Source organism: Caenorhabditis remanei, chromosome IV (assembly GCF_010183535.1).
Source record: "Caenorhabditis remanei strain PX506 chromosome IV, whole genome shotgun sequence".
NCBI classification, from domain to species: domain Eukaryota; kingdom Metazoa; phylum Nematoda; class Chromadorea; order Rhabditida; family Rhabditidae; genus Caenorhabditis; species Caenorhabditis remanei.
Genome location: NC_071331.1, coordinates 2,559,822 through 2,631,910, shown reverse-complemented (window position 1 = coordinate 2,631,910; position 72,089 = coordinate 2,559,822). Strand labels below are relative to the sequence as shown.

Below are 72,089 nucleotides of genomic sequence, written 5' to 3'. Positions count from 1 at the left end.
TGTTTCCGCGTGTTTTTTCTAAATTGATCAAAATCCATGAAAATTTGAAAAAAAAGCTATTTCAGTCATTTTTCAGAAACTTTCGAGCAATTTTCGTTTGAAAAATCGGGTTTTCGATGAAAAAATTCCGATTTTTTGTAAAATTTCCTCTATAAATGTCGTTCCTGCTCACATCATGATTAACGAATCCGATCTTCAACGATTTCTTGGCGTTTTCCGTTAAAAACAGTCAAAAATTGGTGAATAATAGCTAAAAAAAAATGGATAAAAAACCGGCAAAATCCACCAAAAAAACCCGAAAAACTGCCTGTTTTTTTGCAAATTTTCGTCTATAAATTTCGTGCGCTCTCCCAGGAAAATTGGAATTTTTCAATGATTTTCTTAGAATTTCAAGCCAGAAGTCTCGAAAAATCGATTTTTCGGAGTTTCAGAAGCTATTTTTTGGATTTTTTCTAATTTTTTGGTGGAAATAAGATAAAATTAGTGTAAATCCTATAAAAACAGAAATAAATCACCAAAAAGGAGAATTTTGTTCACTTTTTAATTGAATTTTAGCAATTTCGACCGACTTTTTAGTAGTTTTTCAACCGGAAAATTATGAAAATCGGTGTTTTTGAGAGCGTTTCCCTGTAGTTTGACGGATTTTTTGGAATTTTCGTCTAAAAATTTCGTCCGCTCTCATCCTGAAAATCCTTATTCAAACCCCCGCTCTTTTATTTTTGGCGGCCGTGGCCTCCTGGCCGAGAAAACTCTTGGCGTGTTCTCCTCTCGGACAAGAGGAAATTATTTATTTTTCAGATTTTTTGGCTAAAAATGACCGTTTTAAATGGAATTTCGTGGTTTTTCGAGTGAATATATTGTTAAAAAGCCGTAAAAAATAAAAGTAGTCGAATTTTCGGAGCAATTTTCGGGAAAAATTCCGAATTTTTGCCTTTTTTGCAATTTTCGGCCCAGAAATTCCATTCCTGCTCACATCATGATTAACGAATCCGATCTTCAATGAGACTTGTTCCTCTTCGACGCCAACATCCATAAAAGCGTCTCCAACACTATCACCCAATAACATCACATTCTTTCGTCCGTGAATTTGTTGCGAGAATGTTCTATCAGCTGGCATCACAGACGAATTCTTACAGAAGACATGAATCAGAGGATCAGAGAACGAATTGACGTATCCGTCCGCGTCGAATCCCATCATATTCGAAACGATATGAGTATTCTCTTCGACTCGACCGAATTTATGTTTCAAATACATTTCGATGATTGTACCGATTCCCGCCGAGAAAATGATGAATGGCACCGAGTGATTCGACATCTTTTTCATCATTATGTCAGCGTTGTCTCTGAAAAAATTTGTGAAATTTTGTGGAAATTGGAGAAAAACCCGAAAAATGGGGCGATTTTAGAGAAAATATTGAAAAAACGGCTAAAAATCGTTGAAAATTCGCCAAAATTCGAAAATTTTGATTTAAAAATTGACTAAAAAAAATCTGCAAAAATTCAAGTTTTGGACCAATTTTCTGAAATTTTGGGGGAATTCGTGAAAATGAGCGAAACACCGAAAAATGGGCCGTTTTCAGAGAAAATATTGAAAAATTCGGCTAAAAATAGTTGAAAATTCGCCAAAAAACTGCGTTTTTTTTTGTAATTTTTCAACTGAAAACAGTTAAAATGTTGAAAAAGACGGTTTTTTGACAGTTTTTGGTTGAATTTTAGCTATTTTTGACCAATTTTAAACGATTTTCGGCCAATTTCCCCAGATTTTCCTTTGAAAACGGTCAAAAGTCGATTAAATTTTGGGGAAATTCGTGAAAATGTTCGAAAAACCGAAAACTGAAGTATTTTCAGAGAAAATATTGAAAAATTCGGCTAAAAATCGTTGAAAATTCGAAAAATCTCCAAAAATTCCGATTTTTCACTAATTTCTAACGATTTTCGGTCAATTTCTGCGGATTTTTCGATAAAAACAGACAAAAATCGACGAAATTTTGTGGAAATTGGAGAAAAACGAATGGAATCGATCGGAAAAGCGAAAAATCACTTATTTTCAGAGATAAATCAAGATTTTTGAAGATTTTCAAATGAAAAAATGGTGAAATTAGTGAAAATCCGCAAAAACTGACAAAAATTTATCAAAAACCAGAAAAAAGAAGTTTTCTACCGATTTTTCTAGTTTTTTGACCAAAAAAATGGAAATCCGGTTGAAAATTTCATAAAATTGCTCAAATTTAGAAAAAAATTCGATGAAAATTGACAAAAATTTGAAAAAAAAACAGATTTTTTTTGTTTTTTGACTATTTTTTTCAGTTTTTTCTCATTTTTAGCCGATTTTCATCTATTTTCACTCCATTTTTCATCATTTTTCAGCTCATTTCGCTCATAAATCCTACTAAACCTCGATTCTCACCTCAACTGAATATTGCAATGAGCGACATAGTCGTCGATGGCTTGTTTCTTGAATCCGCCTTGAATGATGAGCTCGTGGGATTGTTGCCACCTGAAAAAGTATTTAATTTTTATGGAAAAACATATTTTAGTTAAAGAAATCACTCAAAAACCTCCGAAAATCAGAATAAAGCGGAAATTCCAATTCAAATTGCCGCACTTTTTCTCGCGGCCGTGGCCTCCTGGCCGAGAAAAGTCGGACCGTGTAGTCCTCTCGGATAAGTGGAATTTATTTATTTTTTCAGGTTTTTAGACGAAAATTGGCCGTTTTCGATGGAATTTTCAGGGTTTTTATGTGAAAATATGAAGAAAAAGCTGTTTTGAATGTCGAGAACGATGAAAAAATAAAGAAAAGTGAGTTTCTGAACTAAAAATTTAAGATTTGGCATCTGGAGAGGATTTTGATGGTTTTCAGTGGATTTTTAATGATTTTCAGTCGGAAAGTTGTCGGAAAAGTGGATTTATAGCTGAAAATTGCAATTTTCGTCGGAAAATATAGAACTATTACTGAAAAATGAGGATTTTGCGGTAAAATTGGATTTTCAGCTAGAAATGCGATTTTTTACCTATTTTTAGTAATTTTTCAGCAGCTTGAGAACAATTTCTGTCCGAAAAATCGATTTTTCAGGCAAAAAATAGCAAAAAGTACCGATTTCATCATTTTTGGATAATTTCCACCCAAATTTCACAAATAAAATCTGAAAAATAGGCAAAAATGTGATTTTTGATCATTTTTACTTTAGAAAATTGATTGTTCGTTCAAAAAATGTCTCAAAAAGTCTCAAAATCCAATTTTTATCGATTTCCGCTCATTTATCACCAAAAAATCGATTTTCAGAGCGAATGTCGGTCATTTTTTCTGGAAAATAATCCAATTTTCGCGATTTTATGTGGATGGAAATTACCCGAAAACAGCTGAAATCGGTACTTTCTGAGATTTTTTGTCTGAAAAACTGATTTTGCGGACTATTTTCAGAGCGATTTTCAATTATTTCAAAAAAAAAATTCCGAATTTCGCCGATATTTTTCGATTTTCCAGCAATTTCCACCCAAAAATGACCAATTTCAGCCAATTTTTGGCAATTTTCCAGCAATTTCCAGCCCCAAAGTTCCAATTTTCCTTCTTTCTCTCCTTACCACGCCTCCATAAATGGCACTTTCTCCTCGATACTCAACGAGTGATCGTGTTCAACTGGTCCATACTTATGATACAATCCAACGAATTTCCGACACCATTCGGGATTATTCGTCCCAACGGCACTGTCGAATACACAGTAACACGATGAGCAACGATTTCCAGATTTATCGGAAAAACGGGAGAGCGTGAAATCGAAATCCGAAATGACCATTAGTTGATCCGCACCGCCCGTTGTGAATTTCTGAAGTTTATCCGTCAAAGATTTGATATCTTTCACGTGGACTTGAGGCAGAGAAAGGATGTCGTCGAGGCTTAGACCGGTCATCTTGATGGGGGCGGAGCTGAAAATATGGGAGAAATTGGGAAGAAACGGGAAAAAAATCGATGAAAAAGAGCTTTTTTAGATGAAAATAGAAGAAAACTGCAATTTTTCTTAGAAAAAAGACCGCAATTGTGAAAAAAAATTGGCTGGAAATAGGAAAATCAACAAGATGAGTGGGAGCTGAAAATAGGGGAAATTTGAGAAAAACGGATCCAAAATCATAATTTTTCGAAAAATTGATGAAAAATCGATAAAAAATAGTGAAAAAAGTGGAGAAAAATGGTATTCGAAGCAACATTTGAATGTAAAAGCGGAAAAGTGCTGAAAATAAGGGGAAATTGCTAAAAAAATTGGAGAAAATAGACAAAAATCGAAAAAAAAAAACAGAATTCGAGTTTTAGCAGCCCACGCCTTCTTACAACTGCGCCCCACTGCAAACGAGAGAGTATCGGCGAGAGACGCAGAGTTTTTTCTGGCGCGAAACAGATTTTCACCATTTTTGATCTACTTTTCACAATTTTCTCTCGAAAATCGGCAGAAAAAATTATAACAACTCGTGAAAGTTGATCAAAAATGGTGAAAATCTGAGTCGGCGCTAGAAAAAACTCTGCGTCTCTCTCGCCGATACTCTCTCGTTTGCGGTGGGGCGCAGTTATAAGAAAAATGCTCGGCTAATAGAAGAGATAATTAAAAATTCACAATTCGCTGGGCCCAGTTCCTACAACTGCGCTCCACCGAAATACCCTTGAAAAATGTCTCTTTTTCTCTGAGTCTCTCAATTTCGCACGCAATTTTCTTCGATTTCGGTAGAGCGCGGTTGTAAGAACTGTGCTGAGAAGGAATTCTCCCATCATGGAATAAAAATAAAACGGTTTTTTTCCGTGGGGAAATACAACATAAATTGAACTTTTGCAACAAAAAAAATTTTCTCGGTTTCGAGTTAATGTCAAGAAACGAGCAGTATTCTGAGAAATTGATAATGCCATCGTCTCAAGTTTATTTAATAAAATCTCATAACTTTTCAGATTCTCCGGAATGAGATTCTGAAATAATTTGACTGAAAACTGACTAAAACGGATTGGTAAAGTCCAATAGAGCGAACTTACATCACGATCTTTTATGAGTTATAAAGTCTAAAAAAGACCGAATTCAGTTGGATTTTCGCCGTGAATATGACAATTTACCTCATTTTTCATCGATTTCAATGGAATTTTCAGCAAAAACTATCGGAAACTCTAGTAAACATGATTTTCTAGAGTTTTCGACAGTTTTTGCTGAGAATTCCATTGAAATCGATGAAAAATGAGGTAAAATGTCATTTTCAAAGCGAAAATCCAGAAACTTGAACCGCCATCACCACATAGTTAGGCGTTTCAAAAGTATCTATTTCTTCCTATCATCAGGTACATACAACAAGGAAAAAAGATGAAAAGTTATTTTTTCTTCTCTTTTTTTTTTCATTTTTTTTCTGCAAAAAAACGACAGAAAAATGGAGGGAAGAGGCTCTTTCTTTCTCTAGCTTCTCGCCACTTTTCGAAATCTTTTCTGCGTCTCTCACTCTCTCGCTAGACATGGGAGAGAGTGCTAGATGCGCAGGAAAGGGGGGCTCTTTGTGGGAAATTTTAGAAAAAGAATCGTCAAAATTGAAAAAAAGGCGTTTCCTTGATAAAAAGTGCACATTCATAAAACTAAAAATGTCCTCTTCCTCCTTCAAAAGACCAATAAAAATCGGCATTTTATAGAGGAGGGGGGGAGGCTCCGCCCCCTCCTCTTGCAAAAATGTGAAAGTATTGGATTACGAAACTGTCGTGTGCCGGACTGTCTGGTGTCTGGCGGGGACACAAGCGGATCAGGAAGTTACGTGACTTTGATTATCCAATGGGGATCAAAGAGAGATTCGGGAGGGTCTCGAAGGGAAACCTGGGGAGGATTACTGTAGATAAAGCGGAGTACAGTAGGCTAGAAGGAGTACTGTAGGCTAATCGGAGTACAGTAGGCTAGACGGACTACTGTAGGCTAGACGGACTACTGTAGGCTACACGGAGTACTGTAGGCTAGGCGGAGTACTGTAGGCTAGGCGGAGCACTGTAGGCTAGACGGAGTACTGTAGGCTACACGGAGTACTGTATGCTAGACGGAGTACTGTAGGCTAGGCGGAGTACTGTAGGCTATGCGGAGTACTGTAGGCTATGCGGAGTACTGTAGGCTGAGCGGAGTACTGTAGACCGGCCATCCTGAACCTTCTACCATAGGAGAGGGTAGATTTACGGCGTAAATCTACACCAGACACCTTTTGCCGATCGGAGTACTGTAGGCTAGAAGGAGTACTGTAGGTTAGAAGGAGTACTGTAGGCTAGGCGGAGTACTGTAGGGTAGAAGGACTACTGTAGCCTAGAAGGACTACTGTAGGCTAGGCGGAGTACTGTAGACCGGCTATCCAGAACCTTCTACCGTAGAAGAGGGTAGATTTACGGCGTAAATCTACACCAGACACCGCTCCTGGCGATTTTGAGACAGAATTCAGGCGGGTTCGAAGTTCGAACCATCTAGATCCTACTTATTGACTATTGCCGCCAGACTGCAAATCTACAGTAACCTCGACACACCATAGATCAGACTTCATAGATCAGACTTGACAGCTCAACGACTAGACAGTTCGGAGTTCAGACATTCATCAGTGAAGTCATTATGATGCAAATGTCATTTCAAACTTTTTAGGAGCAATTTCAGACAATTATGAAAATTGCTCTATTGGAATTTTTCCTTTAAAGAGGGGACATTTTGATGAAGTTCTCCCTCCATCGAAATATAAATGGTGAAACAGTTAAAACACCTTGCAAATACCTCATGAATTGACTCGAAGGCACTAAATAACGAAGCCTAAATATAGCATCTAATCTAAGACCGTAATAAATTGTCAAAAATGTGTCAAAATAAGTCGTAAATCCCTTTAGACACTCGAGACTTCAATAATCATCTTGCACACGATGAAGCCCAGCTTATCTCTGCAGACACGCTCTATTGATAAAAGCGTTACAACTTGTCGTGACGGTGAACATTCGAGCTTTTTGCGTACTGTGGCGGGGTCAAATCATCAAAAATTTTCATTTTCTCAATAGAGCGCAGCTGCGGAGATAGGCTAGGACCCATCGTGCTAGTAACTATGCAAAACGTGAGAAACGTCACTAATCAACAATCCAGTGAAATCGTTCTAGACAATTCACTCTTCACAACCCATTGAAACAGAGAAATTTACCTATGTTCTCCGCTACATTCATCAGATGTATCATGATAATCCGGAGAATCTAGACGCTTTCTATTTGATTACTAATCACAGAATGGAGAAGAAAAGTAGAGAATCCGTGTAGGTTACTGATGAATTCATTTTAATAGTTACTAATGTGGACACATTGAAACCGGAAACCATACTTGTCAACCGGGCCGAATCGGGCCGGCTCGTAGCTCGCGTCAAACTCAATATTATAAGCTCAAAAATATACCGAAATGTAGATCTCGGCGGATTCTATATCTATGACTTACTTCGAAAAAAACTGTCAAAAGGCGAAAAAGCCATTCTATCCCATGACTAGCCATCCGGGTTGTAGTAAGCCTACGACCTCAAAACTTAACTTTCTGAATTTGACTATTTGAATTCTGAACTTTCAACCTATGTATTCCAACCACTAAAAGACTACAAAAATCACTTTTTGTCTTGTCTCTACCGCCCCCTGTCACCTCAAATCCATCTACCATCCAGTTCTCCCCTCCCATCATCTATCATCAATCCAGGTCAATTCCCTCATCCCTCAACAAGTCAATCCCCCCCCGCCCCTTTGTGATCTACCAGTCGGTACCTCCCCGGGAGCGGGGGAAAGGGGGGGGGCACTTAATTTTATGGAGGGGGAATAAATATCATAAAAATCAAGGTCGTTTTATTCAGTTTTTTGGAAGGGGAAATGGGGGGCTAAAATGTGGGGAAAAGGTGCACTTTTTTCCGGAATGAGGCGACACGCAAGACATTTTTCTATCATTTTTCCTTAAAAAGTACGTTTTTTTCGGAATTGATGAAAAATGTGAGTGTTCTGCACGAACTCTTATCGAGGGCACACACGACACATTCTTTGATAGAAAAAATCCAATTTTGAAAAGAGTTTTTGAGTGGTTTTTTGGTTGAAGAAAAGGGGGGAAAATAGATGATTCATCGTCGTGGTATTGTTCCTATTGTGTTCCTGTCCGACTGCAGAATCTTGAAAATTTTTGCAGGAAAAAAAGGGATCTGTGCTCCAAAGAATGATCAGAACTCAAACTTTTGTTTCACCAGGCGATTTTCGATCAGGAATTTCACGATGGTCATAATTCTAACAACTTTGGCCTTTTTCAATTGAAAATGCCCTACTTTGAGAGGGTGTTACGGTATCACGTATTGTCCCACAACGAAAATTTTTAATGGATCGTACAGAACAAAAGTAGAGCTTTATTTTTGTAGTTGACAACTTTTTTGTACGGGCATTCCCTAGAAAGTTACGGTCATTTTAAGACGACAGCTCATTTGAAACCTTTTGACCGGTACTGTAGGCGCTTTTCGAGTAAGGAAAACGGGAGTTGGGAAACAGAGGTTCTTAGAGTTTTAGAACCCGGGACAGTTCGAAACTTTCATCGGTTTCAAAATGGTGTGTCTCGAGGGATTTATCTGGGCTCCAGAAGCCATGTATGTTCCGGAACTGGGACGTTTTGAAACTTCTGACGTTCTCAAACTCGCCGAAAATTCGGATAAACGAGATATTTCGAAACTTGATAAAAGTTATGAAACTGTTGAAACACGAATTGAACTGGAACTCGACAAGAAGTCTCGATATTCAATGGTTTCGAAACATCCGGGTTTCGAAAGGACCATTTTTGAGATGTACCGTTTAGGAACGCCTTGGAGCCGAGATTTGGTTAGAGCAAGGGCTCTGGGACGTTTCGGAACCAAGTCGTTTCAAAACGGATTAGTTTAAAAGCTATTGAAACTGGAACATGTGGACATGTCCTCGAGATTCAAAGGTTTCAAAACGTCCGGTTGCGATTCGTCTCGGGTTTCAGAAAGATCGTTTCAGAGGTATCGAAACCAATTTTAAAATGTCTTCATTGGTTTCGAAACATCCGGTTTCGAAACAACTAGTTTTAGAATGTCCCGGAACGGGAAAAGACATCCCGATAGCCAAAAACTAATCAAATGCGAAATCAGGACGTTTCGAAACGTCTTGGTTTCAAAACGTCCCTAATTGAACCAAAAAACAAGAAAATTAGCTTTTGAGCGCCTTTTCTGACTACTGGAATTCAAAAAACGCGGGAATTTTCAACCTAAAGTTCTTTAAAATCGTAAAAACTCCTCGAAAATTCCCCAAATTGTTGAAAATTGCGATTTTTGGACTTTTTTCACGGAAAATGGCATTAAAATGATGATTTTCAGAGCTTTCTGGGTCAAAAAATGCCAAAAACCGCTAAAAAATCTAAATTTTCTGTTATTTTCAAGCAAATTTTCACCAAAAAATCACGATTTTTTCTTTTCTAATAGTTAAAAACTGAACCAATGCAAAACCAGGACGTTTTGAAACAGGTTCGAACTTTTTTGGTTTCAAAACGTGCCAAAAACGAAGATTAGCTATGGAGCGCTTTTTCTGACCGGTGGAATTCAAAAAATTGGGAATTTTCGGTCGAAAAATCCAAGAAAGGGACGAAATAGCTTAAAAATCCTTAAAACTACTAAAAACCTAAAAATCCTTTGAAAAACGACGCAAAAACGCCGTCTCACCCAAACAAAAAAAGATAGTGAGATTTAGCTAAAGAGCGCCCTTTCTGGCCATTGGAATTCAAAAAATTGGGAAATTTCGGTCAAAAAATCCAAAAAAAGGACGACATAGCCTCAAACCTCCATAGAAACTACTAAGAACATAAAAATCGTTCAAAAATCCCAAAAAAAAAAGACGCAAAAATGCCGTCTCACCCAAACCAAAAATACCGTGTAAATTAGCTATAGAGCGCTTTTTCTGACCATTAGAATTCAAAAAAATGGGAATTTTCGGTCAAAAAATCCAAAAAATGGACGAAATAGCCTAAAACCTAATTAAAAACAACTAAAAACCAAAAAATCCTTTTAAAAATGACGCAAAAAAAAAACCGTCCCAATACACATAGATGGGCGGTTCCTTCCGATATCTATTTCAACTTTTCAAGAGAGTAACCATTATACTCTCTTGTACTTGTTCTTGTATCCCCTCCGTGCTCAATTGCGTCCGCTCTGAGCACACAATAGAAAACTATTTTGAGTGTTGGGGAAGAGGAGGACAATGTATAACAATGTGGGGATAGAGACTCAAGAGGTAGTCAGTTTCTCTTACGTAATAGATACATGATATCATAGAACAATCTGGAAAAAGGTCTTTTTTTTGAAAAGGTTGGGTTTGAAAAGATCAAAAATGAGTGAGACATTTCTATCACGCTTCTTACAACCGCGCTCTACCGAAACCGGAGAAAATTGTGTGCGAAATTGAGAGACTCAGAGAAAAAGAGTCAAGGGTGTTTCGGTAGAGCGCGGTTGTAAGAACCGTGAAGTGATAATAAAATTTTTTTTTTGTTGTTGTGGGAAATAATAGGATTTTTGACTTTTTTTTTAGATAAGAATTGAGAATTTGGGGTTAAAAATCGCTAAAAACCTCAAAAATTGACGATTTTTAAGAAAAAAATTAGAGCGGATCGGCACATTTCTTACAACCGCGCTCTACTGAAACACCATTTTCTTTGGTTTCGGTAGAGCGCGGTTGTACGAAGCCTGCGGTCCTAATATAGATTATTTTTGCATTTTTAGATGGAAAATTGAGAATTTAAATTTTTTTAAATTAGTCATTTGGTTTTACATCGAAAATCGCACTTTTGGGGTGTAAAAACCTCGAAAAATTGTCGAAAAATGACGATTTTGAAGCAAAAATGGAAGAAAAATCCCAATTTTTCCACTTTTTGGACTTTTTTTCACAAAAAAATAGATCGAAAATCGCCTTTATGGACTATTTTTCACGGAAAATGTAATTGAAACGATTATTTTCAGAGTTTTCGGGTCAGAAAAATGTCAAAAATCGCTTTTTTCAAGCAATTTTCACCAAAAAAATCACGATTTTCAGCTCAAAAACACTAAAAAGTACAGAAATCGGATATTTACAATTCAACCTCAAATCTACTATCATAAAGTCTCAAAAATGCTGAAAATTTATGCAAGTTTTCACGCATTCCGAGGGGGAAAATATATATGGAAATTTAACAGAAAAATGGTCATTTTGGGGCTCAAAATTGGCTGAAAACCGGTAAAAACGGGGGAAAAGCGACATAAAACAGATCGATTTGGGGAGAAATGGGAAACCGGTGTGAAAAAGTCAAAATTAATATATTTTCGGGACGATATTATACAGAAAAACGGGGAGAGAAAATGCTTATTTTCAGTATTAATTTCAACTAGAGAAGCATAAAAAATTGATGGAAAATTCAAAGGAAAATGACTTTTTCAGTCAAAAATCAGTGAAAAATGGCATTTTCGAGCTGAAAATTGATGGGAAAATTCACAAAAATTCACAGAAAAATGGGGGAAAACTAAAAAACGGATAACTATATATAGGAAGAAGAAGACGTTACTAGCGATTAGTTATCAGAGGGAGAATATATATATTTTCTGGGGGGAAGGGAATGGGTTGGAAAATGCAATTTTTGAGCGAAAAATCAATGGAAAATCACATTTTTCAGTAGAAAAACATAATTTTACGCTCGAAAATCGGTAAAAATGGAATTTCACAGTCAAAAATTTAATGGAAAATGCAATTTTTGATTGATTTGGCTCGAAAATTGATATTTTTTAGTCTAAAGTCGGTGAAAAATGGCACTTTTTGGTCGAAACGGGGCTGGAAAATGCAATTTCTGATTGATTTAGGGTTGAAAATTGAGGATTTTTGAATCGAAAATCAGTGAAAAATGCAGTTTTCCAGTCTAAAAGTTGAAAATGGCAAATCAATAAAAATGACACTTTTTGGTCAAAAAGCGGTGAAAAATGGTATTTTTCAATCGAAAATTAGTGAAAAATTACAATTTTTATCGAAAATGGGCTGGAAAAGACAAATTTTGGTCAAAAAATGACTTTTTCAGTCTAAAATCGGTGAAAAAATACATTTTTCTGTCGAAAATCAGGTAAAAATGACATTTTTCATCTGAAATTTGGTCAAAAATATTATTATTTTAAATTAAAATGCCTAATTTTGTGTGAAAATACAAATTTTACACTAAAAAACTACAATTTTTCCCCATTTTTCAATCCAAAAATCAACAATTTCCTCCTAAAATTCTAGACGATATCATCAGTGGAGACATCGGATGAAACCAGTTGCATTGTCACTTCTTGTTGATTCAGAAGAAGAGTTGGCTTCTGATAGAAATGAGAACAATCCGAAGTGTTGTAGAGATCAGAAGTCACGGATGGTGGATTACGGTCACGTCGGTTGATAGACGAGAAGCTGGAAAGATTGGGAATTTTAGACTGAAAATGAAAGTTTAAACCGAAAATTTTCGATTTTCCAATAAAATTTGACGAAATTGTGCAGATAGACGAAACACAAAAATATTCGTTTTTTCCTCAAAAATCCCTCTTTTTCTCACCGTCTCTTCCCTTTACAACACTCTCTAGCGACCAAAAACAACAAAATGACGATGATTGTGAAGAGAACACAAGTGATGGCCGCACTGAATCTTCCCGGTTCCTCCGTGAGACTTCTGATGTAATTGTTGGTTCGATCCAAGAATGTCAGTGGGTAGATGTCACCTGGAAACGGAAAATCTGGAGTCAAAAATGTGATTTTCGACTGAAAAAGCGGTTTTTTTCAAAAAAAGGTAAGTTTCTGGAGTCAAAAATGCGATTTTTGGAGGGAGAAAATGCGGTTTTGGGGGAAAAATTGGATTTTTGACGGAAAAAATGAAATTTTTAAGGGGAAAAATCGACTATTTTTCCGTCAAAAATTCTTTTTTTCAGTCAAAATCGCCGTTTTTAGAGTAAAAAAATCACATTTTTTCAGACAAAATCGTCATTTTTTCAGTTGAAATTCCTTTTTTTTTTTGAGTCAAAATCGTCATTTTTCAGTAAAAATGTCGTCTTTTTTTGTATCAAAAAGCCATTTTTTAGTCACAAAACCCATTTTTGAGAGAAAAGAGTTAAAAATAGAGTTAAAAATCGCAATTTACCTAGCCAAAACTGCCATTTTTTCTATCAAAATCAGCATTTTTTCAGTCAAAATCGCCATTTCTTTCAGTGAAAATCACCGTTTTTTAGATCAAAATCTCCCATTTTTCGAGTCAAATCGGCATGTTTTTAGTCAAAAATGTCAATTTTTCAATCAAAGCCGGCATTTTCAGAGTCAAAAAGACTCAAAACCCTACCATTAAAAGGCTTATCAACGTAGGTATCATTATCACTTTCATTCTGATCGTCTGTGGGGAGAACGACGCCTTCTGAATTTGTGGTCTCATTGTTGTTTTCAGACAACTGAATGATATTCAGAATCTCTGTCGTCGTGGTGGATTCAGAAGACTTCTCTGAATCAGAAGTTGCGGATTCTGGAGTCGGCGTCGTAGCGGATGCTTCTGAAGTCGTGGAAGTGACGTCGTCATCTGAATTCTTCTCAATTTCCACGTCATCCCCCTCATCTGAAGTCGCCGGCGCCGTCGACGAGTCGAAATTCGAATTCGCGTATTCCTCACCGTCTCCTGGCACCACATCGTCGATTTTGAACAGCGGTAGAAGCTCCGTCGGCTCCGACATTGGCTCATGAACGTGCTCGTTGATTTTGGGAGCGTCACCGGCGTCATGTTTCGTTTCAATCTTGTTCTCACCTTCATTGCTGGAAAAAAATATGATTTTTTGGAGGGAAAATGTTATTTTGAGACGAAAATCGGTGAAAATTATATATTTTTAGCTCGAAAGTTCTCGAAAAATTGAGAATTTTGAGCCAAAATCGGCAGAAAAACATAATTTTCTGCTCGAAGATTGGTGAAAAATGTCGTTTTTCAGCTGTGTTGGAAAATGCATTTTTATTGATTTTCGGCTGAAAATTGAGGATTTTTGAAACGAAAATCGATGGGAAATGACATTTTCAGAAAAAATCAGAGAAAAATAGCACTTTTTCGTCAAAAATCTATTTTAAAAAACTTTTGAAAAAAAAAATCGATATTTCAAAGTGAAATCATTCAAAAAACGTTACAAAATCTCTTTTTTTACTGAATTTTTATTGAAGAAACAAGAAATTCAAGCTGAAAACCCAGTAAAATTCCAAAAAAAAATTCCAAAACTAAAAAATTCCATTTCAAATCGCCGCCCTCTCCAGTGGCCGTGGCGGCCGCGGGACTAGAAAACTCTCAGCGTGTACTCCTCTCGGACAAGGCGGGAATTATTTATTTTTGGGATTTTTGACGGATTTTCAGGTTTTTAGGTGGATTTTGGTGATTTTTGTAGCGGAAAAGTGATGGAAAATTCGATCGATGGCTGGAGAATCGATTCGGAAAGAAATTACTGGCGAAAAATGAAAAAAAAAGTTTCAAAATAGCGAAAAAATGAATATTTCAGAAAAAACGACGATTTTCAATTGAAAAATGTGGTTTTCGACGGTTTTTGCACTCAAAAATCGCGTTTTCTCCATATTTTTGAGGTTTCTAACACGTTTTTCAGTCAAAATTCACTCTTGATTCGTGAAAATCGACTAGGATTCCAGAAATCAATAAATTCAGTGCATTTCTCAGAGAAATTTTCTCTTCGATTTGGTCGAAAATTGACGATTTTCGACTCATTTTCACACCAAAAACCTCATTTTTCAGCCAATTTTATGAAAAATCAGCTGAAAATCCATCCGAAATCAAAAAATCGTCAATTTTCCGGGATTTTCACTACAAAAAAGTCATGAAAAATCGATTTTTCGCCCAAAATTTCAATTTTTTGAATTAATTTCCAGACCTATTGGTTTCAGTTTCACTCAAACTGATGTGTGCGACGTCGTCCATTTTAATCTCGATGGGCGCCGAATCACTGATAACCTCAGTTTTCATGTCGGTGTGAAGAATGCTGAAAATTGGAGAAATTTATAGAAATTTTGAGGGAAAATGGGGTTTTTTGACAATTTTTCGGTAAAAAAATAGATTTTTATTGAAAAATACAAATTTTCATCGATTTTTCCCCCAAAATTCACCTCGAATTGAGTTCCGGTGTCACATATTCCACAGATTTCGGCTGATCTAGTTGAGTGGTCGTTTTGAGAGTCGTCGTTGTCACCGGGATGCTGAAAATGTCAATTTTAGTGGGAAAATTCTAGATTTTTCAGATTTTAATGCAAAAAAGAGCTTTTTTCCTTAACAATTAGCGATTTTTCAGCGATTTGAGCGATTTTTCCGTTCAAAACGCCGGTTTTTAGCTGAAAAACGTCATTTTTTGCCCAAAAACATGAATTTTCCGCCAATTTTCTTCCATTTTACCTCTAAATGCTCGTTTTTAGTGGGAAAATTTAGATTTTCGAGTGAAAAAAGGTGCTTTTCTGCTCAAAATACAAATTTTTCTGGAAAAATTCAGATTTTTATGCAAAAAAGAGCATTTTTCTCTGAAAAAGTGCAATTTTTCAGCGATTTATGCGATTTTTCACATGAAAAACTGATTTTCAGGTTCAACACGCCGATTTTTAGCTGAAAACCTCATTTTTGTTGCTCAAATGTCAATTTTAGTGGGAAAATTTAGATTTTCTGTTGAAAAATGGATTTTTGGGGAAAATTCTGAAAAAAAACAGGTTTTAATGCAAAAATAACATTTTTCCTTGGAAAAATTGATTTTTGAGTTATATAACTGGGCGAAAATCTGAGTTTTTGAGTAAAAAATGATGTTTTTCGCTGAAAAATCGGCGTTTTAGACGAAAAAACTCAGTTGTTCATTTTTAAACGATTTTTGCGACTTTTCACATGGAAAATAGTTTTTTTTCCGTTCAAAACGCTGATTTTTAGCTGAAAAATAATATTTTTTGTTCAAAAATATCCATTTTTGACTGAAAAATGGTACTTTTCTGCGGAAAATGGCAATTTTAGTTGATACGGATTGCTGAAAAATCAGTTTTTAATGCAAAAAAATGCGATTTTTTCGTAAAATTGAGCGATTTTTCCGTTCAAAATGTCGATATTTAGCTGAAAAACCTCTTTTTTTTCTCAAAAACCAAGATTTCAGCCATTTTTCTTCCATTTTTCCTCTAAATGTTCGTTTTTAGTAATTCAAATTTTAAAGAAAAAAACCTGATTTTTGAACAATAGATTGGAAAAAATCTGAGATTTTTTTTCAATGAAAATACGGATTTTTGGGAAAAATATGCATTTTTAAAAATCAGTTTTTATGGCAAAAAAAGTGCGATTTTTTCGTAGAATTGAATGATTTTTCCGTTCAAAACGCCGATTTTTAGCTGAAAAACGTCATTTTTTCCTCAAAATCCCAGATTCTCAGCCTCCAAATATTCACCTCGTCACTGGAATCATCTTGAGAGTCGTCGTCGTCACTGGGGTGCTGGAAATGTTCATTTATAGTGGAAAAACATTTAAAAACTGATATTTTTCTGCTGAAAATACGGATTTTTGAGAGGAAATACGGATTTTTGAGAGGAAATACGGATTTTTTCTGAAAAAAACCCTCATTTTAGTGCAATTTTTCAGCAATTTTTGCAATTTTTTCGTACGAAAAACCTTTTTTTTCCTCTAAATGTTCGTTTTCAGTTGAAAAATTTAGATTTTGACCAAAAAACAGGTTTTTTTCCGCTGAAAATGCGGAATTTATGGGCGAAAATGTGGATTTTTTCTGAAAAAACCTCATTTTAGTGCAATTTTTGCGATTTTTAGCTGAAAAACCTCATCTTTTTTCCCAAAAAACCCAGATTTTCGCCATTTTTCACCCGTTTTTCCTCCAAATAATCACCTCGTCACTGGAATCATCTTGAGAGTCGCCGTCGTCGCCGTCCGAGGGATTCGAGGGGGCCCAGTCGTCGTCGCCGTCACGAAGACATTCGTTGTCAGTAGGGTTAGAAGTAGGAGACGAATCATTGAGGGATTCAGATGGGGATGCGGTCTTAAAATAAGAAATTGGGAAAAATAATGTGAAAAAACACAAAAAATTACGATTTTAGAGGGGAAAAATTGAAAAAAATGGCTGAAAAATGAGATTTTCACTGAAAATTTCGGAGAAAATAGGATTAAAATGGAAAAAAATACAATTTTTGTTGCGGAAAATTGGAAAAATCGCTAAATTTAAAATGTTGGTCAAAAACTCAGATTTACGACTGAAAATTTTGAATTTTGCGCTGAAAAAAAGATATTGAAAACGACAAAAACTGACAGCAGAGGAACAATGAAAAAAGGGGGAAAATGACGATTTTATATGGGAAAAATCAAAAAAAAAAGTGAATTCCTGTCAAAAACTCATTTTTTGGCTGGAAAATGAGATTTATACTAGAAATTTCGGAGAAAATGGGATTAAAAAGGAAAAAATACAATTTTGATGCAGAAAATTGGAAAAATCGCTAAATTTTGGAATTTTGCGCTGAAAAATAAGATTTTCAGCAGAAAAGTTGGAAATTCTGAGCGGAGGAACGATTTTTATCGAGAAAAAGCAATTTTCAACACTAAAAATCGGAGGAACGACAAATTTGCCGATAAAAATCTGATAGTTTCTACATTTACAACAAAAAAGTGCCAAAAATTGAGAATCTGGGAGAATTTTCAGACGGAAAAACGAAAAAACTCGAAAAATCGCTATTTCCGAACTTAAAGGTGAGTGGAAAACGGAATTTTCAGCGATTTCAGCCACTTTGTATCTATTTTTCCGCAGAAAAAGAGAGAAATTCTGCAGGAGAATCGAGCGACTGCTGACACTATACAAATTAGAGCTAATTTCATTATTCCTCATTGAAATGCCTCCAACCACTAATAATTCGAAATGAGCGCAATTTGGCTTTGAAATAGTAAAATACCACTCAAAACTCGAAAAAAAATCGAATAGAAATGACAGAAAATGACTGAAAACCGGGAGGAGAGATTACTGTCGCTTTAAAGGCGCAAGGCTTGAATTGGCGTGAAATGGTCTCGCAACGAAAATAATTTCTTACTGTGGTTTGAAAAAAAAGAAGAAAATGACGATTTTTGATGTAAACAATCGAGAAAATAAGTAGATTTTTGGCTGAAAAATGAGATTTCCGCGAGAAATTTAGAAGGAAATTGGAAAAGATGTTTATTTTTCAAAAGAACAATAAAAAGGACAATTTGCAACAAGAAAAACACATTTTTTGATGCAGATAATCGGTAAAATAGCCAAAAATTAAAAATTTCGACCAAAAATCCAGATTTTCGACTGAAAGCACCGGAGAAGGACGCCAGAGATCAAAAAGCTACGGGATCCAGTTTTTCGTCAAAAAATGAATTTTTTGACTGAAATCATAGGAAAAGGTCAACTTCTGAGTGGATGATTGAGGACAGGAGAATTTTGAAAAACTCAAAATCGGTGATTTCCCCTGAAACATGTCAGGAAATCCAGATTTTTCAGTCTGAGGTTCATTTCCAGTCTTTCTGACTCAAAAACCTCTGATTTCAGTTGAATTTAGTCAGAGAAACTGCAATTTTTGAGCGATAAATTGAGTTTTTTCGAAAAAATCGCAGAAACCGAATGAGTCATTCGGCGAGATGAGACCAGATGCTGTGTCTCTATTACCAAGGAATCTGTGACTCAGATTCAACGGAAAAAAGAGAAAAAGCAAAAGGCGGGGAGAAACGAGGAACCCGCATTTCGGCTTGGATTTGGCGGAAATTGGAGGGAAATCGGCGGAAAAACCGCGGAATTCGATGACTCCTACCGATTTCTGACGGATTTCAGTCAATTTTCGTGTTTAACTACACTAAATTGACGGAAAAACCTTTCGCTCAGAAATTGCGGCTTCCCTGATTAAAATCAGCTGAAATCGAATGGTTTTCGAGCCGGGCAGACTGGAAAAATACCTCAGACTGAAAAATCCGGGTTTCCTGGCAAATTTCTGGCAACTCTCTGACAGAGAGTCTCTGCCGTGTCCACTCCATTCAAATATCTGTCCTCTACTCCCTTTCCTTTTTGTTTTTTCTCTTTTCTCTCTCTAGAAAAGGCGAGTAACAGGTGGCACTAACTGGTAGACAACAAGAAAATGGAAACAAATGTTTGTTCAAATGAGAAGAAAAGAGTGAGGGAATGAATGTGTGTGAAAATGGTGGGAAATTTTTTCGAAAATGTTTTTTGTTGTGTTACGAAATTGAATTCAAGAGATCAAACCAGGGAGTAGATGAGCTGGAAGATTCAGGATTCCTGGATTTTGAGATTCTCAGGTTTTGAGAACCGGAAGATGAATTCAACTGGACCTTCTGAAATTGAGTTTCAGCCTTTCGGGTAGATCTGTTGAAACTACAAGAAAACCGATCGGAGCTCCGGAGCCAATGGCTCAACTAACTTGATCGAAATTCCGCGGAATGTTTTCAAGTAGATCAAAAACCGTATTTTTGAGCTTTGCAGGTCTGAAAAGAACTATTTCGCTCATTCAAGGTGCGTGCTCGCGAACCGATGATATAGATCGGAGGACGATCTTGACTACAGTATTACTACAGTAATTCAGCCAAGATCTACAACTTGCTGAAAGTCGGATAGAGACCAAATCTGCTTTTTCGACGGATTCAGACCGTTTTCAGTGAATTTCAGGTAAAATTTAGATCAGAGGAAATCAGCGGGATTCGACTTCCACTTCAATTGAGAATATCGGCCTAAAACCGTCAATTTTGACTGTAAATGACCATTTTTCAGCTCACAAGTTAGCTCAAGCCCTTCTTTGCCATAGCTCCTAGCCAAAAATGGACATTCTACGCCAAACCGTGCTCAAATTTCAAACTCACGACACTATTGGCTGATTCTATTTGACCGTCCAGATAGCATTCCGACCGCACAAAATTCTGCAGTCCAGATTCGTCTGGAAACGACTTTTCAGAAAAATCTCTCTGATTTGAGCTCCCAAGCTTTCAGAACCCAAAATTTTTCATTTTTTCATGTGGATTGCTGTCCAGGCCGTGGAGCACAAACCAAACGGTTCCAGACTTGTCTGAAACTGGAAAACTGTCCAGATTCGTCTAGAAACGACTGATTTCTCAGTTTTCAGCTCCCAGAAGTTCAGATTCCAGGATCCCTCTCCCAAAATGTCTTCATTCTTCGTTTCTGACGGTCAGATTCTGACATAACCTCTATAATCCATCGGAGCTCCATTCACCCTTCAATTATAACACCTTCAGGTGGTATGTTATTTCATTTCCGTACCGAACACCACAAATGCCGACAGAAAGATAATCCCCACCCAAATTACAGTGTTCCCTTTGGGTCATAAGACACCTGGTTTGTTTGTTGATCCAATAAAACCATTGCATAATTCTGCACCGCTCTCTAAAGAAGCCGAGGGGGTCATTAAGATTAGCCGTCTCCTTCCCCCCTTCCGACCGGTCAGTAAATGTTAACGGTGTCTTTTGAGACATTGGCCGTGTCATACTATCAAATATCAATTTGTACGATGTGTACCTATTCCGACTGAAGAGGACACCTATCAAATGACCTTCAAAGGAATTCGAGCAGATGGTGGCTCATCCTTCCCCCTTTTGTTGACACTATCCTTTCTTCTAGTAGCCGTCTCGCACAGGTGTCACCTCAGAAAAGGTGACAAAAGAGCAAATTGGTGCTCCAAACCCTTTGAGGAGTGTACCGATGACCCGATGAACGATTATGGAGAGAGTGAGACAAAAGTTCTCGCGGCGGGTGGTCGTGTAATTGGTACTTTGAGGGGAGGAGAAGAAGCGGTGCTTATTAGCCGTGTAAATTGAGAATACAATGGAAGGAGTGTGGAAAGGAGAGGTCGAGCAGAGATTCTGAATGAGCTAACCTATATAACGAGACCAAAACAACGAAATCCAAAATATTGGGAATTTTTCATGTTTGAGGTGTTCTCATGGTCTGAAACAACACAAATCGGTCAGAATTTCAAGACAATAGTCAGAGAATCCTTCGGTTCTCGTCCGATTCTAGAAAATTCTAGTTATTTGACAGATTTGCTCCTCAGGTCTCGGATTTAGTAGCTGTTGTCACGATGTTACTGATAACAGACTGTTTCAGACCAAATTTCTGGAATTTCGATAAACCAATCAGATTTTTGGAAACCGATAATGCACTTTTACTCACGGAGCACAGAAAAATAGAGAACACAAAGCCCGGTACAGTTTTTGATCAAAAAATGTATGATTCATACTGAAATTATCGGGAAACAACAATTTCTGCACAGAGAATTGAGGACGGGCGAAATTTCGTCGAAAAAACACAAAATCGGTCATTTCAACTGAAATTTGCCAGGAAACTCAGATTTTCAGTACTGTCGAAAAAATAAAGTTTCGACAAAGATTTTCAAAAAAAAATTTCGCGCGCTGAAACGCGCAAGCGCATAAAGTTCTGGGCGGAGCTTAAACTGCAAGCTTAAATAAGCGGCGCGGTTCTTATTCCAGTTGTTTTTTCCAAATTAAGAACCGCGCCGCTTGCAGTTTAAGCTCCGCCCAGAACTTTATGCGCTTGCGCGTTTCAGCGCGCGAATTTTTTTTTGAAAATCCTTGTCGAAACTTTATTTTTTCGACAGTATTTGGTCTTTTTCCAGTCTGTCTGGCTCAAAACCGGGTGAATCTCCTCCGATTTCAGCCGAATTTAGTCACGAAAGCTGCAGTTTCTGAGCGAAGAACTGAGTTAGGACAAGAAAACTCCGAAATGAAACAGATTGTTCTGAAATCGTTCATCTTTCGAATTGAATCATTTCGAATTCCAGGCAAACCATCATTTCAGATCTGACTCTATGAAAATCGAAATTTCGCAATCTAGACGTTTCAAAACCGCGGAAATCAGTCATGTTGAGAATTTTCAATTCCAGAACATTTTGAGGCTCAAACTCGGCTGATTTCCAGAATTCCCGATACTGAATCGTTCGATTTACCACCATTTCGAGAAATATCGGTACTAAGATTCTGAAAATCAGGAAATCTAGAGTACTTCAAATTGTAGACAAACCGTTAATTTCAGATCTGACTCTATGAAAATCGAGATTTCGCAGTAAATAAGTTTCAAAACCGCGGAAATCAGCGATTTCGAAACCGTTTCAGAATTTTCAGTCTAACAGGATTTGACTCAACTCACTATCAGTTGAGATTCTGATTTCCAGAATTCCCGTTTCCAGAAGAAACGTCGATTTCTCCTTATTTCGAGATATTTCAGTCCCTCCCGAGATTCTGAATCTTCCCCGAACACCATCAGAATCCATCCTCCACTTGTTTATACAAAAACTCATCTCTCCTGAAGAGAGTCTCCTCTCAAAAATCGCCCATATTTGTCGGTGTACTTGACGAGAAATTAATTGACCTGTGTCCTCCCCTCTCTCACCGGAAGACAAGTGGTGGCATCTTTGACTCAAGAGCCCCCAGGCACTTTTTGGCCAACACAAAGGGGCATATGTCACTCAGAGCGGCATAGTCTTTTATCAACTATATCTCTAATGCATATCTCTACTCGAACTTCCTGTCATGATGTTCCCACAGCCAATATGTCCATTACCACCTTAGTCATCGTCACCTGGCGGCGCACCGGAAGAGAGTGTCCTTGTCCACTACACCGCCGATTATTAATCCGTTCTCTCTCTCTGGCGGCACTCATCCACCACCAAACAGAAAAAAGTTCCCATAGACGTCAAACGATGCGAATCGAATGAGAGATCAACGGCGGTATGTGACCCAAATCGGAGTTCAAATCGCGTTGGGAACCGACAGACAGAGGTGTACCGCTCAAAACCAATTAGGACTAATAGCCGTTTCGATGGGCATGAGAATTGGAGGCGGAAGTGACGAGTGGAGATGGTTTTTAGGCCTTTTTGGATTGTTTTTGGTTGGAAAATGAGCTGATGGGCACCGGGAGGATCCAGGATGCCAAATATTCGGAAAAAAAGGAATTTTCGAGTCGCAATCCCAAATTTTCGCATGTTTACGTCTAATTTCAGAGAAACATGCATTTTTTGCAGTTTAGATGACTCGGTTGCGAAATGTCTGGAGCTCACATAGTTTCGAAATTTTGCGATTTTGAGATCTCATAGATTCAGAATGCCCCAATTTCGAGATTTCTCAGTTTCAAAGCGTCCAACTTCGATTTTCATAGTTTCTGATAGTTTCTAAATGTTCCGATTCTGAGAACTCATGATTCCGAAACAGTGGTTTCAAGACTTCGCGGTTGCGAAATGTCTGGAACTCGCATAGTTTCGAAATGGCAGAATTACGAAATCTTACCGTTCTGAAATGTCACAATTTCGAGAATCCTCGGTTTTTGGAGCGCCCGATTTTTTTCATAGTTTCAGGATTTCAAAAACTCATAGTTTCGAAATGCCACAGTTTCCGGTTTAGAACCATTATCGTTTCGACACCTTGTGCTTCTGAAACGTCACAGTTGCGATATGTCGTAGTTTTGAAAAAATTTCGGTTACAGAACGGCATGACTCAAATTTTCAGGAATTTCGGTCTCTGGAATTCAAGACGGATCTCGATCTCTCAGAATCTCGATTTCAGACCAAAAACTCCGAAAAAAGAGCCTTTTCAATCGGTTTTTTCTCGTCCTGCCTCAACTTGATCCCTTTTCTCGCTCCAACAATCAATTGCGTTCATTCTCTCATTCCAAACCCAGCAAACTCCAGAAAGATATCTCCAGAAAGATAAGACAAGACCACTGACTGATCACTTGTCTCTCACTTATTGTAAACGAGTCATGTCCAGCGAGATTTGTGATTCACACTTGTTGTTATAGAGTACACGTGTCATTGTTTAACGACCGTCTTATCTATACATCCTGATGGCCTTTATGGGTGGCGATCCGACAAGTGACAGGAATTGGCTGGAGGGAAGACTACAGGTGGATGAGATAATGGTGATTCATTAGGTGTTATCCAATTTTGGACAGTCTGAATAATTCAGAATCTGAATTTTCAAACTCCAGAATTCCCAAGATCTCTTCTCAATTTCCGGTGTCATCTGTCCTCAAAATCTTCCCATTCCTTATCCAAACACGGTCTCTTCTCAGCTAATTTGCCTGAGAAACAGCAACAACAGGTGTCCAAAAATGACAATTATGACCGGATGGAGAGCACAATCTGCGAGTTTTTTCTCACACTGATATAGCAGATGGCGTAATTACGGTGGGAAATGGAGCACTTGGGAATCAGATTGTTGTGGAGATAACAATCGAAAATTTTTCAAAGAATTGAGATTTTTCATCTAAGACATGAAAATATCAATTTTGATGAAAATTCCGATTTTTGGTTTAAAATTCAGAATTTTTCGTTCAAAAACCCGTTCTTAAGACATCGGCACACCCAGACACACAATTGGTCATGGAAATGTCGGTTTTTGATGGAAATTTTCGATTTTTGGTTAAAAATCCGATAGTTTTCGCTCAAAAACCGATTTTGCAGACATCCGGACACTCAGATCTACATTTTGACTCTAAAGCACAGGTTTTCAGCTGAAAACTCATTTTTGTGACTGAAATTCGCAATTTTCGTAAAATCGGCTTTTTGAGGAATTTCGAGTCCACAGAAACAGACTATAGCCGTAGAAACACCGTCCAAATTGCTCAGAATCCTCTAATTTTTGAGTTTTTTCAATTCTTACAGGAATTTTTCAATCTAATTCAATCTAACCAATTCCTGTCAATTTCTGAACCTCCAACTTCCTGGAACGTCTTCAGAAGATGAGATTTCCCTCTCAAACCTTGTAATGTATCCCAGAAATCACAGATTATGGATTTTTCAGCACTTCTCGCCGTCTTCAGAAGCTCAGACTCTTCAGAATCCTCTCCAACTGACTGGTATAGCTGAGAATCCGAGTTTAATAAGAAAATTCTGGCCAAATCTGACTTAAACTTGATTAACCCAACGGAAGTAGAAATTCTGATAATTTTCGGAATCCTTAGAGCTCGAAATCCGTAAAAATCAACTCCGAATTCCCATTTTTCTCAGATTTTCGTCTTTTTCTCCCTACCGATTCCTCAAAATCCTCCAACAAACGCGTTGAAAACGAGTTTTTTCAGTTTTTCCTGAAATTTTTCAGTCGATTTCGATCTAACCAATTCTTCTTTTTCTTTTTTTTCTGAATCTCCATTTCTTCTGAATCTCCAGCTTTCTAGAACGTCTTCAGAAGCCCAGACTCTTCAGAATCCTCTCCAACTGACTGGTATAGCTGAGATTCCGAGTTTTACTAGAAAATTCGGACTAAAACTTGGTTAACCCAACGGAAGTAAAAATTCTGATCATTTCCAGAATCCCTAGCTACTCGGAATCCCTCCAGAATCCAGAATTTCTTCGAGTTCTTCAGATTTCGGATCCCTCTATCCAGAATCAATTTTTCAGCACAAAATTCGTAAAAAACCACTCAGAATTTTTATTTCCCTCAGATCTACAGTACTCTCTTCCTCAAAACTCAGCACACCCTAAAACCAAACAACCCGCCATCTCTCCGCGATCCCAATTACCAACAATAGTGCGCGAAATTACGGTTCCCCTATAGTCAATAGCCTTCTACAAAAAAAGACCGCCGCCGTCAGGTCATTCATCTCACTTCATGCCGAACACTATATAATTACAGTAACCCCCTCCCTAACTACATGGAGACAACAAGATTCCCCACTCGAAAACTTCCATCTCTTGTTCCCATCGCTTTCCCCCTTATTTCCATCTCCACACACCATTGAATATCAGTCGTAAATCGAGAGAGGACACCTGCTGCTTATTGCCAGTCATCTCTCTCCCTCTCTTTGTGTCCGCTTGCATTTTTCGGGCGGACGGACTGTACACATATTCCCATACTTTTTTGGCGTATTGCACCTGCCGTGAAACTATGGGAAAGTCGGGAACCACGGTTGGATGCCATGGGAAAATTTTGGGCAGAGGTTCCCCGGAGCGTAAGTGCGCTCTATTGATCATTTTATCATTTTTATATAAAATATAGGAAATCTCTCAGAATTTGAGGTATTTTCACCTATTTTTCAGTAAAAAAGATAGTTTTCAATAGAGCGCACTTGTCTCCAAGTTTCCCAGAAGCCAATGTAATTGTCCCCCAATAAACCACCTGCTAGCACTAATTAACCTCCTAAGAATGACAGAATTCCCAATTTCCCACGCTGATAGCATTAATCGTTAGAAACAAAAACTGAAGAAACTAGACGATGGGAAAAGCAAAAAACTGTATGACTACGGCGAGGAAAATGGATTTCAATCGAATGGAAAGCAGAAAACCCATTAAAGATGATGACTTTATAACTGGAAATCCGGTATTTTCTTGGGTAGAATAGCGGAAACGGAGGGAAAGGTATGGGGGAAGATTTTGGCGGTAGGAACCTTGAAAATGACTGAAAATTTCGAGAAAAATCGATTCTGAGCATCCAGAAGAGCCGAGAAGACAGAAAATTTCAGAAAATTTTCAGAAAGCGGATTCTTATGATTCCAAATCTGAAATTTTCTGGAAAACCGTGAATCTGCACTTCCAAATGCTCAGAATTCAGATGCTCAGAATTCAAATTGAGCACATTTCGTCGAAAATCAAGTTATTCCACCTCAAAAAGCTCAATTTTCAGAAAAATTGAGCACTTTTGAATAGAAAATTCGGGATTTTCAGAGATTTCCGCTGAAATTCGTTGTGATTTCTAGAATAATCGGGATACAAAGTGAATCTGTACTTCTGAAAAGCTCAGATTTCACAAATTGAACTCGTTTCGCATCAAAAATCGAGTTATTCATCTCAAATAGCTCATTTTTCAGCAAAATTGAGCACTTTTGAATAGAAAAATCGAGATTTCAGGATATTACTCAGGATTGGTCGACCAAAATTGAAAAAAATCGATCTGCTGGCAAAATACAGCAATTTTTAGTCGATTTCAAGCAATTTAAGCTGTTCAGTCGATCTGAACCGATTTTCCGTCTCTTCTTTAACAGATTTCCAACAATTTCAGCTGGTTTCAGACCGATTTTCAGTCATTTTTGACTGAATAGATCAAATCAGTATCATTTGCTGTCTTGACAAGGTTATCAAATATTCCAGTTTCGATTGGATTCCGATGCTCCAAGCAAAACTACAGTAATCTTCTGGTTTTCAAGCCAGTTTTTAGGCCATTTTGATCATTTTGGGATGCTCAATTCAGGGTTTGGCGATAGAAGGATTACAGTAATCTTCTGGTCCTCAGCCCAGTTTGATGCAGTTTTCAGGCCATTTTGAGCATTTTGGGATGCTCAATTCAGGGTTTTGGCTATAGATGGATTTTCACCATCACAGACCAAATTGAGCTCGTTTTGAGCTTCAGGTCAATTCTAGCCGGCTCATTTTTGCTTTCTTTGCCAATCTTGTTCTTTTCGCAAGCTCATTTCAATGAATTCCCCTATTTCCTGTCCCCTTTTTCTTGACCCATATAAATCAACCTCATCAATTTCACCCCCTCATCAAAATAAATAGGCATAGCTCGACACACGTGCTCTTCATAGCTCTTCAACACAGCACGACACCATTCTGAATCAGGCAGAAGCAAGTAGCTGTCAAATCGAATAATATGTCATTGGGGGAGAGTCCCCTGTGGTGAGCTCTATTACGTGATTGAAGTGATTTGCATAGCAATAATATGCAAATCACTGGGAGAAATTGGAGGAGAGAAGAGAGATAGATTAGACCCTCTAGAGATTATTACTCTTATCCAATCTCCAACGGGGAAATACATTATAGTTACGTCACCTGTGTTGTTGGCACAATAGACGTAAAGTACTGTATTGTGACGGCGGAGCAAACATGAGTGTTTAATATTGGTGACCCCCTCCCGGGTACTTCCGGTATGTTGCCAAATGGGTGTATTGGTGTCTTAAGTGTATAGAGGGGAGATGGTGAGAACTTCTCACTGAGAAGTGGGAAGCGAAATCGGTCGAAAATGAAGGAAAATTAGGTTTTTAGTGCGAAATTTACAAAATTTATGGGTTTTTAGTTCGAAAATCCCAATTTTCCGCGGTTTTCTCACAAAATTTGCTGGATTTACCCAGATTTTTTGAGCCGAAATTTAGAAAAAGATAGATTTCGGTCTAAAAAGGTGATTTCTAGCCCAATAACCTAGAATTTGAAGCATTTTTATTAGGATTTTTTAATTCTTACAACGAATCTTCTGTCTGAACGAGTTTCAGCCGAAAAAATATCACTTTTGAAGGTATTTTTCATCAAAAATGCTCTATTTGATGACATTATACAGGTTTTTCAGCTAAAATGCATAATTTCTACGAAGATTCACAACTGCTTGTCGAAATTCATAATTTTTCGATTAAAACTTGAACATTATCGACAATTGTTGCATCTTTCTGAAGAGAAAATCGGGAATTTCAGCTAGGAATTATGGAAAAAAGTTTTTAGTGAAGATTTTTTCAAAATTTCATTCGAAAAATTCCAATTTAAACTATTTTTAAACTGAAAATGTGGTTTTTACACGATTTCTTATGTAAAAATGACGATTTTCGAGATTTTAATGGCCAAAAACAAAATTTTCAGTAAAAAATGCCGAAAATGATTTTTGACCGGATTTTCTCTACATTTTTGGGGGAAAATTCTATAAACACAATTTTCGAGCAAAAGCCGGCAATTTTATCAAAAATTTCAAACAAAAAACTAAAAAATTCGATATTTTTCCCTATTTTATAACAAAAATTGGCATTATTTGATTTCTCGGCAAAAAAACCGTCGTAGAAAGTAGTTTTCTATGATTATTTAGCAAATTTCGTTCATTTTCCGCTTAAAAGCCGATAAAAAACAAGAAAAAAACACAAAAATATCGACAAAAATCACTGAAAATTGACAAATTTCGGATTTTTTTCCATTTTCCAACAAAAATAACAGAATTTTTTACATTTGCGGTGTTAAATTAATTTTTTCCTTCACAATTTATAATTTTTAAACAAAAAAAAACTACGAAAAACCACTTGAAAACTCAAAAAAATCGATGAAAAAATCTGAAAAATGACTGAAAATTTTTCATTTTCGAATTCCCCGCGCCCATGTCCGCAAACACCGACACCGCCTACCGTAATCCCCAAAGTCCGCAATTTTTCAGCATTTTTCATTTAAAATTCAATATCTTTTCAAATCTCTCACTTTCCGATTTTTTCACCAACTTTTCCGTCTTCCCCGCCAAATATCCATTCTATCGACACCAAAACGGCGTCCGAATGACCTTTCTTCTCCATCACTATCCGTCAAACTTTTTGCTGCTACACTTGCTTCTTTGTTTCCCCCCTTTCTTTCTTCCCAACAAATTTGTCCCTGACTTTTCCTAATTAGCCGTGTAGTCGTAGTCACTGTTCAATTAGTTATTGTTATGTGAATCGTCTTCTGGTTACACGTGGTGTGATGCATCCAACCGGAAGATAGTGTGTATTTGTGACGCAACCGGAAGCAACATGCTCCATTAACAGCGAACAAATGTCAAATTGCGTCCATATGTTGTGGGGGTACTGTAGATTTCTGTAGGTCTCAAAAAGGTGAGAACTGACAAATAAACTCCTGCATAAAAAGTAAAGTAGACCGCCAAAGTAATGCAAATACTTGTCCCCCAGACCGCCCGTGTAAGCGATCCCACAGAAAAGAGCCAACCGGGCCGCTTCTTCAAAATGCCACATGGCACCCACATATGATGAACAGTTGTCAGCAGCAACAGGGGCGCTTCTACCCCCCACTATTCCCCGACATGTGTGAGCCAGAAGTTCGCAAAAATTTTTACATTTCTTCCACTTTTCCTCCCAGAAACTTTCCAAACTTCTATTGCAAACTCAACAAAAAAAGGAAAAAAAGGAGCTGCCTGCTGCTGGAATCGAACCAGCGTCGCCACGGCCACAACGTGGAGTACTAACCACTATACTAAGCAGGCCGAGAGAGACAGCGGCCAGAGGCGTTGATAAAGGTGGCGGTGGAGGGGAGGGAGGAGGAGCGCGCTGAAAACTGTATGTGTTCAACACATTGTAGGAATTTTTTGAAACAAAATATTTTTTCGTCCTGGTTTTTGTCCCCCATTCACCCGATTTTTTGTTTCTATTTTCCTCCGTATTTGACCTTGCCCCACCCGACCTAAACAGATTATCTTTATTGGCTCTTATCTCAAATCTCCGTATACCTCTCCTCTTCTTGCATTTTCTCTCCACCCTCCACTGACTCCCTAATTACTAGGTGTCATCATTCGACTCCCCCATCATTTAGTCAGATCTCCGAGCGCATATAAATCACGAGAGAAGTTACTTAAGACGTACTAAAAAAATTTTGTGGGGTAAGGGTATACTGTATTCCATTACTGTAACCAAGAAATATGTTACCACTTTCCGTCCTTTTTTTATTTGCCTTATTTCCCCCTAATCGTAGTGGCAACACAATAGAAAAAGGAGTCTCCTCGGAATAATTGAGGAAGGAAGGGGGGAGACCTTGTTGCGAACCAAGAATATGCTAATTTTCTATTGAAACCACTTTGTAAAACCATCGTTAAGTACTCAATGACTTGACCTGAATTCCTCTTTTCCATAGTTGTCAAGGCCCGGCCCGGGCCGGGCCGGGCCGGGCCTTGTCGGCGAAATCAGGGCCCGGCCCGAAGGCCCGGGCAAATTGGCGCGAAAGTCAAATTTTCAAATTTTTTCAAATTTTTTGAATTTTTTTGAATTTTTTCGCGAAAAAGTCAAATTTTCGACTATCAGTCAGAATTAGAAGAAATTCTGAAAAATAGTCAAAAATGGACACATTTCCGATGAAAAATTGAAAAAATTTCGAGAAAAAAAATTGGGAAAAAAAGGGTCATTTTTTGAAGCCGGGCCTTCGGGCCTTGCCGGGCCTTGCCGGGCCGGGCCTTGACAACTATGCTCTTTTCTTGGTGGGGAGATCGAAAAATAGGAAAAAAAGGAAAAAAAAAGAAAAATGATCTCGGGCGGGATCGAACCGCCGACCTTCTGTGTGTTAGACAGATGTGATAACCACTACACCACGAGACCGCTGGTAAAGAGAGGAGCGACGGGGCGTATAAGAAAGTGGCAGAAGTGGGGCGCCGGGCGGCTCGGGCAACCGAGTCGAGTTGAGGCGATTTGGAAAGAATTTTTCAAGTTTTTCTTTAAATTTTCAAACGTTTTCTATTTTTAAGTTCCACCAAAGATTGTTTTGCCTAGTTTAATCGATTTTTGACCTTTTTTTGTTCGGATTCCCACTTTCCCATCGCATCTCCCTTATACAGGTGTGCCTTCCTCCTCCGCAACCAGTCCCCTTAAGCTCCGCCCCCTCAACGCCACACCCCTCCCATCTGTCCCGCCCGTCTTCCTCTCCCCCCTCTTCCAAACGATTCATACATTCTCGTACACTCTTCAGAGTCCTCTCTTCTTCCCCCCTACATACCTCAAAATGGCACCAACTCCAAAATTCGGACCAAAACGTATTCCAAGCTTGTCTGCAGCGTCGTGCTCGGTGAAAAAAGTCACAGGTGAGTAGAATTTTTCATTTTAAGAAATTTTAAGAATTTTTTTTGATATTAAAACTTAAAATTTTCAAAAAGTTTTCCTTATTTTCTTAACTCAACTAAGTCCCCCTTATTTTCCAGTCCCCTCCACATCCACACAACAAAACCTGAACGGTCAAGAGCGTGTGGAACTCCGAAAACTCGAGAAAATGTTGCCGGTTAGCCCAAAGAATAGTGATCCAACCGACGTTGTGCTTCGTGCCGCTTCTTATATCGACCAGCTCGTGGCGACAGTGCAAGCGAGAGTGAAAAATGGAACACTTCCTATTGGTATGTTTTTTTTTTGACATGGTGCATCGGTTTATAAAAAAAAAGCAAAAAAGAAAAAAAAGATTTCTGGAGGTATGGGGAATTGAACCCCAGCCCTCTCCCATGCTAAGGGAGCGCTCTACCACTGAGCTATACCCCCATGCGGCGGAGAGAGTGCGAGGGGGTTGTGATGAAAGCGGGGAAACGAGGCGGCCGCGAAGAGGGAAAGAGGAGCGAGAAGCTGAATATTGCAAACGCGCTCTAGGGAGAATATGCCTATTTTCAGCCTAAAATCGTGATTTTTTTCAATTTTTTCGTTTGAATAATAGCCTAGAATTGCCAGGGACAAGTTTCATCATCAATAAATCCGCTGCAATGGCGCTCTATGGCTCTAAAATTCAATTTCCTAATTTGTTTTCATTTCCAGAAGCCCTTGACTCCCTTCCACCTCTCTACTCCACCTGCATCAAATCTTCCATCGCCAGACATGCAGTAACCGGCAAGAAAACAAAGAGAAACATGGAAAAGAAGCGATAATTTTCAATTTCTCGCTGAAACTTTTGTATTTTTCTGTGATTGTTTACTTTTAACTCTAATACGGGTAACATTTATATTATAAATTAGATTTCTTCTACCGTACCCCTCTTTGTTTGACCAACTTGTTAGTAAGAGTGTGAGAATGTTTGTACACACTCCTCTCGATCTCCCGCAGTGTATGTGGACCATTCTCAACAGTACGCGAGTATGTGTGTCCACACAAAAAGTGCAATATATGTGTCAGGTGTCAGCTTTTCAGGCAGACACAGAGAGCGTTTACACAAATGTGAGAAAGGACAGTTGTCAATTGAACAAGTGTCCCAGCCAACCCCGCGCCATCTGACTAATGGTCCGCGCAACACAACTTTTTCGTCGATTTCTTCAGAAAAAGAAGAAGAACACGAAGACATTAATCTTCGTCTTGTCTTGCCCCCCTCACTACTACAATTAGAATTGGAACAGGTTTCCCCTCTTCTTCGCAACTTGTCAATCTAGCAGACACCAGTAATTTAGTAAAGAAAAAAACGTTTGAAAAAAGTTTTATTTGACATGATGCATCGGCTTGTTTAGCAAAAAAAAGAAAAAAAAGGTTTCTGGAGGTATGGGGAATTGAACCCCAGCCCTCTCCCATGCTAAGGGAGCGCTCTACCACTGAGCTATACCCCCGCACATAAATGTGGCCGGCGCGGGGCCTAGATAAGCGCGCGGTTTTTAGGGGGTGAGAAGTAGTGATAAGGGAACGCTGTAAGTTCGCTCTAATGATAAAAATGTAGTTCTTGGCGGATTTTAGTGTTTTTAGGGGATTTTGAGTGATTTAAACAAAGATTGTTTGCAAATGAATGACTTTGAATACAAAAACAATTCGTTGCTCTTCTTTTTCGATCGTTTCTGCCGATTATGTGTTGACTAAAGATGCAAGTGCGCTCTAATAATAAATAAGTGGGTTTGAGGTGGATTTTTGTGGTTTTTGGGTAATTTTGCACTGTTCGCAAGTTTAGCAGTTTTTCTTATTCGCCGCATCCTTGTCAAAATCTCAAAATCCCAAAATCCATCACGACAACGATCTGACCCAAATTTGTATGTCATCTATTTTGACAGCATGTCGGCGGCGTTTTTCTTCTCTCCCCTTTTCCTTTCCCTTCACAGTAAAGAAAAAATAAGCAAAAAGGAGACCTTGAGCGATTAATTTTGATTGGATTACGAACACTATTGTCGGCTATATATTCCCCTTATTTCGTTCCGTTTGTCGGCTCCCATCGCTCCTTTCTGGCGCCGACCGGTTCAAGGTGAAGACTACGGTAGGTATAAGTGACAGATGGCTGGTTTCGGTTAATCTAGTGGAGTGGTTATATGCATATGTGGATTCTCCACCCGCTAACACCTTATTTTGATCTCACACCGACATTTACGGTAGCACACGCAACACGTCCCGATATGGAAACAATGACGTAATCAGTCTCACGCTACGAAAACATTTATGTGATTGTACGGTGTTGCGCCAGTTCTTCTCATCTTTCCCGACCGTTTACGACCATTATCGGGACATAAAGATGGCTTGCGTCACACAAGTTTTCTTTATGGTGCATCGGCTTGATTAGCAAAAAAAACAAAAATGTTTCTGGAGGTATGGGGAATTGAACCCCAGCCCTCTCCCATGCTAAGGGAGCGCTCTACCACTGAGCTATACCCCCGCACACAGGTAGAGCGCAAAGTCCCAAAAACGGACCAGCGCCGGATCACCGGCGAACATTCTGTGGCTGACCGACGGGCCGCCAACGGTCCGTCGAACATCCGTAGACGGCCCGTTTTCTCGCTTTTTGAGCCGCTGACGGACCGGTTTTCATCCGTTTTCAACCCATTCTGGTCCCTTCCCGGCCCCCATTAGGCTTATTAAAAATGATTTTTGCGAACAGTACTCGTTATTACTAATACTTATTTATTAACAAAACAAAATTAATAGCAAAAAATGTTGACACTTATAAAAAATAATTTTTAAAAGAAACATCAAAACTAGGTGACTGAGACTTTAGAAAATTCGCCTTTTTGCTCGGTGCTCGTCGATTTTCCGCATCAAACAGGCGAGTCGAGAGTGACTTTCTTCACTTTTTCCTCTCGTGGCTTCCCTTGATGTCCAATCTTCGTTGAGATGAATTCGCTTGTAGTCGAATCAAACCAATCTGAAAGAGAATAAGTTACAATACAATTCATAGTTATCGGACAACTTACTTATCACTCAATCATTTGACAACATGATGCGCATGATGAGAGCATTGAAGGTGGGGTATCGAACAGAGAACCAGTGAATTGTTAAAATCCCCAAATCGACGAAGTAGCCGTTTGACCGAGAAGACAGTCTTGATGATGATGATTCTTCGAGTGTTCTCCACGATGATGGGACATTGAATCGGCTACAAAGACTTCACTACTACTTCCTCCCATCGATAGTTCGTTTCCACTGTCGTTTGCATCGGCATCAATAATGTCGGTTTGGAAATGATGAAGACCTCCTCCAGATGATTGTTGTTGTTGCTGTATTGTTCCTCCTTCCGTTTCCATTGATGTCATTGCCTAGTGGTGGTCATCGCCATTCGACAATAGTGTATCATGTTGACCTTGACCGTTTGATCTCTGAAAAAATACTAGCTAAGTTTCCACTATTTGAAAAAGCGCGATTATCATACTTTTGGTTTCCACTGAGTCCACTGAAGACTTCTTCTCCATATCGATTAACCAGCTCTTCCGCTTGTCGATTTGGGCACAATTTTCGGGCGTCCCTTGACATTCGCTGAAAATATATTAATATTTTACACTTAGGTTAGCAATTTTCTGATACAAACCTTACGAATCCTTTGAAATTCTTCGTTTTTGGTGGCCAGTAGGGGCGCACCGCCGACGACATTCTCGATTAGCCTGAAAATAGACAATTTCGTCGAAATTAGTAACAAATAGCGAGTGAAAAAGTTTTTGACAGATAAATAAACCATTTTTACTGAAAATAATGTAAGATAAACAGAAGAAATACCATAAAAATTGAAGGAAAACGAACGAAATAAAATTTTGACGCGGAAAAAATTCAGTGTCGATTTACGACAAACAGGGCGCGCTGCCGTAATTTCGGAGTGTCGTTGCGAGCTTCAGCTTCAACGAGTCAACTCGAAAAAAGTGAATACTCGGAAATTTCAGTGAAAATGATCGTTTTTTTGAGAAAAACACATAAAATGAAGAAGCCTGATAATTCCTGAAACAAATTATTGAAAAAAAATCAAAAGTGTCTGAACAAAAGTAGGAAGTGATCAGATAGCTAATACTACAGTAATACTTGTGAGATTGTGAATAGAAAGTATCCTTCTGGTTCGGTTTTGTGATTTAGAAAATTCTTGAATATGAAAAGCTGAATGTTGTACAAGGTCAATAAACCAAGTATAGACATCCTCTAGCTCTATATCTGTTCGTTGAACCACTAGCAGCACTATTTCTTTATATAAGTTCACTTAGTTTCAAAAATTAACCATTTAGACTTTTATTGAATAACTAGAACACTAAAACTACTTTTGTATAGATTTCAGTGATTTTTCTACACCAAATACTTTCTCAGCATGTTTGAATACTTTGAAACGCCAATAAGTCGCCATTAGTCCGTTTTTCGGCCGCCATTAGTCCGTTTTTCGGCCGCCATTTGCCCGTTGTTCGTCCGTTTGCTTCAGAACATGTCGAAAACAAGAAAGTGATAGCTTCAAACAACTTCTACGGACTCTAAATGGTATAACAATCATTTGAAGCAGTATTTCGAAAATCCATTTTTTGACGGGTTTTTAACAGTGATTTGGCGGGCCGGTAACGGGCCGTCGTTGGCCCGTTTGCGGTCGTTTAGCCGCCGTTGGTTCGCCATTCGCACGCTTGCGGCCGCTCAGCCGTTGGTCGTCCGTTTTTGGGACTTAGCGGTCTACCTGTGCACGAGATGGCGGCAGGCGCGGGGCCTAGATAAGCCCGGTGTTTTTGGAGGAGTGGAGTGGGTGATAAGGGGGAAGATGCAAGTGCGCTCTAATGATAAAAATGTGGTTATTGACGGATTTCAGAGATTTTTAGGTGGATTTTAAAGAAATTTTGCGATTATAACGAGGTCAGAGTGAATTTCAATCAATTTCAGGAAGACTTGATAGGAGTTTGCAAATACGCTCTATTGATAAAAATGTAGTTTTTGATGGATTTTAGGGGTTTTGGAGTAATTTACAGGATTTTTGTAGTTTTAAGCAGTTTTCAGGCAGTGGAAAGCAATTTTTGAGAAGTTTGAGGTAAATTTAATCGATTTTTGCAACCTCGATACTCAACTATCTCTTGAATTTGTTTGATTTCATCAGTTTTTTATGCCGAATTCTTTGAACTTTTACGTGAAAAACATAGAAAGTCCTGAATTCTTATAGCAAACTACGTTTTTAACTGCAAAATCGCTGAAATAGTAATGCGAGAAAACAGTTCGGATTCAGATAATGATAATATTAGACAAAAGTGAAAATCGCTGGAGGGCAACTGTATTAGAGGGGCACCTCAATTAGAGGGTGCAACACTATTGTTCAAAGGGTCTGTCGGAGGGCACCACTATTAGAGGGGCACTTCAAATAGAGGGGCACCTCAAATACAGTTTTTACGGTACCTATATCTCGATTTTTGCCACCTGTTCCTTTCTATCAAAATTCAAATCCATCATCATATTTTTTGAAACTTTCCCCCCTTCTCTGAACTCCTAAAACTTTTACGATTACCACCTGTTACCCCCATCAAGGACTATGACACTCCCTGATTTTTACTTGAGATAAACGGAGGGCATACAGCACAAAGACAGTGAAGAGGGACTCTGTCTAATTTATTAGGTCGATTTTTGTCTCAATTGCATCATAGAAGAGAGAGACGTAACAGGTGACAATGACATGGAGAATGTTTATCTTATCCAGAGGGGGGAGAACAGTTTATATTTGTTATTGTGTAATGTATACCTGGGAATAGAAATGTAAACTTTGTAGGTCGATTTTATTTTCTCCACAGAAACGACGATGTGGAAGATCAGAAGTGGAAAAAAGTAGTTAGGAAGCAAAATGAACGTAACATCTCTTTATCTTATTTGAACAGAAAACGGACTTCTGAAACTGGAAAATTTTTTGAAAAAGGGTTTTCGGAGCAAATTTCGGAATTATAAATGACTATCTTGCGTTAATTAGGATGATCACGTTTTTGATGACAGTTATTACATATCTGAAACAGCACATTTTTTCAGAATCTTACCGTACAAGGTTTTACGATTTTCAATCAACCTGAACTTCTAAATAAGGACTCTTCGAAACTGGAAGTTCTTGTATTTCCGTCAATCTGTGTGTCCGGAAATCCAGATTCCCGAAATATTCAATTACACATTTTTGTCAAAATTTTTCCTGTTTTACCGGATGCATGAAATTTTTCAGTTTCTTGAAATTTCGATGGGGCACCCCAAACATGTGTCAAATTATTATGAAATAGGTTTCCGTTCCGATGTTTTGTATGAACTGGCAAATCTCTTTAATAAATATTTTCCCAAAGTTTAAACCGGAAACTTTATGTATAATCTCATCGTTAGATATCGAAAACTCCATCTATCCAACTGTCTGTCTGTTTGTCCGGAATGGAATCATAAATTGCTCTTCCTCTCTTTCCCAATGTGCCCTGATGTCATCCTCAAAATTTTCATAATTGTCAAGGCCCGGGCAAATTGGCGCGAAAGTCAAATTTTTTAAAATTTTTTAAAAAGTTTTCGAATTTTTTGAATTTTTTTGCGAAAAAGTCAAATTTTCGACTATAATTCAGAATTAGAAGAAAATCTGAAAAATAGTAAAAAATGGTCACATTTTCGATAAAAAATTAGAAAAAAAAGGTCATTTTTTGAAGCCGGGCCATCGGGCCGGGCCGGGCCTTGAAAATTTTCTTCCGCCCCGGCCCGGGCCTTCGGGCCTTGCTGGGCCTTGCCGGGCCTGCTCGTGCCTTGACAACTATGGAAATTTTGAATACCCTTGTTTTGAAAATTGTTTCCTGCTTTTACAAATGCCTAAATGTTTAATCTCCGAAACAATATTATTGCAATGTGCTTTGGTGATACGCTCTATCGTAAATCTATCCATCTGTTGGTCCGTCTGTGTGTCGGTATATCTGGCACACGCCACCTGGATTGTAAATTATCCAGATTGTAAGTTATTGAACGTTTTTAGAAGATAATCAGAAATTGGTTTAATGAATATTAGATTGCTTACAAGATATCATATTTCCACTTGTTTGTTTGTCCGAATGTCCAAAATTCTTTATTAGTACGAACACAATAGCATGCACTATCCCGTCACAATTTTTCACTTTCACAAAACAGTTTTTTTCAGACTTGCAACGGGCTGGGCCGGGCCGTGAGAATTGAGAATTGAGAATTTCTCCGGCCCGGTCCGGTTGGCTCGGAAGTTCAGTTTAAATTGTTTTCAAAAATTTTTAGAATGTTTATTGAAAAAAAATTCTTAAGAACGATAGTTTGTGGGTTTCAAAGGCTTTTGTGACTGAAAGTTCCTGTATTTCTGTCTGTCTGTGTGTCCGCATGCCCTGATCATTGATTTAGTTCAAAAACGTTGTGCATTTATTTCATTGTGTCTGTGTGTCCGGACGTCCAGCTGCCTAGAATCAGCATAGTATTTTTGTCAAAGTTTTCTTGTTTCACCAGAAGCATGAATTTCCAATCTTATAGAAACAGTCAGTAGTAGGAAATACTTGACCAATAAATCAATCTGTCTGTCCACCGACCCAACCGGTAGCAAAAAATACACTTCATTTTTTCACAATTTTGAAACAGAAATCTTATCTTTAATCAAATATGCAGGATCGCGTAACATCCAGCACCACAACTAATTCTAAAAGAAGAGTCTTTGAAATCTATTTTTTTGTATTTCGGTATGTTCGTGTGTCCGATATATATCCCGGTTCCCAAATATCAATATGTTTAAGTTTCTTTTTGCTTTTAAGAATGGTGTACCAATTGACTAATTCTTGAAGATAATTCATCTCATTTCTAAAACAGCAAACTTTTTTTTAGAAGTCGCAAAGAAATCTAACGAAGTGATGTCCTTCCACTTGTCTTTTTGTCCGAATCACAACTTTTCCCACTCTTGTCCGGACCGAAACATACTTCAAATTGAATTTTTTGAGACGAAAAATATACCAAACTATAGATCTCGGTGAGATCAATATCCATGACTCGCTACGGACCGGTTGGCTAGTTGTTAATGTACCGCATGCCTGGATAAAGTCCTAAAAAGACGCGAAAATTGATAAAACAAAAATTAGCCAACCGTCCCGTAGTAGGTCGCAGATATAGAACTCCCCGAGATCCAAACTCATCAACATGAACAACCCTACAATAGTGAGGATATAAAATTCCCGACCCGTTGAATTCTCTCTATCGCAGGTGTGAATAAACGATTTGTTACAAGAAAGGCGAAAAGAAATGAAATTTGCCGCCTAAAAGGGGGAGAGGCCATCAAAAAATGGCAGGTGGCCAGTTATCTAAACACCCCGCCGATTCCCCCTTTTCTCTCAGCTCGATTACCGCATTTTCATTGTTTATTACCCCAGGGGGAATGGCATGCAACATTTGCTTTGTTGGTGGGCCGAAATCCGGGGGGAAAGCCGAAAAAGAAGACGGAAAGGAACTGAATAATTAGTGTGTTATGTAAATGAGAGAGTGAGTGGCAACAAATTGAGTTTCTGGGGGGGGGACATCCTAGGGGGAAGCTTTGAAGGGTTTGAAAATGGGAGAAAGTTTAGAGAAGTTCCCACGAAAATATCTTTGGAACTATAACAAAACCAAATTCCCTATTCAGTACATGAAAAATTGTCAGAAGTTGTCATTCTTTCTGTATGAAACATATCTGAAACTCTAGTTTTTCTAATGTTTCTCGGGGAAAAATGAATTCTAGTCTGTGAGTTGTGTTGTCCGAATGTTTGTGCTAATGTTTCCTTGTCCAACAGATGTCATTATCGAACTGATTAATTCTCCAAGTAAAAAATAAGTCTGTAACAGGACGTTTTCAAGATAATTATCTTGAAAAGTTAACTGATGCACATCTGGAATTGTCTACATATATAACGGAATCAATCCTAAATGTTGTATGACATGAATTGATTAAATTTATTGAATCATACAGAATATAGGAGAAAAGGATATTATAACGACAGTTTTCTGTCTTACAGACGTTCAATTCATCAGTCATTCTATTTTTTTTGTTTTCTGCATACCACAATTGTTCTGCATTGTCTAACATATTAATTTCTTCTCAAAGTCACATTCTTGAAACAGTGATCTTTGATTTTGTTCAAAACTTTACAGAGTATGTCTGTCTTTATGGATTTGTGTCTAAAATCGTGATGTTCAAATTCTTAAGCCAGGTACAAGAAAATTATGAAGCTGATTTTATTTTCTCTATTCGTTGGCATCTACAGGTGGCTGAATTTGAGTTTTTTTTTCCAAATGATCAGCGCTCAAACTGAGAACCGTATTTATTTAGATAAAAGACTCGCATTAGTCAGAACATGGGCGACCATCCAGGATGAAACATTTACGAAACTGTCATCTCGTGCATTTTAAGTGGCACATTTTAATCAAAGTTTTTGTTATAATAAAAATATTTTACTGTAACCGAGAACTTTCAAGAAAATATACCACTCTCCACGACAATCAATCTCTATTCACATCAGAGCTGTGCGGAAGTAAAATTTTTGAAAAGGGAAGAAGTAAGAAGGAAGAGGGAAGTGGAAAAAAGCCCGGAAGAAGGAAGAAGGAAGTCGAAGGAAGGAATTCCGCACAGCTCTGATGCACATAAAATGTCTCGGCCCGTATCCTTTATCGGAAAAGTATATGAGTTTCAAACAGTTTGTACTTTTTTCCCCTACGTCAATTGATCGACTCTAATTCCGATTAATGCTTCCATTCGGTCCAATTTTTGACCTACCTGACCGACCGCCGACCCGACCGACCCCCGACCGTCAAATCGCCGACCCACGCAATTTTTTCTGTCTGCATGCGCCATAATCGACGACAAATTTTGAAAATAAATCCGGCTGAAAACTGACATTTTTTCGGGCAAGGATGACAAAAAATGAAATTAATTTGGAATAATTTGGACAAAATTAGTACTTCCAACAATTTTTAATACCAATTTTCGTTCATAGTGCAATTTTTAATGACCACAGGTTTATTGTTTCAATTTTCAAAAATCACTTGAAATTCGTTAAATTTTTCAAAGTGGATCATGTTTTGACATAATTTTCAGCGCACTTTTCACAATTTGAATTTTGAAAAATTCTGAAATTTATGAAAAAAATAAACTATATTTAAACTTCCGCCGATAAATACGCAAATACTTCACGCACAAATGCTGACCTCGGTCGGCTCGGTCGGTCGGCGGTCGGACCGAACCCGACTGGACCGAATGGAAGCCCCCCTCAATTCCGATCAACGAATCGTCTAACAGCTGAATGATTTCAAAATAACACATTTCTGAGACAGCAACTTTTTTGCTCTCAAGGTTAACATTTTACTGTTATGAATTAATTTCTGTTGGTTTTTGATTTTGGTAATTGTTCAAATTAAATTTCATCTAAGAACGGTTTTTCAAAACCACGCCCCTGAAACAGGGATCCTCGATTCCCTTTCCAAAATGTTACTCTGTGTGTTTGGCTATGCCCATGTATGTCTGTTTCAAGTTCTCTGTTATTATGTATATGTGATACCTTGATATTTTGAGACATTTGTAACCACATTTTTAGATATCGAATAATTGCCATCCACCCCTATCTGTTTCATTAATTTTTTTGGTTTACTTTAGCAGTAAGTATTAGTAGTTATCCTGCATAACGATCTTCGTTCATCAAAACAGTTTCTGTATGAAACATGTTGGAAACAGAGCTTATTCAATTTCTTACTTTTTATTATGTAAGTACTGCTGCCAGTTCACTCAGAAATCTCTAAAAATTGCGTGTATAGATGTCGTGTCTCAATAAGATTCATGTTGATGGTGATAATTGTCAATCACAATAATCGCACCTCGATGAAACACTTTTGAAACCGAACATTCAATAAAAAACTTTTTTCAAAAACTTTCCCCCCCTTCTTTCAACTCCTAAAACTTTTACGATTACCACCTGTTACCCCCATCAAGGACTATGACACTCCCTGATTTGTAATTGAGATAAACGGAGGGCATACAGCACAATGACAGTGAATTAGGTCGATTTTATTCTCAATTGAAGACGGATCAGGTGACAATGACATGGAGAATGTTTATCTTATCCAGAGAGGGAAAGATCAGTTTATATTTGTTATTGTGTAATGTATACCTGGCAATAGAAATGTAAACTTAGTAAGGGTCGAATTGACTCAATATCCCTACAGCTTCTTGGAACTGTAAACGATCTTCTGAAACTGGAAAATTTCTTGAAAAATGGGATTTCAGAGCAAATTTTTTAATTTATACATATGACGATCTTGCGTTGATTGGAGCTAGACCAATTTTTGATAAAGGTTGTTACATTTCTAAAACAGCACATATATATCAGAAACTGATCTCACAAGGATTTAAGATACTGTTTTTACACTTGTCCCTTTGTCCGCATATCCAAGTTTTTGAAGATGACAGAACGCGTCAACTTTCTGAACCCCCTCTTCTCACTTTCCCAAAACAGTGCTTTCATTTTTAACAATCCCTCCAACCAATACAACATATGAAATTTACAATGACTAAAATATCAAGCAACATCGCCACTTTTGAATAAGGACTCTTTGAAACCGAAAGTTCCCGTATTTCCGTCTCTCTGTGTGTCCGGAAACCCAGATGTCTGGTATGTAGCCGGAGGTTGTCTAAATTTTTCCTGTTTTATCGGATGCATGAATTTTTGATTTACCGTTATGAATGTTTTTGTCGCTTTCTAAGTGATTTTGAAACATTTGATATTGATTTTTGGACAATCTAACAGTTCTTCTGCTGTTCGAAGTTCAACACTCCTAGCATCGGGAGTCATAGATAACAAGAGCGAAGTAACTTTCGAAATAGCAAAAAATAAAGATCAGGTCTGTTTTTATCAACAAAAAAAACAAAAACAGTGTCCGTACTTTCTATTTGAAAAGTTCTGTGAATGGAAATATTCGATTATGTCTTACAAGATATCATATTTCCACTTGTATGTTTGTCCGAATGTCCAAAATTCTTTATTGGTACGAACACAATAGCATGCACTATCACATCACTATTTCTCACTTTCCCAAAACAGTACATTTTCTGCCCTCCTGATGGTAATGTCTATCAATACAGATACTTCTACATAAAGACTTTTTGAAACCTGAAGTTCGGTACATATCTGTCTGTGCGTTTGCATGTCCAGATATCTGATATGTAGCATATCTGAAAAATTAGGTATTAAACAATTTGAGTACTTAATTATGTCGTTGAAACCGGATTTTTTTCTTATTGGACATTTCATTTTTGTTAATTTTCCTGTTCTACCGATCCATGAACTTTTTTGTTGGAAATCTTGTATTCATTCTATCGTCCTCTATTCATATATCTGTGTGCTCGATATGTCCGGATGTCCTCTTTAAAAACGTTATGAAGCGATCGAATAGATTGCAACTATCTCACTTCATTTTCTCACATCCTCAAAACAGCAATCCGATTTTAAATTCAATTTTCAGTACTATGATTGCTTAATGTCCAGCAACACAATTCAATCTAAAATAAGAGTCTTTGAAACCGAATTTTTTGTATTTCGGTATGATGTCCATACATAAATTTATTAGAACTCCATTTTTGCAGTTGACAACTTTTTTGTACGCGCACTCCCTGTCAAGTTACATATCGACAAAGTAATTTCTCCCTCAAATCGACCCATTTCAGTGCAAAATAGTGCGAATTTTGAGCTGTAGTCTTAGAAGGACCATAACTTTCTAGGGAGTGTCCGTACAAAAAAGCTGTCAACTACAAAAATGGAGCTCTACTTTTGATCTGTATGATCCATTAAAATCTAGTTCATGTGACAATCAGTATCACCATAACACACTCTCAAATTTGGACCTTTCAACTGGAAAAATCAAAACTTAATATATTTTTGAGCGGTACTGTACATCTCATTTCTGAAACAGCAATTTATTATTTTAGAAGGTGGTATAGAAACAAAGATATCTAACGAAGTGATGTCTTTCCACTTAAGTCTATTTTGTCTATTTTTCAGTTACTTAATACGGGCCGGATGGCTCGTCGTCGTTAATGTACCGTGGGCCGGAGTGAATTGGCAAAAATCAAAAATGAATTGGACGCATCAACATTAACACATTCCATCAAAATATCTCACTTCCTTAAAACAGTAAATTTTCCAGAATTGTCAAAAATCGGGCCAGTCGACCTGGATTCAAAAATGGGTACTCATTTTTTAACAATTTTTTCTTAAAATTTTCGAAAATTCATAGTAAAAGTGTTTACAGTGAAAAAATAAAGTTTGGCCAAGGATTTTCAAAAAAAAATTCGCAGGCTGAAACACTTTAGTGCAGAAGTGAACTAAAGTGGTTTAGCCCGAGAAATTTTTTTTAATTAAAAAAAAATTTTCAAACAAAGTTCAAAAATTCAAAACATGTCTCAAAACGAGCAGAGAATTTTTTCGATTTCGGCCCGGCCCGTGACAAGTCTGAAATTTGTCCATACCTCAATGTCCGAATAATAGCATGTTGCTCGGGAGAACACCCAACTTTTTGAATATTTATACAATTTGTGATAAAAACCAAGTGACGTTCATCAAAACAGTTCATTTTCTGACCTTTTGTTACTTGTTTCAATTTTATTAGATTTTCAAATTCATGAAATCAATGTCAACTACATAGCCACTTTTACATGAGGACTCTTTGAAACCGAAACTTTTCGTATTTCATTTTGTCTGTGTGTCCGGAAATCCAGATGTCCGATATGTAGCATATCTGAAATCTGAAAAAAGGATTTCAAGTTATTTTTATATTTTATTGCGTCTGTGTGTCCGGATGTCCAGCTGCCTAAAATATTGATCATAGTATTTTTGTCAAATTTTTCTTGTTTTACCGAAAGCATGAATTCCCAATCAAAGAGATTGAAAACAGAAAAAGACATCTGGACAAGCGGACGCAGAGACAGACGGGGGATATACTCAATACTTTCGGTTTCAACGAGTCTTCATTTAGAAGCAGTTGTGTTGGTACACATTGGAAACCACATTGTCTTTCGAAAAAATTGGAGAAAGTTTTTTTACACACAGACATGTGTATGTGTCTCTCTAGCAACAAGTTCTATGGTATGTTAAATAAAAGATTATACCATCAAAAAAGGAAAGACTAGAACAGACTGAAAAAAAAACAGACAGACAGTATCTTATTTACCTAAAATGCTCACAGTAGACCAGCTTCTAGAATAAATAAATTGCTGTTTCAGAAATTCTCGAAAAGCAGTTCAAAATATTCCAGTTGTTGAGTGCGGGATATGTGCACTAATTGTTCTATTGTTGGACGTTGAATAGGATAACTTAAAAAGAGCTAGCCGACATACTCGTTTCCATCATCTTTTTTACTGAAGACGGAAAAACTGTTTCAGATATCGAACAATATTTGAAGAAGTTTGTTTGTGTAGTTACAAGATTAATATTGTCAAACAGCTTTGTTCTGGAGTCTCATTTTTATTGTAGATAGTCCAAGTCTTTTTTATTACAAAACCACAAATATATTCTGGCTCTGCCCTTATAGCGTGTTCACCCTCGAGTTTTTTATGAATTGTCTCGTAAATAATACCATCTGAACAATGAAAATGAAAAATCTTGACCCTGTTTCTGAACTGTTTCAAGCAGAGACGGTTCTAAGGTCCCACAATCCGGCTAAATCGATTCGAACGAGGTAGAAATTTAATCAAATCTCGGTTAATTAATACCTTGAGTTCTGGATAAGCAGAGGATCGAGAGGATAAACTTATGTCCGGACACCACGAAAAACAAAAATACGGAACTGTCGGTTTCATGGAGGTTTCATTCAGACGCAGTTGCTCAGAGAGACACTGACGTAGCCAATAAACTAGCAATTACCCGGTAAGACAGTAATACAGCTAGACGAACGATTCGGATTTAAAATGAGAGGCTGTAACTATTTCAAAGATATATTATTATGGGATAGTTCAGATACTCTTGATATGTATGCCGCCTCGAACAATTCAAGCATGTGGGCTTCTGTGCTGAAAAAGAATGAGAGACCGTCCTGGGATAGTTCAGATACTGGTGATGTGAAGTTCGTAGATTTCGTCTGTACTGAACTTGTTTTCTTATTACAGATACTAAAACGTTTTATCCGGTTTGTTGACCACCTAGTGCTCAGTCTCAAAAATATCTAAATATTCAGACACACAGATAGACAAGACTCAAATGTTTTACTTTCTCAAGAAGTATGTATCCATAAACAAATTACAATTTATTGATAACACGCGGAAGAAAACACCACATAAACATTAGAGAGTTTCACCAACACGGTAGCCAGAATGGTAGACAGAGCTCGATAACTCACGGAACTTACGATTACAAAGAGTCCTCATTTAGAAGTAGGTATATTGCAAGATTGCAAGATATTTTATTCATACTGGTGAGCTGAAATCTTTTGAAAAAGTGGATATCCCGACAAACTGACTAGCGGAAAGGCAGTATCTTGAACCCTCATCAGATCTCATCCTGAAAAATTTTGCTGTTTTAGAAATTGAATTATTTTCAAAAATTATGAACTAGTCATTACAGAAAAGTCACAATAAATTTTTTCTGACAATCAGATATGAACATTCGGACATATAGGACGCATTTACCAAAGATATGAGATTGAAAGTGGATTAACGAGATAAAAGAAACTGGTAAAAAATAATGTTTATTGTTAGGTATTCGGTGAAACAGGGAAAGTTGTCGAACATCGCGATAACTCACAATAAATATCTGTACATGCGTAAGCACAGGCAGACGGAGATACAGAATTTTCGGTTTCAAAGAGTCCTTGTTTAGAAGTAGCTATGTTGCATGACATTGCGCAAAAACTATGGACGGAATTTAAATTCAGAATTGAAGAATAAAAGGGTTGTCAAAAAGAGTAGTGTTTTGGCGAAAAGTGAAGTTTTTGTCAAGGTACAGCGGGAACTGCTTTGGATAACTTTTTAACAATACTACAATTTCTAAAATTTTCATTAGATCAGTTTCTGAAAAAATGTTCACTGTTTTAGAAATTGGATTATTTTTGAAAACTTTTGAAAACTAGTCAATAGACAGTTTCTGTGAAGCGAATCGCCCCAATCAATTCAAAACTTTACATTTTTGTTCCCAGGGTTACTTTAAACAATAACAAATAAAGGCGGTTTCCACCTCTCGATAAAATAAATAGTTCCCGTGTCATCACCACTGTGAGCTTTTCCAGCTTAGTTTTGTCTCTTTTTCCATGAAATTGAGACAAAAATCAACCAAATGAATCAGACCCTTCACTGTCTTTGTGCTGTATGCCCTCCGTTTATCTCAAGTACAAATCAGGGAGTGTCCATATTCTTTGATGGGGGTAACAGGTGGTAATCGTAAAAGTTTTTGGAGTTGAGAGAAGGGGGGAAAGTTTCAAAAAAATATGAGTGGGTTTATGAAGGATTTGAGTTTTGATAGAAGGGAACAGGTGGCAACAATCAAGAAACCACGACGATCGAATTTTTCGAAAGGGTTGAAAGTTTAGTAATTCGGAGAAACAGAGAAAAATATGTCGAACGTTCGATATTTGAAATTTTGGGCTTCTCGATAATTGGACAGACAAAACAAAGTATGCAAAATTTTGAAAAATAATGTTTCAAAAGTGCTACATTTCGACAATACTTCTAATCTGTTGGTGTTTTTTGCGTGCTGAAATATAGAATGCCATGGCAGATATTGGGACATCAGAACTGATTAAAAATAAAACTGACCGCCATGAATACATTTCTATCAGTCACCATTCATCTCCCTTAACTCCTATTTCTATAAATCACACCTAGAGTAGAAATCCGGACATTCGGAAACACAGACAGACAGAAACTGTTTCAGAAACTGTTTCAGAACTATTTCATATGGGTATAAACATAGTGTCGCTCAATCGAGGATGAAAACATTCCATACAAAAGCAGCTTCGGTTTCTTAATGTTTTAAAACAGTGAATATTTCAGATATGTCAAAAATTGAAGGTTACAAACATTTGATTTCAGGTGTTGAAATAGAATGAATGATGAAGAAAATACGCAAAAATAACAGAAAGAGTTTGTATTGACCACATAAAATAGTTTTCCGAAAAAAACGTTGTTTCTAAAGACCAACTGAAAATTTCAGTTTCTTGGTGGTGCTAAAGATATTTTGCGTCTAAAAAAGTGATATCGGTGGTTCCAAGTTTCTCTTTTTATTTTCGATTCCGAATCGATTGGCATTTACAACATTTTGATATATTTTCCAGTCTATCAAGAAACGCCAAAAATCCCTAAAGTTATTTCACGCAGTGTAGGCAATTCAGATGAAACTGAATCATCGGAACTAAGTGTGTAAAAAGCAACAAAACACTATATCAAAAACGAAATCGGTTTGGTATACTATCTTGAAATCAGATTCATAATTTTCTTGTAACCTGGCTTAAGAATTTGAACATCACGATTTTAGACACAAATACACAAAGACAGACATATTCTGTAAAGCTTTGAACAAAATCAAAGATCACTGTTTCAAGAATGTGACTTTGAGAAGAAATTAATATGTTAGACAATGGGAGTAGAACAATTGTGTTATGCAGAAAACAAAAAAATAGAATGACTGATGAATTGAACGTCTGAAAGACAGAAAACTGTTGTTATAATTTCCTCTTCTCGTATATTCTGTATGATATATTAATGTGATCAATTAGTGTCCGTTAACACTTAAGATTGATTCTGTTGTGATTATAGACAATTGAATAAGTATAAATAGAGAGCTAGAACTTGAGCACACACGTGGCAGAAAAAGTTGATATTGGGGAAAAATCAATACATCGAGGTGTATTTGAAAACTTCCGGTTACAGATTTATTTTTTATTTGGAGAATTAATCAATAATGACTTCAGCTGGTGAATATAACATTAGCACATATTTTCGGACAACGCAACGCACATACCGGGATTCATTTTTCATCGAGAAACATTAGAGAAATTAGAGTTTTAGATATGTTTCATACAGAAAGACAACCAACTTGTGACAATGATGGCGTATTAAGGTTACGACTGTTGGCCAGATATTCGGTTAATTAGAGAGAATTTTTTTTTCAATAAACAATCAAAAAATTTTAATTTTTTTCAATACTGAATTTCGGATCCAACCGGGCCGGGTCGGAAAAATTCTGATTTCGGCCCGGTCCGGCCCGTTGCAAGTCTGAAAAAAGTACTGTTTTGTAAAAGTGAGAAATTGTGACTGGATAGCGCATGCTATTGTGTTCGTACCAATAAAGAAATTTGGACATTCGAACAAACAGACAAGTGGAAATATGATATCTTGTAAGCCAAATTAAATCTTCAGTCGACCTATTTCTAGAAATGAGATTAAAAATAAAACTGTCAATATGTTACAATCAAACTAAAATCCGGAAATTGTTTTGACATCAAGGCGCGTACATCCGCACACACAGACGGACAGGCAGATGGATAGATTTAAGATTTTTTCCAAAGGACATTGCAATAATATTGTTTCGGAGATTGAACATTTAGGCATTTGTAAAAGCAGGAAAAAAGTTTTTGAAAATTGGAAATTCTACATTTTGAGCAGCATGACATAATTTAGGCATTTGTAAAAACAGGAAAGTTTTTTTCAAAACGGAGTATTCTACATTTCGAGCATCAGGGTATCCGGACACTTCGGAAAAGAGAGGAAGAGCAATTCATGATTCAAATCCGGACAAACAGACAGACAGTTGGACAGAGTTTTCGATATCTGACGATGAGATTATACATGAAGTTTCCGGTTTAAACTTTGGGAAAATATTTATTAAAGAGATTTGCCAGTTCATATACAAAACATCGAAATTTCAAGAAATTAAAAAATTTCATGCATTCGGTAAAACAGGAATAATTTTGATAAAAATGTGGTATTGAATGCTTCGGGAATCTGGATTTCCGGGAACAATGATTGACGGAAATACGAGAACTTCCAGTTTCAAAGAGTCCTTATTTAGAAGTTCAGGTTGATTGAAAATCGTAAAACCTTGTACAGTAAGATTCTGAAAAACTTTGGCTGTTTCAGATATGCAATAACTGCCATCAAAAACGTGACCATCCTAATACATTTCGCTTTATCCTATCTACTTTTTTCTACTTCTGATCTTCCACATCGTCAGTTCTGTGCAGAAAATCAAATCGACCCCTACAAAGTTTACATTTCTATTGCCAGGTATACATTACACAATAACAAATATAAACTGCTCTTCCCCTCTCTGGATAATATAAACATTCTCCATGTCATTGTCACCTGATCCGTCTCTCTTCTATGATGCAATTGAGACAAAAATCGACCTAATAAATTAGACCTCCCTCTTCACTGTCTTTGTGCTGTATGCCCTCCGTTTATCTCAAGTAAAAATCAGGGAGTGTCCATATTCCTTGATGGGGGTAACAGGTGGTAATCGTAAAAGTTTTAGGAGTTGAGAGAAGTGGGGAAAGTTTAAAAAAAGATGATGATGGATTTGAATTTTGAGAGAAGGGAACAGGTGGCAACAATCGAGAATTGGAAAATTTGAGAAATTAAAAAAAAAACTGAATTACATAAAATTTGCTATTTCAGAAACCGTATCATTTTTATTAAGACTTTGTCAATATATTGTATAGATAATACAAAAAAGAACGTCTAAGTGAGAAATTCTCGAGAAATTTAAAATTTAGTGGTTTTTGTTTCTTTTCGAGGATTATCATCACTTTTCAGAAGTTTATACCCGCGATTACACCCGCCCGGATAGAAACCCTAATCCAGAATTTCGGGTAGCTCTATAACTGGGAATCCGGATGTTTAGACAGTGGGACACACCGCGATGAAGTATACTGAATTTTAGAACCTAATGTTTCAAAACGGCTACATTTCGGCACAGGAAGGACGTTTCTAATCGTCTTGAGGAATGTTCGAAATACAATTGATCGGTTCTTGTTTAATTCGATGAAAATCAGACAATCACTGACAAAATGGTAGCCGTTCGGATGTCTAGAAAGAAATCCAGACATGTGGAAACACAGACAGATAGAAAAGTGTTATGTACTGTTTCTGAGATGTTTCATCAAAAGATAGACCACGTGCCACTCAATTAAAAAATAAATAAATGCGCATGAAACATTCAAGCAAGACCGACGAAGACACCGTTCAGCTTGGGAATAAGCCATAGGACATCTGGACAAACTTACATTTTATAAAAATACTCTTTCAGAGATAATAAATTTAGGAATAGTTTAGACCGGTCTTGCTAGTGTGCTTCTTACTATTAGTACAAACGGACAATTTTTTGACAATAATTTTAAAATCTCCCAGTTTCTGATATGTTTCATGCAGAAATAATTCAAACGTTCTATAATTCATAGCACACGAAACCGTCGAAGACAAAACCATCTCGACTGACAAGAAACCGAAAACAAAAAAAGACATCTGGATACGCGGACGCAGAGACAGACAGGGGATATATAACTTTTGGTTTCAACGAGTCTTCATTTAGAAGCAGTTGCGTTAAAACGGACACACAGAACCTTATATGTATATCTCAAATGCTCACAGTAGACCAGCTTGTAGAATAAATAGACTGCTACTTTAGAAAGTCTCAATAAAAAATTTCAAAAGATTTCAGTTGTTCCGAGCAGAAACCCCTAGAAATTTCAGGAACCCCTAGAAATTTCAATCTTATTGTTTTTCTGTTCAGTTATTTTCTCGTGATTTACTGCAATATTCTGAAGTAACATTACGTACGAGCTACCCGCAAACTAACCCACTTGGATGAAAAACCTAATCAGATCTCGGTTAATTGACACCGTGGCTTCTTTATAGTCAATAGAGCCATACGAAAACTATAGCTAAACCAAAAAATACCATAGTTACGCTTCTGTGCATTGAAGAGATGTAATGAAGACACAACCAACCTGACGAATCAGATACTTCGATGCGTTTGTGCCTCTGTTTATTGTCAAAACAAACTTTCTTGACATTCGGTGTTTGCGGACCTAAGTTCCCTAAAAGTTAAGCCACGCCCTCTGTCCGTTTTCTTGGCTTTATTTTCAGAAAAGATCGGGGAGTTCGACTAAAATCATAGCCGATACAACGGAAAGAGGGCGTGGGTTATTTTAAGCGCGGGAACTTAGGTCCGCAAGCACCGAATGTCAAGAAAGTTTGTTTCGACAATATCTCAAGTACAAATCAGGGAGTGTCCATAGTCCTTGATGGGGGTAACAGGTGGTAATCGTAAAAGTTTTAGGAGTTGAGAGAGGGAGGGAATGTTTAAAAAAAAAAGATGAGTGGTTTTATGAGGGATTTGAATTTTGATAGAAGATAACGAGTGGCAACAATCAAGACATATAATAGAAAAATTGGACAAGCTTTTTTTCAAAGTTCTGTTCAAATAGATAAAAAAGAGAAATTATAAAAACCAAAAAAAACTTGGTGACCGGACGGAATTGAACCAAAAAGTGTTTGTGCATTGAGCATCTCTGCTACCACCTACACCACACAGGTAAACCGCTAAGTCCCAAAAGCGTGTTGTTGGCGGCTGAAAAAGCGCTAGCGGCTTAATAACGGCCTAATAACCGGTGAGCGACCGCCAAAGTCCCAATGGCGTCTTAATAACCGATGAGTGACAATGTTGCGGAACATTACAGAAGTTGTGTTAGAGATGGAATGTTGAGAAAATATTTTAGGAGGTGGGTCCTATTAGATAGATGATTCATTCTTTATTTCGTTTTTTTCATAAAAATGGATTTTATTTTTGGCGGCTTAAAAACGGCTTAATGGCGGCTGAACAGCCGCTGGCGGCTAAATCACTGGCCAGGAACGGGCTAATAACCGGTGAGTGAACCGCTGGCGGCTAAACGGCGGCTTAATAACCGGTGAACGACACTGTTCCGAGAAAGAGTTTGAGTTGGAATTTCAAGAAACTATCACACTGATGGATACATTTTGAATCTAATTTCTTTACTTTTTTCTTCCTAGATTGTTCCCCAGTGACTAATTCATCATACAAATAAGGGGCTATAACCGTGAAACCTGTAATACAGGAGCACTTATTATGAAGAGTTTGAAGCAAGATACATATCTCGAATGGCATCTCAGTTACGAACTTTTTTTCTACTGATGAAATATTTCATTTGTATCAAGCTATATTTTGTCAATTGGGAACTTTTTAGTATCTCTTCTTAGAACCAAGTTATGCTATGTTGAACTTGTACATCTGGATGTGTCTCTATCACAGAGTATACGGTAGTTCAAATTCATGTTCAAAGTTACTGAAATGTGTCTCTTTTCCAATTTTCGGTTTCATTCTATTTAAAACGTTTTGACGTTCACTACTTTTCTCAACTATCTGCTCTTTTCCGACACTTCTTCAACATTCAAGTTTCAATCCAAGCCGCCGCTTTCAGCGAAAAGCCGCAACGACACTCCGCTATTCCGGTGTTCGCAGTAAATCTTCACCGGCGTCGCTCGAATTATTTTTCAGTAAAAACTTTCATTTTTCTTCGATTTTCATGTATTTCTTGATAATTCATTAGTTTTTTACATTTCGTTTAGGTAATTGATCAATCTTAATAACTATCCGCTTACTACCCGTTGAATAATTACTCCATTATTCGTTTCTAGGCTAATCGAGACAACTTGTGATGGCGTCGGGCGTCTCAACGCAATATGGAGGATGTTTCCACTATCGGCGGACAGAAAAGGTTTGTTATCGCATGAATCTGATTATAAGTTTATGAAATTTAATTATTCTTTTACAGAATCTGACGTCTTAGTGTTGGAAAGGCGCGTGGCCGTCCACGCTGGCAATGACGTGACGACCTTCGAATTATAGAACTAGTGAACTCTGATATTGATTATTCTTTGGTTTAACCATACATAAAACCACCGCTCATATAAACGACTGTCTATCGATTCTTGGCTATTCTTATTCGGCTTCACGATATAATATTGGCGATCAGGAAACTAAAAGTACTCAGGTATTATGGGGGAAGAAAAATTAGCATTTGCAAAAGAGCTCACTGAAACGCTGCGAATGTTCCGCGAACAAATGGTGGCGTCGGCGGAAATCCAGCAACAGCAGATGGCTGACAATCGGCGGCTACACGAAGAAATAGCGGCACGAGCTGCAGCTGGATCCGAGACGGAGACTCTTGAGAACATGACTGTGCAGACACCCCGAGCCAGAAACAACGCTCGGTTAATGGGTGACTTGGCAAGACGACTTCCACGTTTTGTGTTCACGCTTGATGAACCAGATTCTTTTAAGAAATGGTTTTCACGTCATGAGTTGGTGATTGTTGAAGATGGAAAAGACTTATCGTCAAGAGAGCAAGTCCGGTTACTACTGGGTGCTCTCGATGAATCAGCGTTCCATCGTTATGTCGACTCGCAGCGTGAAGCTGCCGATGTATATGACATTCCATTCAAGGATACAGTTGAGGCGTTAGGAAGAGTATTTGGTTCACATCGTAGTCTGATGATGAAACGACAAGAGTGCCTTCAAATCACGCGAGCTTCCGGAATGTTCCACGATCCACTCGAATATAGCAACAGAATCAGCGAAGCTGTCCTAGATTCGAAGTTGGCTACCATGTCAACAGATGATTGGTCCGTTTTTTTGTTCCTCCGGGGATTAGATGGACCTGGTGATGCTGCAGCCAAAGCATTCTTGATGCAGTGGGCTGAGCAGTGCGAGCGGAAGAAGGAGAAAGTCACATTGGCTTTGATTCATGATGAGTGGCTCCGCTTTCTTCAACTCAAACAACAGACAAAAACGGTGGCAGCGAGTTCGCCAAAGCAACCGTTGAGTGTGAATAAAGTTGAAAAGAAACCCGTCCGCAACACCAGCAATCACAAAACCGAAACCAAAGGTCACGGTTCAGAGTCTCAGTCGAAGAAAGAGTTTACTTGCTTCAAGTGCGGCGAACAGGGTCATTGTGCACCACAATGTCCGCAAAATTCAGGAAAGAAGAAGACGGGTAAGCGTTGGGAAAAAAAGGGTGCCAAAAAAACGCAAAGCGTTAGAGTAGATAATCTTGATGGGAATCAGAGTAAGTCGGTAAAACCGTCGATGTGGGTGAATGTTGGGAGTCAGATGCTGAAGTTCCAGCTTGATACTGGAAGTGAGATAACTCTCATCAGCGAGAAGAGCTGGAAGGCTATTGGAGCTCCGGAACTAGAAGAAGTTCCCCACCGAATTGCCTGTGCGAACGGAACTGAAATGATCGTGAAAGGCCGTGTGCTAGTATCATTTGAGCTAAAAGGAGTACAGTACTCTGAATATGCGTACGTTCGACAGGAGTTCACAAATCTGATTGGCATGTCATGGTTGGCTCATTCTCCAGAAGTCAGAGAAGCACTCGATGTCGTGGTAAGCACCGTAACTACAGCAGTTGCGGAGAAGGACAGCAACCAGCTGAGAATGTCCTTACAAACAGAATTTCCAAAAGTTTTCGAAGATACATTAGGGTTGTGCACGAAAGAGAAAGCGCAAGTTCGCACTCTTCCGAATGTAAAACCAACATTCAAAAAGAGCCGACCAGTTCCGTATGGATCTGAAAAACCAGTAGAAGCAGAACTGAAACGACTTGAAAACATGGGAGTAATTGAGCGCATCTCACATTCCGACTGGGCCTCACCTACTGTCGTGGTCCGAAAAAAGGATTCGGGTAAAGTGCGTATATGTGCTGACTTCAAAAGTTCTGGTCTGAACACTGCCTTGCAGGATGAATACCATCCGTTACCAACCAGTGAAGATATATTTGGAAAGTTAAAAGGGAAGATTTTCTCGCAAATCGATCTGAAAGATGCGTACTTGCAGATTGAACTTGATCCAGAGGCGCAGAAGCTCGCTGTCATCAACACCCACTTGGGACTGTTCAAGTATAAACGGATGCCGTTTGGGTTGAAGCCCGCTCCAGCTATTTTTCAGAAAGTTGTTGATAAGCTAACTAATGGGCTGCCAGGTGTCGCATCTTATTTAGACGACATTATTGTATCCGCAGAGACGATGCATGAACATGAACACATACTAAAGTTGTTGTTCGCTCGTCTTGAAGAGTATGGATTAAAAGTGAGTCTAGAGAAATGTGCCTTCGCCAAGTCAGAGATCAAATTCCTGGGATTTATAGTAAACGGAAACGGAAGAAAACCCGATCCACAGAAAACTGAAGTAATCCGCGGAATGGAATCTCCAAAAAACCAGAAGCAACTAGCTTCATTTCTGGGAGCGATCTGCTTCTACAGTCGCTTCGTTCCAAAGCTAAGCGATCTTAGGGGTCCGTTGGACCGTCTGATGAAACAAGACGTCGACTGGAAGTGGACCAACATTGAGCAAAATGCTTTCGATAGATTGAAGAATTCTGTGGCCGATGCGACGATGCTGTCTCATTTCAAGGAAGATTGGAAGATTGTCATTGCAGCAGATGCGAGCCAATACGGAATTGGAGGAGTGCTCAGTCACATAAACCCAGAAGGACAAGAAGTGCCCATAGCTCACTTCGCACGATCACTAACGGAGACTGAAAAACGTTATAGTCAAATCGAGAAGGAGGGCTTAGCATTGGTGTACACCGTAAAAAAATGTCACAAGTTTGTATTTGGAAGAAAGTTCTCCCTGCAAACTGATCACAAACCACTTCTAGCTATCTTTGGAGATAACAAAGATCTGCCAGTGCACTCGCAGAACCGACTTGTACGTTGGGCAATTACGTTATTGTCGTACAACTTCGACATAAGCTATGTGTCGACAGCTAAGTTCGCGAAGGCTGACTGGTTATCGCGGATGATTCAAAACTATCCACGAGATGAAAATGATGTTGTGATCGCTGAAATAAGAAATGAGGATGACTTCGAGGACGAGTTCCCAAAGGCGGAACTTTATCCGGTTACAGCAGAAGACATTAGAGCAGCTTCCGAAACTGATCCAGAAGTCTCAACTGTTATGAAGCTAGTTCGCCACGATTCATGGAAACCGAAACCACAGTCGGATGTGGAAAAGTATTGGCATCGATACAAAAACCGTTTGAAGATATTGCAACATTGCTTGCTATTAGATGATCGGGTAGTAGTGCCAAGAAAGTTGCAAACCGCCGTGTTATCACAGCTACATGAAGGACACTCCGGCATCATCAAGATGAAGCAGAAAGCCAGAGCTTTCGTGTTTTGGAGAGGATTGGACAGAGAAGTGGAACGTATTGTTCAACATTGCTCTAGTTGTCAAGAACAAGCAAAGATGCCTATCGTGGCGCCATTGAATCCTTGGCCGGCTCCGGAAAAGCCATGGATCAGAATTCATGTGGACTACGCGGGTCCAGTAGATGGAAATTATCTACTAGTAGTTGTGGATGGTCTATCCAAGTATGCAGAAGTCAAAATGACAAAGTCCATTTCGGCAGTTTCTACTGTTGATCTAATGGAAGAAATATTTTGTGTCCATGGATTCCCCGAATTGATTATGTCGGATAATGGTTCACAGTTTACCAGTGCCTTGTTCAAGAGCATGTGTAAAAACCATGGAATCCAACACACGACCACTGCAACTTACTACCCACGGTCCAATGGAGCTGCCGAGAGAATGGTGGACACTCTCAAAAGAGGTCTCACCAAATTGAAGGGTACTGGTTCGATCACGAAACAGTTACTATCCAGATTTCTTTTCTACTACCGTAACACGCCTCATGCGGCGCTTAATGGCAGGACACCTGCGGAGATTCACTTTAACCGTGCAATCCGAACTACCATGTCTCTGCTCCTTCCGAGGGCAGAAAATCATCAGAAGGCTGCGTTGTCAAACTATCAAGCAAAAATGAAGCATCAATACGATACGCATAACGCAGCGCGCGCAAAATTTTTTCAGGTAGATCAAAAGGTTTACGCTCGGGTTCAACGTGGTAACAAGTCCGAATGGGGCTTAGGGGTCGTTCGGCGACGTTATGGGAACGTGCTCTATGAAGTACAGATTGGTGATCGACTTCATCGTTGTCATGTGAATCAATTGAGACAGAGAGTTGGCGATAAGAGTAAGGAGGATGTGTTTGAAGAAACTATCTTTCCGTTGTTTTTCGGAAATACTCAAGGTGATAGGGTAGAGACCCAGCAATCCGGGGGCCTAAGGGGTCACAGGGTGGGGCTAAATGTTTCTGATATTCCAGATACTACTCGGTTGCCGTTTTCGTCAGATTCTGATTTTTTGTTCGGTGGAGGGACGAGAGTTGATAGCGGCAGTAGTGGACAGTCTTTGGCTCAAAGTGAAGTGAACTATGAATTGAACGTTTCGAGAGATTATGACAGAAGAGCGCAAGACTCACTACCGATTAGTACAAGTGCTACAGCTACTACTACAACAAGCACTGCCATCAGTCCGTTGCCAGACACAAGTCCACAAGCCCGACCAACTGCTGACCCAAGCCATTCTTTGCGAAGAAGCCAGAGACCCAGACGAGCTCCGAACCGCTACGACCCATGCTCCGAACCACAGCATGGAATAAGGAATGCACGAGGATCCAGCCGTCCGGATCATCCAGCCGCTCGTGCCAGAGGAATCGCTCCAGCCTCTGCTCGTCGTGGTCAACACAATTCTTCTGCAAGGGGGGGAGGTGTTGGAAAGGCGCGTGGCCGTCCACGCTGGCAATGACGTGACGACCTTCGAATTATAGAACTAGTGAACTCTGATATTGATTATTCTTTGGTTTAACCATACATAAAACCACCGCTCATATAAACGACTGTCTATCGATTCTTGGCTATTCTTATTCGGCTTCACGATATAATACTTAGCGCCTGAGAAATGCAACAGAAGCCCATCAGGACCACCAAACGTTGTCAATGGGAAATTCAGAGACAACGACGACGTTTTTCACATGAAATGAAGGTATTTTTGATTCTCTATGAAAGAAAATAAGCGTAGTTATTTAGGACAAAACATCGTCAAAAGCACCATTAAAGCGAGCTCAAAATCGGGATCGAACGTCTGTCTCAAAGGATTTGTTACACTACTCAGCGGAATTCAATAAGCTAAAGGAGGAATATATGTGAGTAACTATCGGACTTGGACCAAATTTTATCAATTTTATTTCAGATTTAATGAACAATCTTCACCAAAAGGGCTCGCTCTCTATTGGAAATCAAAACACCGATCACACAATTTTACACTTGGAACGAGAAGCGAAAGGAAACAAGTCAAATGGAGTCAAAAGCCAAGAATATTTTAATTTCTATTTTTCTTCTTTCTTCCTTTTTAATTGTATTTTTGTTTTTTCTTATAATAAACAATAATTATTCAACCATGTGTTCCGAAATTACCGGGGAAAGGGGTCTATTGGGAAAGTGCGCCGGGTGAAAGTTGGCCCGGTGGCGGCTAAACGTTGGTCCGTCGACTGCTAAACGTTGGTCCGTCGGCGGCTCGCACCTTCAACCACCGTATGTTCGCCGTTGGGCAACTTGCGCGCCGCCGCCGGCCCGTTTTTGGGACTTAGCGGTTTACCTGTGCACGCTGCCGATATTTTACACACGTCGGTAAGGTAATGACTTGTCAGCGGTCCAAACTTTGACCTCGTTTTTCTCGAATACCAGACCTCGAGGGCAAAAACTGAATATATATTTGGAATCAGCGTTTTCCCAGCTTTCCAACGATATAGGTCACGACCCATATTTCCACCCTGACTCGATGACCTTCCCTAGTTAGTCCAGTTCATTGCTAACATAGAACTTGTCAATACCCATAACTTTCAGTTCGAAACATGTTGGCAGAATTTCAGGCTTCTCAAGGATTTTTCACTAACTATTGGAGAGGTTACTGTTACAAAAATGTTTTTAAGAATGATTATTGTGGTCAGCAACAATTCGTCCTCAACTAACAGAAAACACTTCCAAGGTTACAACTGAATTTGAGAAACAATACAATCGGTATTAAAAAACCAATTAGGAGTAGCATAATGATTATTTTGAAAGTTTTCGGTTACATACTTGACTTATAAGTGAAACCGGAATTCGGGATTGGTCTCGTGAAACTTTTTAAAAATATAAATTCAAAAATGTGGGAAACAAGGGTACGTTTTTCGATAGAGAAATACAAAACGTGATGTTTCACGAGATTATCATTCAGAAAGTTACTCAGTTTCTGAAAACACCAGTGTGAATGAACCAAAATTACGAATGCCGCCAATCAAAGAGTCACAACTAAAAACTGAAATCACTTTTTTTTAAACGTTAAAGTGAAAACGGTATTGATGACCTATTTATTCCGTCCGCCGAAATAGGTGCCAGAAACTGTTGAACGGAGTAATATGAACATCTTCTGATGAATTCATCAATGTCTATAACTATTGAAGGATACTGTTTTATGGATATTTTATACAGAGACATATCAAAATCTCAGCTAATTCGTTTCGGGTGATGGAAAACTTCGAAAACGAAAAGGACTAAAAATATTATGTTTTCTGAGTATACCAAAAGTAATGACGAAGTTGTCATATATAATATAGAAACTAATTTTTAAATTCTACTAAACCCCCTCTCTCTCATGGCCCTTCTACAATAAAATGAATGAAAAAAAGGAAAATTTGACACGGCTTCACTCATCTGCTTCGACGAAAAAAGGAAAACTGGCAAGTACGCCGAGACCTAGACGGACAGACACACAGAAAGACGAATGACAGAGGAGATTAAAAATGTACTGTTTCAAAATGGTTATTTTCGGGAAACAACTGTGACATCAATTAATAAAATTCCCTATCAGGCTTACAAAATAGGAATAAATTTTAAAAATCATCCAAAAAAATTATATAAATCGTCTTCATATGCACATTGAATGTTTTTTGAATTTTCAAATTCCCGAAAAACGAAATGAAAGAACAATAATGGTTTCCGGTTTCACGAATCTATTATTCAAACATAATTGTGATATCAAACTAGACAGTGGTGGGGTTTGTTCAGACTAAAAATAATATTAAACGGGAGAAGTCAATAAATATCCGGACACATGTTAACCCTTTTTGGGCAGAAAAAAGTTTAGTATTTTGAACATTTCCTTGTTCAATACTCTAAGACGAATACAAATTTTAGTAGCAGCGAAAATTTAAGTTGCCCAGACATTCCAATACCGAATATTAGACATTGGTTTACGGAAAATGGAAAAATAATGTTTAAAAATTGTTTTGTTCAGGAACATCCGCCACTGCTGATATACGGATTGAGGCTGCTGAACGGGGACGCTTTTTTCTGTAGTAACTGAAACCAACATTTTCTGAAATCCATATTGACAGAGGTGAAAGTGTCAAAAAACTACATATTTAAAGCATTTCCTGTGTTAGAAATGTCTTATTAGGTTTGAAATGTTGTTTTGGTGGTTTGAGTTCCTGGTAAGCCATCAAAATCAAAGAATGACACACAGACAGACACTCAAAGCCTGGAAACATTATGTTTCAAAAATATCTTATATGGAAAGAATTAGTTTTAGCAAATTATCTAACATCGTTTGAACGTTAACCAATTTGAAGAACATTGTTTAAAAGTAATGCCATTGGGTAATAGAAGAGGATAAAGAAAATGAAGGAAATTTGGACACACAGACCAAAATTCAGTGTTTCTAAAAGTTTTTAAAGAGACCAGTTACGTCCCATACGCAATAGAAATGGAGTGGTTTTCTCATACATTCTTGATCTCTTTTAAATTTTCAAGGGAGGAAAAAATATACAGACAAGCAGTTTACATAGGAATTGCAAAAATTACTGTTTCAGATTTATTTTGTTTGGGAACCAGAATAACAAACAATAATAACTAGGACGTGTTTATAAATTCCCTGTTTTAGATGTAACCAGATATTCTGTGACATAGTCCAGCACAATATTTTTCAGTAAAACTGTTTCTGGAAAAAAAATCTGCCGATATAATTGACGGAGAGATAATCGAAAAAAGCAATCAGATTTCAGATAAAGAGAAATTGAAATACGCAGGTTTTAACAGACAAACATTCTATTCGCTAATATGATGGTGAATACTGTTTCATGGCAATTTTATATAAAAGCAAAAATATAACCCCGCAGTAGTCCTTCATTTTCTTCATGTTCATGCCCTTCAATTAAAACAACACTAATGAACAGAATTCTATAAAGTTACTGTTTTAAAAACATTTGAAATTTTGACATCTGAAGAAAATACGCTTGCTCTATTATCTTGTTGCGAATTTCCTTAAATTTCCCGCGTTTTCGAAAATCCCCTTCGATAAACACATTTTAATCAATTTGAGGACTCTAAGCTATACCACAGAGTCATCTAGATCCTCCTGGTCTGAATAAAAGACCGCCCGTAATCAGTCGGAAGACATATGTAGGTACACATTTGGAACGTTTCCAACAGAATTAAGACGTGCAGACATACTCCAAAGGATGAGAAAATCGGAAATCTTATTTACCGTTCCAGAGTGCTTCCATTCAGAAACAGTTTATAATTGTATTATTTTAGCAGAATTTTTTAGTCTACAGTTTCAAAACGTTCTAAAACGTTAGTGGTCGTAGATCGCTTTGTTTAAAGATTCTCAATCTCTAAAACTTTGGGTTCGGACATCATGGAAACCAAAGAAAAGATTGATTTCACTGTTTTCAAAACGGATTATTCATTGTCACAGAAGTTTTCGGAAGTATGTGACTACTTCTAAACATTTGCAGGCAACAAAAAAAGATATTGATTGAACATCTGAAAGTCACAGTTTTCGACAGGTTTCTTTTAGAAGGGGGTGGGAATTCAGATAATTCTGTTCTCTCTGACTATCAAAAATTTTTTAAAGTCACAGTTCAATGAATGCTCCAAATTAGCCTAGCTTTTACCAAATTGTTATCGCTAGCGTTTGAATAGTCTTATGACTTCGGCTTGGTGATAATAATACACTTCCTGAAATAGCAATACAGTTTTAGCATTTAAACGAATTTCTTTAAATGTGTCTATTTCTTGATTGTTGCCACTTGTTCTTTTTTATTGAAATTCAAATCCCTCATAAAACCACTCATATTTTATTTTTTTATTTTTAATCAGTTCTGATGTCCCAATATCTGCCATGGCATTCTATATTTCTGCACGCAAAAAACACCAATAGATTAGAGGTATCATATCCTGTCTGTGTTTCCGAATGTCCGGATTTCTACTCAAGGTGTGATTTATAGAAATAGGAGTTAAGGGAGATGGATGGTGACCAGATTAGAAGTATCATAGCCTTGTCGAAATGTTGCACTTTTAAAACATTATTTTTCAAAATTTTGCATACTTTGTTTTGTCTGTGTGTCTCTCTCTGTTTTTCCGAATTACTAAACTTTCAACCCTTTCAAACATTTCGATAGTCTTGATACTCATTTCAAGTATCATTCTTATATATAAAAGACAAATGGGCGTTGTCTGAGGCGCTGTCCGCAAGGGTTTTGGAAGAGGAGAGAAACTGAACCAGCGAGCAAAACGGAACTCGCGTGCTTTGGACACCACCACCGCTTTAGACCACTCGGCCATGCGGGCACTTTTGAAAAGTGGTGGCCACGTAAATGAGGAGGGACCAGCTGGATGAACCGCTAAAGGCGGGCAGACAGGCTGGTAAACATATAAAGATCAACTTCGAATTTCAGGTGAATCCTCCAACTGCATACCGAATGCTGAAAGACTTTATCAATTTGAAGAAAGGCGATACAGTTGTGCAAAATGGAGCAAATTCTGCAGTCGGAAAGCACGTCATTCAGATTTGTCGTATACTTGGATTCAAATCGGTCAATGTCGTGAGAAATCGAGATAATTTGGATGAGCTGGTTAAAGAATTGAAGAATCTTGGAGCAGATGACGTGATAACCCAAGAAGAGTTATATGGCCGGAAGAAGAAATTCCCAGGTGTGAAGCTGGCATTGAATTGCGTTGGAGGAAGAAGCTCACTCTTCTTGGCAAGCCTTCTTGATCATGGAGGCTGTATGGTGACTTATGGAGGAATGAGCAAACAACCAGTAGATTGCCCAACTGGACCACTTATTTTCAAGGATATCTCCCTGCGAGGATTCTGGATGTCTCGATGGTACGATGTACAGAAAACACCAGAGAAGAGACAAGATATGTACAAAGAGCTAGCCGAATGGATGAAAAGTGGTGAAATCGTGAAGCAAGAATTCGTGAATAATCGGCTGGATGATCATGTCAAGGCTATCGAGAATGCACAAAACAAGCACGACAAAAAACAACTTTTCCTTCTTGACTGAGTTGAGAAATAATTATCGAATCAATTATTTTGTAGACTTGTTTTTTCATAAAAAAATTTGGGGGTAACGGCAATGAAAAAAGAAATACATTTTGTTGAAAATTTCGGTTTTTCAAGATTTTGATGGGTATAGAAAATATGTCAGTTGATCTGTTTTAGGAATCCAAGATAACAGCAACACTAATCAGATATTCGTGAAACTTATGATTTTTATTGATATATTCCGTTTGTCTGTCTGTGTATCTGGATTTTTTCGTGATTTTTTCCGTTATTACAGTCAGTCAGTTTCAGAACTTGATTATTTTAACACCTACACACTAAAAAATTGGCTGACAACAGAATTGTACAAGGAAAATAGAAATATGTGTTTACTGTTGTCCGGATATCCAAGTTTATTGTCTAGACATCAATCGCTAATAAATTTGTAGCACAATTATGGAGGTCCTCGTAATCTGCAATGAGCAATGTAAAACTCAAACCAATTCTAAACAAAACTTTACTGAAACGGTAACTCCCACATTTTCATTGAAATTAATTAACCTCTCGGTGTACTCAGACGTCCAGATGTCCTTATTTTTCACTTTTCAAAGCTATTCACGAACAGAACACATCGAACTTCTGTAATGGAATGTTCGAAAAAGCAGAGAGCGTATGTATCACAAACGAGAACATCAGAACGCACTTTAATACACATTATAAATTTAACGTCGTTACATGAACATTTCAACTAGAAGTTGATAGTTTAGACGATTGACCTATTCCAAAATAATGACTTATTAATAAACAGTTTATAAGACTCATTAAACCAATGAATAGAAACCGAGAGAAAATTAACGAACAGAAAATCATTTGTAAGCATAGAAATTCAATGTTTCGTGAATGTGTTATTTGTGATTGAATATCGTCGAATAGACTGACATAGTTAGATATGACTCATACTACTGTTGTTCAATTCTTGTTACGAAGAATGAACATACATAACGATTAAAAAAGACATCACGACAAACTGACACACAGATTGTGCCAGTATTTTCAACCTGTTTCATAAGGATTTCATTATGTGTTAATGAAGACGTTTGGTAATAATTTTGCATTTTTACAGTAAATAAACAGGTAATTGAAAGTATTAGAGAGAATACCGAACTGACATAACCTTTATGAACAAGGACACACATATAGATTCCTAGGCCCTGAATACTCGGATATCAGATTTAGTTTAGAAGTTTCACTGTTTTAAGTATGTACTATAGAGACGATATTTGAGTTTCAGTTAGTAATACGCCGGTTAAAATATTTAGCGAAGCCTAAAGTGATACGCTTTTCCACAATCGTACATTATGAAAGTAAAAAAAATCATTCAAAATCCTGTCTCCAAAACATCCAGTAAACACTTTGTATTCCGCGGTCAAGTCTTATCCTTTGAAAACAATGAACAGAACACTTGGAATGTTGAAATTAGAGTGACGTGTTGACACGGATTTCGGAAATTTTTGTTCCGGAAATCGGAAAAAAATGTTTCAATGCGTGTCACGAAAACCGAAAAAGTTGCAAATTATTTCCGAAAAAACCGGCATGACATGACTTTCATTTCATTTCGAAAACCGAAAAAAAATTTTTTTCGGTTTTCGAAAAAAAATTTTTTCGAAAACCGAAAATTTTTCGGTTTTCGGTTTTTCGAAAATCGTGTCATTCCGACGTTTCGGTTTCCGACACGTTTCGGAAAAAAGTCAACGGTTTTTCCGACACGAGGCCGTGGCCTAGTGGCCGAGAAAACTCCGCGCGTGTACTTCACGAGGAAAAGTTGTTTGTTGTGAATGTTTCATTAATTATTCGCAAATTTACTCATTTTTTTCTGAAAATTAGTCGGTTTTCAGTAAAAAATAAATTTTAAAAATTGTTGTGAATGCAACTTTTAAAACCGCAGAATTTATTTATTGTTGAATTAATCAAAAAACAAGATGATGTTTGGAAGAACGTGGAAAACAGGAAAGGAACAAGCCGATAGACAACAAGGAACAACTAAAAACTACCATTTTCCGAAATAATTAAAACGGAAAAATGATTCAACAACAACAACGTTCAAAAAACAAAGAGCCTTAAACAGAATGATTATAAAATTGCAAATCTTATTTGAAAATGAAGAATCGTCGTATTCTTAATTGGTGGCGTCAATAATTGTGACAGTGCTGCCGGCTTGTCCATTGGAATCAGATGGCGGTGCGGTTTGTCCATTGGAATCATCCGCCGAAGAATCAGACTCCTCTTCTGAATCATCGCCACTCTCACTGACACTAGAATCTTCATCTTCTTTTTTCTCTTGGAGGCTGCAAATCAATATGTTTTTTTTTTGAAGAAACGTTTCATTATAGTAACCTCATTTGTCCAAGAGCTGCATTCAGCAGCATATCATTTACAGTAATCGATTTCAAACGATTACGGCGACTCGATGACATCAGTTCTCCACACCGACTGCAAACCGGTTGTTTCTAATTGTAGATATTGATTTTATTACCTAAACAACCTTTCCACTTGCGCCGAAGAAAGAGGAATCGATAGAAAATGAGACGCTAGAATGCTCAACTTGGGGAAACGTGTGGAATGGGTGAGCCAGAAGTTGAGCGGGCAAGATTGGATTGGTGGACGAGCCGATTGAATTAATGACTCATACTCGACAATTTCTTTCTGCAATTGAATTAATAATGATTTCTATTCATGAAAAAGTACCTTAGTTGAACCGGAATTCACTGATTCTGTCTGTGCCTCGACAAATCTAAGGAAATTCGATTCTGCAAGTTTCATTTTTTTTGGTGGTGGAGGTGTAGTAGCTGGCTGGCAAGACGGCGCTCTGAAGCTTTCTGCAATAAGCGTGTAATCATTTCAGGCTTCTTTCATAAGATGTACCACAATACAGCTCGACCATTTCTTCAACAGCTTCCCATTTCAATGTATTCAAAACATTAGTCATATAAGCATATCTCGGATCTGCATACGTGGCGAATAAACATACGTCGTTTTCCAGATATTTTGTGTATCTGAATAGAATATCTTTTGTTAAAATTGTTCACGGATCATACCTTTCCAGAGTTTCAATCGAAAGACAATGGACGAGATGGTTTCGCTGGTCTTGCGCAGAAATGAAATGGTGAAGACTAGCGTATTGAACCAACAAAGATGACGCGAATGAAGAATCAGTTTCGGCCTGAAAAAGTCGTAATAATACTTTTTGGCTGAATGAAAAGGAACCTGTGCAATCGATTCAATATATGGATTAGTGTATTCCACAAAGTTCTCAAGAGTTTTTTTTTCCGACGCATCGAGCAAATAACATTGGAAATTCGACAATGAACTGATACTTTGATACTGAAAAAAAACAACTAAATCATCAGAGCACAAGTTCACATGTCACATACATGTGCGAGGTAAGACTTTGCCAACAGACAACATCCACCCCATCGAGTTACACAAAATGGAAGTGGAATGCGACCTTCGAGTTTCAATGCTATGGATCTTCTAAAAAAAAACAATGAACATGCATTTAGAAAATTGCGATTACTCTCTGAAAGTTGTCCTGCCCGATTTTGAACGAGAAAGATGCGAGGCGAGTCGATTAACTTTCGTAAGAACTCTTGCAATTGATGGCATCTCTGAGGCATTTTTCAGAATCAATGCAAGAGAATGCGCGAGACAGTGCACACTGGAAATCAGATGGTTACATACTTTCTAAACGTTTCTTCTTACTGGAATAAATCATTTTTTTCTAAAAAACTCTTGATATTTGAACCGGCATCAGTCAGACCTCCAATAACTTTTGAAATATCAACATCGTATTCTTTCAACATTTCCAGCGTAAGGTCGCCAATATTGTTGGCTGTGCCTTTTTTCTCCAGTTGCCGCAAACCAAGAAGCTAAAACAATTTATTATAAAGACGAAAAAAGTGAATATATACTTACAATCTTTTTCCTTTCAAAATTTGAATCTAAGAAATATAAATAGACGGCATAAATCGAGCTATTTTCGTTTTTGCCGTCCCAACCATCGAGCGAAATGAAACATTTCTGAAAACATTGTAATTTACATAATGTCTCAAGGCAACGCTTACAATCATATCGCGAAGCTCTACTTTGATTTTTCTTTTGTAATCGCCCACATTTTCGATCAGTTTCCTACGAATAGCATCAGGAGAGATTAGCTTATAATTGGGATCCAAAATGCGAACGAATTTTTTGAAGAATTCATTTTTCACAAATCGGAAAGACACATTGGACGTGCAGATAGACCTGAAATGAATTCATCACAAAATGAGAAGAAATTCTTCACTAACAAAATGAAAGCATCATTTGCAGCTGAATACGACGACGCCGGTTTACTTGATGAGCTTTTACGCGAAGCTCGCTGAAATAGTTTCATTGTTTTACTGAAAAATTCAATACACTACATACCGACATTATCTTATCGCTGAGTTCTTTCGAGTGAGCGGAGCGTATATGTGCTATCATTCCTGACGTCGAATTACAAAATTTATAAGATTTGCCGCATTTGGAGCATTCCACGTCTTTTTCTTGATTAATTTTATTGAAAAAAGCCCAGACGATCGAATTGTCGTTTTTCGCTGACATTTTCAATCACGATAGAAGAGCAGAGTTTAGAATTTCTGAAAATCATATAATTCTACCAAAAAATCAACAAAAAAATCAGAAAACAAAGAATAAACTTGCGAAAAATGAGTTTAATTTCTGAAAAAAAAACAATTTGTCCTCGTGAAGTACACGCGCGGAGTTTTCTCGGCCACTAGGCCACGGCCTCGTGTCGGAAAAACCGTTGACTTTTTTCCGAAACGTGTCGGAAACCGAAACGTCGGAATGACACGATTTTCGAAAAACCGAAAACCGAAAAATTTTCGGTTTTCGAAATTTTTTTTTTCGAAAACCGAAAAAATTTTTTTTTCGGTTTTCGAAATGAAATGAAAGTCATGTCATGCCGGTTTTTTCGGAAATAATTTGCAACTTTTTCGGTTTTCGTGATTTTTTTTCGAAATTTTCGGCATCAAAAATTTAGGTTTTCATCGAAAATTTCGGTCAACACCCTTTTCGACACGTCACTCTAGTTGAAATAAAAGATTCGATCACACAATATTTAGGAACTGATTGTACCGAAACTCCCATATTGAAACAATACCTTTAGTCCAGTCCGTTGCCAACATACAACTGGCCGATACCCATAACTAGGGCGTCCATGCTGGCCCATTTCTGCAACTCACATACATTTTTCACTGACTATTCCAGAGTTCACTGTTTCAGAAAACTGTTTTAACACTGAACATTACGGTCAGCAACAATGTGTCATCATAGTAGTTCACGTTTAATAAAATTCGGTATATACCAATCAACACAAATGAATTTGAGAAACAAATAAACAATACAGTCGGTATTTAGAAAAACCTGGAGTATTTAGTATGACAATTATTTTGAAAGTTTTCGGTTACATACTTGACTTATAAGTGAAACCGGAATTCGGGATTGGTCTCGTGAAACTTTTTAAAAATATAAATTCAAAAATGTGGGAAACAAGGGTACGTTTTTCGATAGAGAAATACAAAACGTGATGTTTCACGAGATTATCATTCAGAAAGTTACTCAGTTTCTGAAAACACCAGTGTGAATGAACCAAAATTACGAATGCCGCCAATCAAAGAGTCACAACTAAAAACTGAAATCACTTTTTTTTAAAGGTGAAAGTAAAAACGGTATTGATGACCTTCTTATTCCGTTCCCGAGCCGAAATAGGTGCCAGCCACCGTTCAACGGAGTAATATGGACATCTTCTGATGAGTTCATCAATGTCTATAACTATTGAAGGATACTGTTTTGTCTATTTTTTTTTAACAGAGGCATATCAAAAGCTTATGCTTCATTCTTTGCTAATTCGTTTTGGGTGCTTGGAAATTTCGAAAACGAAATGGACAAAACATATTATGTTTCCTGAGTATACCAAAAGCATTTTCGAAGTTGCCGTAAATAATATAGAACTGCTTTTTTTCAATTCTACTAAACCCCCTCTATCTCTCCTGGCCATTCTACGGCAGATGGACTTCCGGACACACAGACACAATGAAATATAAAATAACTTGAAATCCAATGCTACACATCAGACATCTGGATTTCCGGACACACAGACAGGCGGAAATATGTACAGAACTTTTGGTTTCAAAGAGTCCTTATTTAGAAGTAGCTATGTTGTCTGACATTTGATTCATCCCACACACTTAAATCTAATCTGCGATATTGAACAAGTAACATGAGGTCAGAAAATGTACTGTTTTAAGAAAGTGAGAAATTGCGCCGAGATAGTGCATGCTACTGTGTTTATTCCTATGAGAAAAAAAAATCAACAAAAAGACAAGTGGATGAACATCACTTCGTTGGAAATTAGTGTTCCGACAAGCGATCAGCAATGCTCGCCGAGCGCGAGAAATCTCGCATTTCTCGCACACGCAGTACTCGCATTTTTTATTTTTGTTTGGCGTGAATGCGAGAATATTCTCGTTCTCGCAAATGCTCGCAGTTTCTCGTTCTTTCATTTCTCGTTCTCGCAGATGATCGCATTTTTCAAATTCTCGCGTGAAGATCGCAAAAAATTGCGAGACTCGCGAGACTAGCATTTGAAAATAGCATTTATTCTTACTAGGGATGAATCCCGAGTCGAGATAGATTTATGGGTCGAGACAGATATCACTAGATCGGAAATTTTGCACTGGTTTTGAATATGCATTCCAATCTTGCAAAATTAGGCAGTTGTAAAAACAGGAAAAAAGTTTTTGAAAATAGGAAATTCTACATTTTGAGCAGCATGACATCAGGACACTTTGGGAAAAAGAGGAAGAGCAATTCATGATTCCATTCCGGATAAACAGACATACAGTTGGATAGATAGAGTTTTCGATATCTAACGATGAGATTATACATGAAGTTTCCGGTTTAAACTTTGGGAAAATATTTATTAAAGAGATTTGCCAGTTCGTACAAAACATCGAAACTTCAAGAAACTGAAAAATTTCATGCATCCGGTACAGGAAAAATTTTGACAAAAATGTGGTATTGAATATTTCGGGAATCTGAATTTCCGGCTACATACCCGACATCTGAATTTCCGGGCACACAAACAGACGGAAATACGAAAACTT

The 72,089-nt window shown here is 37.8% G+C and overlaps 7 protein-coding genes across 7 annotated transcripts in view; 2 read left to right on the top strand and 5 right to left on the bottom strand.

Moving 5' to 3' along the window:
• GCK72_012271 (uncharacterized protein) overlaps positions 1–3,908 on the bottom strand; it is a gene marked incomplete at both ends in the record, with an annotated part of 5,521 nt that extends 1,613 nt beyond the window's left edge. The window contains 3 exons of the mRNA XM_003096905.2: positions 974–1,343; positions 2,408–2,497; positions 3,583–3,908. Coding sequence (XP_003096953.2) covers positions 974–1,343; positions 2,408–2,497; positions 3,583–3,908 — 786 coding nt within the window. The remainder of the gene's footprint in view (positions 1–973; positions 1,344–2,407; positions 2,498–3,582) is intronic.
• Positions 3,909–12,267: 8,359 nt separating this feature from the next.
• Positions 12,268–17,027, bottom strand: GCK72_012270 (uncharacterized protein; the record flags this gene model as incomplete). The annotated part of the gene is made up of 7 exons (XM_053728974.1): positions 12,268–12,436; positions 12,579–12,741; positions 13,353–13,813; positions 14,920–15,027; positions 15,152–15,241; positions 16,453–16,497; positions 16,903–17,027. 7 exons carry the CDS (start codon positions 17,025–17,027, stop codon positions 12,268–12,270), a joined length of 1,161 nt encoding a protein of 386 aa, XP_053583746.1.
• Positions 17,028–31,487: 14,460 nt separating this feature from the next.
• Positions 31,488–32,388, top strand: GCK72_012269 (uncharacterized protein; the record flags this gene model as incomplete). Its single annotated transcript, XM_003096902.2, has 3 exons — positions 31,488–31,566; positions 31,684–31,872; positions 32,279–32,388. 3 exons carry the CDS (start codon positions 31,488–31,490, stop codon positions 32,386–32,388), a joined length of 378 nt encoding a protein of 125 aa, XP_003096950.2.
• A 2,307-nt stretch (positions 32,389–34,695) lies between these two features.
• GCK72_012268 (uncharacterized protein) lies at positions 34,696–34,953 on the bottom strand (the record flags this gene model as incomplete). Its single annotated transcript, XM_053728973.1, has 1 exon — positions 34,696–34,953. One exon carries the CDS (start codon positions 34,951–34,953, stop codon positions 34,696–34,698), a length of 258 nt encoding a protein of 85 aa, XP_053583745.1.
• Positions 34,954–35,031: 78 nt separating this feature from the next.
• On the bottom strand, positions 35,032–35,287 carry GCK72_012267 (uncharacterized protein; the record flags this gene model as incomplete). Its single annotated transcript, XM_053728972.1, has 2 exons — positions 35,032–35,173; positions 35,226–35,287. 2 exons carry the CDS (start codon positions 35,285–35,287, stop codon positions 35,032–35,034), a joined length of 204 nt encoding a protein of 67 aa, XP_053583744.1.
• Positions 35,288–64,318: 29,031 nt separating this feature from the next.
• On the top strand, positions 64,319–64,909 carry GCK72_012266 (uncharacterized protein; the record flags this gene model as incomplete). Its single annotated transcript, XM_053728971.1, has 1 exon — positions 64,319–64,909. One exon carries the CDS (start codon positions 64,319–64,321, stop codon positions 64,907–64,909), a length of 591 nt encoding a protein of 196 aa, XP_053583743.1.
• Positions 64,910–67,063: 2,154 nt separating this feature from the next.
• On the bottom strand, positions 67,064–69,405 carry GCK72_012265 (uncharacterized protein; the record flags this gene model as incomplete). The annotated part of the gene is made up of 14 exons (XM_053728970.1): positions 67,064–67,232; positions 67,282–67,377; positions 67,421–67,590; positions 67,633–67,763; positions 67,810–67,940; positions 67,983–68,107; positions 68,152–68,268; positions 68,319–68,418; positions 68,462–68,602; positions 68,647–68,813; positions 68,860–68,964; positions 69,009–69,186; positions 69,231–69,301; positions 69,349–69,405. 14 exons carry the CDS (start codon positions 69,403–69,405, stop codon positions 67,064–67,066), a joined length of 1,758 nt encoding a protein of 585 aa, XP_053583742.1.
• Positions 69,406–72,089: the final 2,684 nt, after the last annotated feature.